The sequence below is a fragment of the Chrysemys picta genome, chromosome 1 (genome assembly GCF_011386835.1).
Source record: "Chrysemys picta bellii isolate R12L10 chromosome 1, ASM1138683v2, whole genome shotgun sequence".
Taxonomy (NCBI): Eukaryota; Metazoa; Chordata; order Testudines; family Emydidae; genus Chrysemys; species Chrysemys picta.
The window spans coordinates 96,642,490-96,713,543 of NC_088791.1; the positions used below are offsets into that span (position 1 = coordinate 96,642,490).

General features: G+C 47.9%; 2 protein-coding genes across 3 annotated transcripts; both read right to left on the reverse strand.

Moving 5' to 3' along the window:
- Positions 1-24,833: 24,833 nt before the first annotated feature.
- On the reverse strand, positions 24,834-39,879 carry MCM5 (minichromosome maintenance complex component 5). 2 transcript variants are annotated; one of them, XM_005300824.5, is made up of 17 exons: positions 39,750-39,879; positions 39,282-39,469; positions 37,975-38,101; positions 37,689-37,817; positions 36,232-36,404; positions 33,842-33,997; positions 33,128-33,294; positions 32,151-32,322; positions 31,852-31,963; positions 30,822-30,965; positions 30,324-30,389; positions 29,108-29,284; positions 28,489-28,601; positions 27,855-27,983; positions 26,573-26,715; positions 25,761-25,888; positions 24,834-25,250 (listed from the first exon to the last, which is right to left on the reverse strand). In XM_005300824.5, exons 2-17 carry the CDS (start codon positions 39,446-39,448, stop codon positions 25,149-25,151), a joined length of 2,205 nt encoding a protein of 734 aa, XP_005300881.2. In that variant the 5' UTR covers positions 39,449-39,469; positions 39,750-39,879; the 3' UTR covers positions 24,834-25,148. The 2 variants fall into 2 exon arrangements, with proteins under 2 accessions (XP_005300881.2, XP_023955845.2); XM_024100077.3 differs by having other exon boundaries at positions 39,694-39,815.
- An 8,058-nt stretch (positions 39,880-47,937) lies between these two features.
- Positions 47,938-56,079, reverse strand: HMOX1 (heme oxygenase 1). Its single transcript, XM_005300823.5, has 5 exons — positions 55,868-56,079; positions 55,404-55,524; positions 51,629-52,120; positions 50,860-50,968; positions 47,938-48,675 (listed from the first exon to the last, which is right to left on the reverse strand). Exons 1-5 carry the CDS (start codon positions 55,897-55,899, stop codon positions 48,539-48,541), a joined length of 891 nt encoding a protein of 296 aa, XP_005300880.3. The 5' UTR covers positions 55,900-56,079; the 3' UTR covers positions 47,938-48,538.
- Between the last annotated feature and the right edge of the window lie 14,975 nt (positions 56,080-71,054).

Here is a 71,054-nt window from a genome sequence, read left to right on the forward strand (position 1 = left end):
CAGGAGCCTCCTCTGCTCCCTGTGAGTGTCCCTCCATAAGAGAGTCCTGCCTTGTCCACTGTCTCTCCCTAAATCATGCTCCCTTTTTCTAGGCCCCACCACAGGGCCTAATCCTGTCCTGTGGCCTTCCTTAGCCTGCCTAGTCCAAGTCTTTCCCAGGGAGAGGGAGGGTCTTCCCTTCTCAACAGAGTGCCTTCAGTCTATTTAAAGGCCTAGATCCGCCTCTTCTTGCCAGGAGGCAATTAGTTAATCAGCCCCCTGCACTCCCCAGGTGCAGAGCATGACAAATAGGGGTTTTATCCCTTACCTTGTAGGTGTGATGAGGGTTAAACCCTGACACTGTCCCACAAGGGTCTGTACTCTGCCCACCCTCCTTCTCCTCAACACAAATACTCAGTCACTGGGCAACCTCATCCATTCTCATGGCTGTAATTATCACCCCTCACCAATGTCTCTCACATTTGTCTCTCCAACCCTGACTCCTCCCCTTCACCTCCAGTTTGCATTTCCAACTGCATCTCTCATATCTCCTTCTAGACAATCCACTGCAACCTATCAATTATTATTATTGCCACCGTGCCCAGGAGGACCCCATTGTGCCAGGTGCTGTACAAACACAGAACAAAAAGACAGTCCCTGCCCCAAGGAGCTGACAATTCAAGTATAGGAGAAGAGACAACAGATGGATACAGACAGATGGGGGAGTACAGTGAGACAGTATTGGTCAGAACTACAAGCTGTGGTCTCAGCACACCGGCAGCCTAACTGTTGTCAAGTTTTTTTTGTAGGCAAAGGAGAGTTTGGAGGAGGGGTTTGATGGAGGATAATGAGGCAGCTCTGTGAATGTTTGCAGGGAGCTACTCCTGTGTGTGTGTTTGGGGGCGAGCAGCATGGGAGAAAGCACGAAGGTGCTTGTTTGACAATATAACAAGTGGGCAGTGGAGGCTGATATCATGGACTGATTAGAGGTGGAAATCGACATTTCAGTAGCGAATGAGAGAGGATAGACTGTGAAGGATCTTGAAAGTGAAGACAAGCAGCTTAAACAAAAACTCAACTCCTCATTATTCCTTCCGAATCTTCGCCTCCACCAATGTCTGGAACTGTCAACTATGCCGCCATCCTCCCTGTCTCTTCGGCTCCAAACCCTGGTGTCATCTTCAACTCCTCTCTCTCTTTATCTCCTCCCACATAGATTCTATAATTAAACCCTTCCAGTTTCAGCTCACCAGAATCTCAGACTGGGGTGTCAAACACCCAGTCTGTGGGTTGGATCCAACCTGTTTCACATAATGATCTGGCCCCCGTGACAGATTCCGCTTTTGCAAAACCTAATTTTCATTTAAAAGGGAGGTGTGTGGAGCCCTTCTGCCAAGTGCCAATGGAATCAACTAGGGCTGGGTACAGTTGGTACAGTGGCACTTTTCTAAAATAAATTGAAGGATGTCTCAAGCCCTACCTAGAGCCGTGCCCTGTCTGCTGCTGGCTCTGGGAAATTAAAATCCAACTTCCCTGGTCGCCATTGCAGGTGGCTCTTCCCCACCTGCTGGCACTCAGGAGTGCTTGGGAACATGGAACCACAAGTACCTTTTATTTGTAGAGGAGAAAGAAAAAATCCAAACAAAGAAACCCTATTGGGTATACATGTATGTATGTACACCCAATCGGTGCATCAGGAGTTTGGTTAACCCCATAGTTCCAATGTATTAATTACCTGGCTTGTTGGGTCCAGAACTTTTAGCCACACAGCAACCCCCACCCCTCTAAAACCACAGTCACAGGTCCAATTAGATGCAGGAGTAGCAAGGGCTATCAGGGGATTGGCTCTCTTTCACCAGCTGCTCCAGACCAGAGAAGGCCAGATCATTACGCCATACCATCTGGTCCAGCTCTACGACATCAGCTCTATTGTGGTGGGTCTGGTAGGTTTTAGATGCAATAATCTCTACAATGATGCCTGTTGAAACTCTGTGGCGTCACCTGTGCATTGCCACCATCGGTCCAGTTGGGCCTCCCTGCAGGGAATCATAGAAATGTAGGGCTAGAATGGACATCAAAAGGTCATCTAGTTCAGTCCCGTATGCTGAGGCAGAACCAACACCGAGCCACCATGGTCCAGGCAGGCTCTGCAGCAAAGCCAGCTCTGCACCCCTCTCTGAACTTCAGCTTGGTCCGGTCCTGCAGAAACACTCCACACAGGAATCAAAATCTTCAAATGCAGAACCCAGAGCAGTACAGGCCCCTGGGACTGAGGACCTGCAGTAGAGCCTCTGATTTCTATAGCAAAACCTTCCGCCATCTCTGGGTGAATTGAATCCTGTTCCCAAACAAGGGCCACTGCACATTTCCTGTACGATTACCATAACAATCAATTTACATGGAGGCAGAACAGGGGCATTCCAGCTAAATCAGCAAAACACAGTATGTGGAATTATAGGTAAGTAACATTATATTTTATGGAAATGACATTGGCCAGAACAGAATTTTCCTCTTTTTCCCTATAGAGGGAGTTCTAGTTCCCTGAACTTCTGGGGTTTACATATGTACCTAGCCCTGATGATTGTGACCACATTATCCCATTGTCCTCTCTTCTCCTCCCTATCTCTGGACTACCATCTCCTACTTTTGGTCTCACCTTCATTTAGGATTGTTTATTGTTAGTATAGGGGTAGCACCTAGAGGCCCCAATCAGAACGGTAAGCTTTTTGGGTAAGGGAAGCCATCTTTATCTGTGTTGTAAGCACCGTACATAGCCATGGTGCTCTGTAAGCCATAAATAATAAGCAGAGTAGAAAGGAAGCTCAGATTCCAAGAGGCCCAACAGCCAGTGACACAACACTACTGTTGAAGACTCACATTCTTGAGTCCAGGGCACTGCTGCTTTGGAAGCTCGCAGCACCAGAGTCTGGAGCAGGGACTGGCAGGACACCACCATGAGGAAGCTCAGCTGACTGGAGAATCCAAGGCTGGTGCTGATAGATCTCTGCTATGATGAAGCTTGCAGTGCCAGTGTATGAGACAGAAGAATCTGTACCCTCTCATTGCTCCGTCACAGAATCAAAGGCAGTAAAAACAAGAGAAGGCTGGTGGGGGGGAGGGGAGACCTGAGGCAACTGGAGCAGAACACAATGTATCTTTATGAAATATTTAACATTTTCTTTTACCCCATCTGTCTCCTCAGATGTTTTGTATAAGCCAATCCCTCTGTTGACCTACTTGAGATAAAACCTCAAGAAGTCCTATTGTAAATGCCGCACGGAGGCAGAAAAGAGAGCCCAGAGGAAAAGAAATATTTCCATAATAAAACTGTCAAGGGGGGAAAAAAAGAGACTAGAAATCATTGCAAGGGAAAGTAATTAAATTAAGAATTTAAATGGTGACGTCCACTCCAAACCGCTCGACATAAACGGTCTCCTTAATTCTCTAAAGTGGAACGTTTCAGGAAGAGGTGTGCACTTAGCTCGACTGAGACAGAATGGGAGCAGCGAGGAAACCTTTGATCAGAGAAAGAGATACTCCTGTGAATTTTAAAGCTGGGCCGGAAGATTTGGGAGCCAGTAGTCATTGCGGTGTGTATGGACCTGATCCTAGCTACTGGTCTCAACCCATGCCAAGAAGCCACAGAAATCCACATCCCTCTTCCCTCTGGGGGTTCCCCCCAGAGTTCATTCCACAAGGTCTCTCCTATTTCGAATCCCTTCTGCAGACTTACCTCTATAGCGACTACAATGGAATGGCTGTAGGATAATCTAATACATTTACCCTGCAAAGAGAACTGTGTGAGCAGATCCTGTGCCCTGCAGTCTGTGAGGGTCCACCCCTATGGAATTAGTTGCAGGATCTGGGCCTAAGTGTGGTGCATGGAAAGCTGTATTAAAATCATAATCTATCACTTTAAATGCAATGCGTTTTGCCCTCGTTCTTGCAGGCTAGGGGGTCTCTGTAGGGAAGTGAGCAATCTGGATCTAGCAGAGCCACGGTGCTAAGAGCCAACCTTGAGCAACATGGGGCTAGTTGTGCCTCGGTGCCTTAGGGAGCAGCCTACTTTCTCTCTCTCTGGTTTTGGGTCTTCAGTGATAAAAGTTCTGGGTTTTAAGAAATAAAGTAGTGTTACTTTGCAACCTTCCTGAAAGAGTAGTTTTTATGCTTTTTATCTAACTTCTCTGTCTGTATGCCATGAATATAACACTAAGATCGTATAACATTAAATACCAACACCCCCCACACACATTGTTCCATTAAAACTTCATCTTATCATGATATGGCTAATCATCTCCTGGCCACTTTTTTTGTATGTTGCAGCCCTTTTTTAAAATTGGCTTTGCATTTTTAGAGTGTGAACTCTCTGAGGCAGGGATGTCTCCTTTTGTGTTTGAAAGTTCCTAACATGTTGTGGGCATTATCAGAAGCACAAAGTAAATAAATACTGATCATTCATATAAAGAGTAACAATAGGGCACAGTAATCCAGTGACAGGTCTCTCCTCCCCATTGGTTGCAAAAGGAAGCAACTCCAGGGGAATGCAGAAAGCCAGTTTAGAGCCAGGTTTTCCCAGAGTTGGCATTCAGAGTTCATTCCAGGGCACACAGCTCCAGTTCAGAATCTTCTTCCAGAATCCGTTCCAGCTGGTCACAGGAATCCAATTCAGGTTTCTCCCCTCCTTCCCAGGGGCTGCACCCACAGTCCATTCCAGGGGACAGAGGATTCCAGTGCAGGCTGATTATGCCACAGCCTCCTTCCAGATGATTTAAAAGTATGTTTATAGGTAGTGGGGAAAAAGCCTCTCTGGATCAGGACGATGAGCTGAGTGAAGCAGGGCCACATTCTTAAAATCACTCACACACCCAACGTTCAAAAATTAAAGTATAAATTACTAGTGAGCAGGTGAAAAATCCAGGTCTTTTGAACAAATTGCCAGGTGTTTTAAAAACCCCATATCCTCTGGGAGGAAAGCACAGTGGGTAACAGAAAGAAAAACCACCAATAAAACCCAAGACAAGTAAGGAACTCAAAGAACCTCAAAGACAGGGGGCAGATGTGGAACAGCCAAAACCCAGAGCAATACTACCGGAGAGCGTCTAACAAAAACTGCAATCTCATTTAGCCATATGCCAGATTAATAAGAAAGGCCTGCAACGTTTAGGAAGTGTTATGCTCAGTCACAAGCCATGTGTGACAGATAAATATAATGTGGCTGGCATTATGCAGCTACCTGGCAAATCTATAAAGTTTGTTGGACTTGCTTAAACATAATCTTTTTATATTTTCAACACACCAAGTTCCACTTAAGTATTCTGGCTGCCATAGCAACATGGCACATTCATTCCGGGTATCATTTTCCATCACAATCGGTTTGTTCGGAACTCTTCCCTGACTTCAAAACTTTTGTTGCCGAGGTAACAACATTTCATTTCAAATGGAAGTGCTTGGCTGTGTGCATATGTCTGTTCTCTGCAGGAGCTCATAATACAATGGGATGAAGCACCAGGAATGCTTATATATATATATATATATATATATATATATATATATATATATATATATATATATATATATATATAGTGACAGACCCAGACCAGTGGGGTACAGGAGTATGGTAGAGGGCAAATATACTGTTTCACTGGATGAGTAGTTTTCTGTTCCCTGAGTGACCAGAGCAGGGGCTCCACTAGAGTAATCAGGGACCTGCTAGAACCAGTTAAGGCAGGCAGGCTAATTAGGACACCTGGAGCCAATTAAGAAGAAGCTGCTAGAATCAATTAAGGCAGGCTAATCAGGGCACCTGGGCTTTAAAAAGGAACTCACTTCAGTTTGTGGTGCGAGTGTGAGGAGCTGGGAGCAAGAGGTGCAAGGAGTGGAGAGTGTGCTGCTGGAGGACTGAGGAGCACAAGTGTTATCAGACACCAGGAGGAAGGTCTTGTGGTGAGACTAAGGAAGGTGTTTGGAGGAGGCCATGGGGAAGTAGCCCAGGGAGTTGTAGCTGTCATACAGCTGTTACAGGAGGCACTATAGACAGCTGCAGTCCACAGGGCCCTGGGCTGGAACCCGGAGTAGAGGGTGGGCCCGGGTTCCCCCCAAACCTCCCAATTGACCTGGACTGTGGGTTCTTCCAGAGGGGAAGGTCTCTGGGCTGTTCCCCAACCCACATGGTGAATCTCTGAGGCAAGAAAATCCGCCAATAAGTGCAGGACCCACCAAGATAGAGGAGGAACTTTGTCACAATATATAAAATAAAGGAAAGGTGGGATGAAGGGACTATAAGAGGAAACAGTGCTGCAGTGGCAGGTGGTGCAATGTGACAGAGGACACAGCAGGATCCCAATGGGTGGCACCAAGGTTAGAACATGTGGAAAAATCTAACATATCATAAAGAATAATAAATATAATAGAAAAATAATACTTTATCCTTCTAGCAACCCTTTCCTGCAAGGATCCTAATACACAGTTGCAACATTACCACATTTTTTCTTTTCTTTCCAATGAAAATTCATCCAAATTGACCTGAATTCATGAATTGTGACAATCAACCTGAATCTGCATTTTTCAAAGTTTTGCATGAAAAGTGTTGCCTCGCTCTGCTAAGACCCATAAATAGTATAGACAGACCCTTCACAAGCTTTCCCCACCCAGCTCTGCAAAAGCTCTTCACTGTTGCCCTGCTGCTATTCCAGCCTTGTCCATGCCTCTCAGTCTCTACTAATGAACCTCTGCCTTGATCTGCAGCATCCCCCGCTATGTCAGTCTTAGCCTACCTCCCTATCTCTACGGGTGTCAGTGCACCTCAGTTTTGATGTGCAGCACCCCTTGGCTGTTCTAATTCTGAGCACCAGAATCCACCCACCCAAACTTTCATCTTCAGACAATGAAGCCCACAAAATCTGCTATCTGTTTCTGTCCTACTGAAAGGGCAGATAGATAAGGAGGTGCTGATGAAGCTCACAGTGCGATAACATGAAGTACAGTAGGATCTGGCATACATGAGACATGACTGAGTACAGAAAATCATTCTTTCAGCTAATGCATCAACCACCCTCTTCCAAAACCAGGCATGAGCAGCTGATGCTTGGCAGGGACATTCCAGACACTCCAAACCACTGCATCCTGTGTGCAGTAAGATATCCCTGTGAGTCCTAATCGCACACAGCTGGGGGGATGCTGAGCATAGCAGAAGCTATTGGAAAATAAGGTTGATTAATAGATTGCAAACCAGGACTGGCTCCTGCTTGTTTGCATGTTGCAATTGATTCATTTGGATAGCCAGACACATTTCCTTTTTACACACTACATCTTGGTGCCCCAATTCCAGGTTGCTAATGACTCTAGTGGCCAAGTGTGGGTCACTCAGGGGGTCAGGCTTTGATTTTTATTCCGTCACAGCAATTCATAGTCAACTGCACAAGCAGTGTCATGTACAAGTCCACCTCCTGGGTCATTGGCCACCACTGCTTCTGAATCTGGGTCAGTGTGGCATTTGGCTAGAAACAACAACAAACCTGAAGAACACAGTATTTTTAGGCAAAACCAGAGAGAGGAAGTGTTTGTGAGAGGTACCTTGATGTGAGAAGTGAGGCACAGTGACATCAGAGGTGGCAGAGCTGTCTCCCTCCTGTGTGAAATTACCTTTGATTCTTTGCAGCCAAACAACAGTGTCTTTCAAACCTACCTCTCTTGTTTATTTCTGGGAAATTAGGTGATCAGAAAGAGCTGAGGAGGGATAAATACATCCCTGAAGCCCAATTGATTCCCACACCAGAGTTGGACTCTTTGTAAAAGAAGAGTGAGAGGCAAAAAAGCATCCTTTAAAAAGTGGAAGTTAAATCCTAGTGAGGAAAATAGAAAGGAGCATAAACTCTGGCAAGTGAAGTGTAAAAATATAATTACAAAGGCCAAAAAAAGAATTTGAAGAACAGCTAGCCAAAGACTCTAAAAGTAACAGTAAAAATGTTTTTAAGTACATCAGAAGCAGGAAGCCTGCTAAACAACCAGTAGGGCCACTGGATGATCGAGATGCTAAAGGAGCACTCAAGGACGATAAAGCCATTGCGGAGAAACTAAATTAATTCTTTGCATCGGTCTTCATAACCGAGGATGTGAGGGAGATTCCCAAACCTGAGCCATTCTTTTTAGAAGACAAAGCTGAGGAATTGTCCCAGATTGAGGTGTCATTAGAGGATGTTTGGGAACAAATTGATAAACTAAACAGTAATAAGTCACCAGGACCAAATGGTATTCACATGAGATTTCTGAAGGAACTTAAATGTGAAATTGCTGAACTACTAACTGTGGTATGTAACCTATCATTTAAATCAGCTTCTATACCAGATAACTGGAGGATAGCCAATGTGACGCCAATTTTCCAAAAAAGGCTATAGAGGAGATCCCGGCAATTACAGGCCAGTAAACCTAACTTCAATACCAGGCAAACTAGTTGAAACAATAGTAAAGAACACGATTATCAGCCATACAGATGAACACAATTTGTTGGGGAAGAGTTAACATGGTTTTTGTAAAGGGAAATCATGCCTCACCAATCTACTAGAATTCTTTGAGGAGGTCAACAAGCATGTGGACAAGGGGGATCCAGTGGCTATAGTGTACTTACATTTTCAGAAAGCCTTTGACAAGGTCCCTCACCAAAAGCTCTTAAGCAAAGTGAACTGTCATGGGGTAAGAAGGTCTTCTCATGGATCAGTAATTGGTTAAAAGATAGGAAACAAAGGGTAAGAATAAATGGTGAGTTTTCAGAATGGAGAGAGGTAAATAGTGATGTCCTCCAGCGGTCTGTACTGGGACCAGTCCTAGTCAACATATTCATAAATGATCTGGAAAAGGGGGTAAACAGTGAGCTGGCAAAATTTGCAGATGTTACAAAACTATTCAAGATAGTTAAGTCCAAAGCAGACTGCAAAGAGTTACAAAGGGATCTCACAAAACTGGGTGACTGGGCATCAAAATGGCAGATGAAATTCAGTGTTGATAAATGCAAAGTAATGCACATTGGAAAACATAATCCCAACTATACATGTAAAATGATGGGGTCTAAATTAGCTGTTACTACTCAAGAAAGATCTTGGAGTCATTGTAGATAGTTCTCTGAAAACATCCACTCAATGTGTTGTGGCAGTCAAAAAAGCTAACAGACTATTGGCAATCATTAGGAAAGGGATAGATAATAAGACAGAAAATATCATATTGCCTCTATATAAATCCATGGTACGCCCACATCTTGAATACTGTTTGCAAATGTGGTTGCCTTGGCCCCATCTCAAAAAAGATATATTGCAGGGGTAGGCAACCTTTCAGAAGTGGTGTGCTGAGTCTTCATTTATTCACTTTAATTTAAGGTTTTGTGCGCCGGTAATACATTTTAACTTTTTTTAGAAAGTCTCTCTCTAAGTCTATATTATATAACTAAACTATTGTTGTATGTAAAGTAAACAAGGTTTTCAAAATGTTTAAGAAGCTTCATTTAAAATTAAATTAAAATGCTGATCTTACGCCGCCAACCTGCTCAGCCTGCTGCCAGCCTGGGTTCTGTTCACCTAGGCCTGCAGCAGGCTGAGCGGGGCCGGCAGCCGGGACCCCAGACCTGGGGAGGGGTTCAGGGTCAGGGCAGAGGGATGGGGGCTGTGGGGGTGCAGGGCAGAAGGCTGGGTGTGTGTGGGGGGGTTCAGGGGTCAGGGCAGAGGGCTGGGGAGTGTGGGGGTGCAGGGCAGAGGGCTGCATGTGTGTGGGGGTCAGGGCAGAGGGCTGGGGGTGTGGGGGAGTACAGGACAGAAGGCTGGGGTGCTCAGCTCGTGGGGGTGCTCCCAGCCCCCCTGCCCTGAGCGGCTCATGGCAGGGGGCTGGAAGGGATATGCCCTGTTCCACCCCCTTCCCCAAGGTCCCATCCCTACCTCTTCTCTGCCTCCTCTACAGAGCAGGGAGCACGTTGCCACTTGTCCCCCTCACCCTCACAAGGGTGATCAGCTGATCGGCGCAGGGAGAGGGAGGGGGAGGAGGAGGGGCAGGAAAGCACCACGCTGGGGGAGGGGGGAAGTTTGGCTGCCGCAGGACAAAGCTTCTGCCTCCTGCCCCCGCAGGGGAAAGCGGTGGGCGGGGGGGCTGAGTGCGGCTGGGGGCCGGGACCTCGGCAGCGTTTCACTCAAAATTGGCTTGCGTGCCGTGTTTGGCACGCATGCCGTAGGTTGCCGACCCCTGATATATTGGGATTGGAAAAGGTTCAGAAAAGGGCAACAAAAATGATTAGGGGTATGGAACAGCTTCCATAAGAGAGGAAAGATTAATAAGACTGGGATTTTTCATCTTAGAAAAGAGATGACTAAGGGGGCGGGGTATATGATAGAGGTCTATAAAATCATGACTGATGTGGAGAAAGTAAATAAGGAAGTGTTATTTATGCCTTCTCATAACACAACAACTAGGGGTCACCAAATGAAATTAATAGGCAGCAAGTTTAAAACAAAGAAAAGGATGGGGGTTCCCCCCCCCCCACAACGCTCGGTCAACCTGTGGAACTCCTTGCCAGAGGATGTTGTGAAGGCCAAGACTATAACAGGGTTAAAAAAAGAACTAGATAAGTTCATGGAGGATAGGTCTATCAATGGCTATTAGCCAGGATGGGCAGGGATTGTGTCCCTAGCCTCTGTTTACTAGAAGCTGGGAATGCGTGACAGGGGATGGATCACTTGATGATTGCCTGTTCTGTTCATTCCCTCTGGGGCACCTGTCATTGGCCACTGTCAGAAGACAGGCTACTGGGCTAGATGGACTTTTGGTCTGACCCAGTATGGTTGTTCCTACGTTCTTATGTAAAGGCTGAGAGGTGAGCCTGCAGGTGGGTGGCGGGGGCAAAGATGGTTTTGTCACCTTTGCACTCCCCTAACCTGAATCAGCTGAGAGCCATTTTGGCCTCTGGTGCAGGATACAGCACTCTGAAGGCTGCCTCCAATTGCACTCTGCTGCCACAGGACCAAGGGTGACTGCAGCCACAGGGAATATCTGGAGTGAAGCAGCACTTGCTCTCAGCCCATCCTCTCCTACCCAACATGCTAAAACATCCCATGTGGGGGTGGCATAGGGCCAGCTACGGTGGTTGTACACTAGCCCCCTATATCAGGAATTATTCAAGGGCTGGCTCCACTCTATTTCTGACCCCTTGACTCCAGTAGAGACACCATAAAAGGGATGTGGTGCAGTAATGAACTGGGCCCCTGACTCGATGCTGATGATGGGCCCCTGGGCCCCTGACTTCTCTGATGATATTCCCACCCTCCCATTCCTTGGCTCACTTTTCCCCAGGGACTCACTTTCCCTCAGTGCTCCAGGCTTTCCCTCTCCTTCACGCAATGCACCAGCATTACCGCAAAAGGCCTTTATCATGCCTGTTAGGCACTGGCCCACCTTGGTGCAGTTCATGCCCACCGCCCCAAAGGGCCTCCTGGAGCACAGGGAATGCCACTGTGAAAGGCCCTTGCACAGGGTACACAAGGGTAGGGAGGCTCCTTAGATGCAGCTGCATTCCTGCCCAAGGGTCTAGCTCTATCTGGCCCAAAGAGTCTGCCTCTCCTCTGAAGAGGTCCCTTATCTAACAGGAGATCAGGCTGAGGGGATAGTGAGTGTTCCCTGGACCCAGGCATCCAAGAGCTGGCTGGGAATTCCAGGTTCCTAAAGGGATAAATTTCAATAGCTGATGAAAACCTAAGCGAACAGACAAATAATCCCTGAAAAAAAACAACTCCAAACAGCAGCCCGGGGAAGTCACAGTACACCAGCTCTCCCCTCTGAACACACAGCTGTCCCCAGAATAAACAGGAAACAGTTTTATCCTCTGAGGAGCAAGGAGGTGAAAGGGTCAATTCTTTAAGCTGTGTGTCCAGGATTTAGGCAAGCAGCACAAGTCCCGGACAAATAGATTTTCCCTTTTTCTCATAGATGAGGGACCCAGTGGCCAAGTTCCTGTCCGTGGGTCTGTTTCTATGCTTGAAATCACCCTTTCTCCAGTGCAGGGTGACAAATATCCAGAGCCCAGAGAACAGAAGGCCCGGTTTTGCCAGCAAGGCTTCAAAACCGAGGTGAAGTCACATAGGTGCTGGAACTAGGGGATCCCCCTGGCTTGAAGTGGTTTCCATCATATCCAGGGTTTACAGTTTGGTTCAATGGCTCTCAGCACCCCCACTATGCAAATCAGTGGTGGGCAACCTGTGGGCCGCAGGCCGCATGCAGCCCATCAGGGTAATCCTCTAGTGGGCCACGAGACAGTGTTTACATTGACCGTCCACAGGCACAGCCACCCACAGCTCCCAGTGGCCACGGTTTGCCATTCCCGGCCAATGGGAGCTGCGGGAAGCGGCGCAGGCCACAGGGACGTGCGGGCCACCGCTTCCTGCAGCTCCCATTGGCCAGGAACGGTGAACCGCGGCCACTGGGAGCTGTGGGCGGCCGTACCAGCCGACGGTCAATGTAAACACTGTCTCATGGCCCACCAGCGGATTACCCTGACGGACCGCGTGCAGGCCACAGGTTGCCCACCACTGATACAAATTGTTCCAGCACCCTTGAAGTCACTGCAGGAAGAAAGCCAAGTAACATGGCAAGAGGAAGAGCTGTTGCCCTGCAATTGCCTTTCCAATGGGCTTATAGTTCAAATACACCCAGCTCCCATGGAAGCCTGGGACATGTCTGTCCTGTCTGATTCTGGGTACCATGCATGTTAATTTCATGCTAGTGGTGCTGGATAAGAATCCTGGCTAAGGATGTACTTTCATCCAAACCCCCAATTTTATGGTGTTTGTCAGGAAAAATTTACCCCCCTTGGGTGCAATTTCTTATGTTCATTCTCAGCCCAAAGATAACTTTTTCTTTTTTTTTTTTTTTGTCCTGAGAGGGGGAAAAAAACCTCGATCAATGTTTGTGTTTTGTTTTTCCCTCCACCCCTTTGAAAACCAAAACTGGACAATTAAATGAAAAAGAAAAACTAGTGCAGCATGAAGGTTGAGAATTTGCACAGGTTGCACCCTTCTTTACCTTGTGACCACATGGTGAGGGCAATGCCTCCCCTGTGACCTACGGGCTCGATTATTAGAATTCCCTGTGTGCTGATCTGCTGCTTGCAGCTCCTTCAGAATGCAGTAGCTTGGTTGCTAATGTGTTGCAGCTATCATGATCATATTCAGCCCGAGGTGCTTTCTTTATATTGGCTGCCTGTTCAATGGTGCACTCGGCATAAATGAGCCTTATTGGTCTATAAAGCTCTGTATGGGACTGGCCTGACCTTTTGTTTCCAGAGGTGCTGTTAAATGACTGCCACGGTTGCTGTTGTTTAATTGTTTTGTTCTGACTGGTTTTGTTTACCCGCCTCGTCTGTAATTTTGTTGGGGGTGTTCTTTTATTAATGAAGGAGAAATTGTTTTTATGAGTGTTGTTCAGCACCCTGGGCACTTTGGCGAGGGTGGGATTGCAATATAAATAAATTGTATTATGATGATGCTGAATTTACACACGGCAGAAGCATTCAGATTGTTGGGCTAGAGGCAAGAATCACTCAATGAGACTCGCTGGCCATGGAATCTGTGGACAAACTGCAGTGCAACCCCAGCTTGGGGCAGCGGCACTCTGCATGCGTGTAACATTTATGTTGCGGTGTATGCTCTTGTTTTTGTACCCAAATACAGTACAGTATGTTGCCGTGGGTGCAGTGTGGCTGCGGTAGCGTTGCTGTGGAACCATGTTTTAATTGCCTGACGCTAGAAATAAAATGCACAGAAGTCAGGAAAATCCAACATTATTGTTCCCATAGCAACGTTAATGCTGCCACACAGGGCACTGGCCTGGGAATCAAGAGACCTGAGCTCTATTCCCAGCTGTGCCACTGATCTGTTGGCAGGGCCAGATGAGCGCAGACACAAATTAGGCATGTGCCTAGGCCCCAAATTTGAGGATTGGCCAACCGAAGCAGTGCTGTGATCCTATGCACCAGGTCACAATGCTACTCACGGATATTTGGCTTGGCTGCCCCTCCGTCACGACGGAGGGTTGGCTGGGCCAAACCTAAGTGGTATTGCGACCCTGTGTGCCAGGTTGCAATGCCACGCACTCACATGTGGCCTGATCACCTCCCGCCCCCAATCCCCGCTCATTGTGCCTAGGACCTAGTAATAGCTGATTCCAGCTCTGCCTGCTGGGTAACCTTAGGCAATCTGTGTCCTCGCTTTGTGCCTCAGTTTCCCCACTCACCCTTTTTCTGTCTTGTCTATTTGGATTGTGAGCTCTCCAGAACTGGCACTGTCCCTTGCTGTGTCCAATGCCTACCCCAATGGGCCCCAAATTCAGTCAGGGCTTTGAGGTGCTACTGTAATACAAATAAATTATTATTAATAATAAAAATAATTGCATCTATGGTGCGTCAGGCACAAATGTAACAGCTTATACAGGTAGGTATTGCAAGTCCACGAGCTGAACCAGCCCTGGTTGATCTAAGAAGTGTAAATGTTTAATATCCTGACTTGTGGTGTTTAACTTTTCAGCCTCAATGATATGCTGAACATCATTATTATGATCCTTCGTTTATGGTAAGGACAGCACAGTGCTAAGTGCTTTCCGGGCACATTGTCAAAGCTGATAGATTCCATCCAGCAGAGACTGGGGGGCACACTCACAATACAGGGAGCTGATATATACAAGATCTGTCGGCCCACTGGTGCCGGGCACACATGAACTAACATACCTCACCAGCTCTGGATAGCCCCATTTTTTCACAGAGCAAATGTGATTCACAGGTATTAGAAGAGCTTCAAGAAACAGTAGAGCTAATGTGCCTCCTTGAATTTTGAGAGTTTAGGATTACCATAGGATGAACTGGTATCAAAGTAAATAACCATGAGGTTTATTGAGCATGTTCCCTCTAGTGAGACATCCACAAAAACCAGTTAAAACTCTCACAGCTATATGCTAGCATGCCCTGAATCTTGTGTGAAAGGGTGGCTTCTGGTCCCTGTGATAGAGTAGGGTATGTCCATATCAGATGATGAGCTCCATTTTGTATTACGTGTTGAACGCATCTGAATTTGCCCAAGGGAAGCCTATTGAATTGCATCCCAGGCAGCAGCCCTGCCCAGGAACAGTGCTTGACCCCTTCTTAAAGGACTCTCATGGAGAAGCCATCAAGATAGAAATCTGGAGCTCTTGGATTTGCTTGTCTCTCAGCTGCTGGCCCATGGAACAATGGGCTTTCTACACAGAGGACCCACAAGGGAGGAAAGCAGCTGGAGTTTTCCATCTGAGCACGTGGCAATGAGACAGAGACTCGTTTTATGAGTGGGGTGCTGCTCTGAGCCAGGGAGCCAGACCATAAAGACAGAATAGAAGGGCTTGCAGGAACAAGAGGGCAGGAGGGCCTCTTGCCAGCCTGAAACACTAACAGACCTTGGACTCATGGAAGGGGTCAGCTCAGACCAGCGGAGGGCATAGGCGCCAACTTTTCCCAGCACCGGTGGGTGCTCGAGCCCCCTCAACTCCACCCCTGCCCCGCCCCCATTCCAGCCCCAACTCCACCCCCTCCTTGCCCCTATTGGACCCCTTCCCCAAATCACCGCCCCAGCCCCGCCTCTTCCCCACCTCCTCCCCTGAGCACACCGTGTTCCTGCTCCTCCCCCCTCCCTCGCAGCACTTGCTGCACGAAACAGCTGTTTTGCAGCAGCAAGCACTGGGAGGGAGGGGGGAGAAGTGGGATACAGCGCACTGAGGGGAGGAGGTGGAGGTGAGCTGAGGCAGGGAGCTGCCGGGGGGTGCAGAGCACCCACCAATTTTTCCCTGAGGGTGCTCCAGCCCCAGAGCACCCACAGAGTCAGCGCCTATGGCGGAGGGGGCATCCCAGGACTTATGCCATTTTCAAAAGATCTGTAACTCTCAAGTGCTTTAAGAGTAAAGTCTCTGTGGTTAAGAAATTCCTTTGCTAAGCCTGTGTTCCTCGCTTTCCTGCCACTTTTTCCCTGAAGGGGTTAAACTAGAAGCCCAGAGTGACCACAGCCTTGGTGGAGCTCTGGGAGATTATTAGGGTGACCAGATAGCAAAGGTGAAAAATCGGGATGGGGGTGGGGGGTAAATAGGAGCCTATATAAGAGAGACCCCAAAATCGGGACTGTCCCTATAAAATCGGGACATCTGGTCACCCTAGAAATTACATACATGTGACTGGGGGGCTTAAGAGGTCTCAGACACCAGTTTCAGGGTTAGGGCAGATGGACAGTGGTGCACCATATCCTAAGGAAGGATATCAGACAAGGTCTGAGCCTGGGAGTGTGTCCTACAGTCCCAGAGCTAGAAACAATGACCGGATGTTGCCCAGGCCCAGTTGGCTTGGAAGCATGTGGGACCCAGTGTTAGGGTCCACTCACAACAGGCTGTGTCTGTCCTGAGGGGGACTGGGTGAGGTTGTGACAGTTCCTGCTTTGGTAGTTCCACAGTCCTGGTCAGGAAAACAGGGTGGATTTGTGTAGGTGGATGGAGTTTCCAGGACATAATAGATGGGAGGCCTACATAGAATGGGGTGGTGGGGGAGGTTCTGCATTTCTACCACTGGGGCAGGTAATGAAGGAAAGAACCCAGGCCAGGCAAAGGGAAAGAATGAGGGAAAAGAGAAAGCAGAATGTGTTAAAAATGAAGAAGCAGAGACGAAAGTCGGGAGTAGGGAGCGGCGAGGAGTGGCCATGCTGAGCTGGAGCGGGAGTGGGCCAAGGGGGAGCACAAGGCTGGACGGGGCAGTTTTGGACATGTGTCCCTTGGCCCATGAAGGACTTCCTAATAACCAGCTGTGAAAATCGATACAGAGCATTCCATTTCATTGTCCTGCCCCTGAGCAAACCCAGCAGGTCTGAACATAGAAGCTATGGGCTGTGCTGGGAACTCTGCAAGGCAGCCAGAGGCTGACAGCCCAACTCAGAAAGGTGTGTGGGAGGGGACCTGACACAAGGCAAATTAATAGGAACCTGGCACAAGGCGAGCACAGGGGTTGGAGGGGGGGGGAGAAACAGGTAAAGAGGGAATAATGGAGTTTGTTGGGAGAGATCTGGAACAAGATCACAAAGGATGGGAACACAATGAGAACTGATAGGAGCACTGTGGGGAGGAAGAGACCTGGACAAGAAGGGAGGGAGAGAGTGTGTGTGTTTGTGGAGTTGAACAAGATCTGGAATTGTGAGGGAAATAGACCCGGAATTAGGGGATCACAGGGAGGCAATTGTGGGAGTTAGTTACCCACTTTGTTTTCAACACCAGATCAGGTTTCTGTTCTTGGCTTTCAGTTAGTCAGCCCTGGCACCAAGGATATATCTGCAATTCTACAACAGCCCCATGTTTAACCAAACGGCTAATATGAAGAGCTCCTTCTATTAGAGCCACAGCATAATGGCACTGAGGGCCAGGCTGTATTTTTGGCCACACACCAGAATGACTTTTTACTCTTAAATCCCCATGGTTTGCAGTCCCCACAGATCTCTTTCTTCTAATTTCTCATTGCTGGCACTTCACAGAGGAATGAATGAAAGTTTCTTGGCTTCCCGGAGTCCCACTATGATGAGATCGCGGGATCTCCCACAGCTAGTTACAATGAGAACAGGAGCGGCCCCCTACATGTGCTGCTGTTCTTTATTGTTTATATTACCGGAGCACCTAGACTCCCCACTTAGATCTGAGCCTCCCTGTGCCAGACACAGTGAGCAAGTCCCTGCTGTGAAGAAGACAAAGACAAACAGCAGGAGGGGAAACAGAGGCAGATCAATGTGAAGTAACTAGCTCCAGGTCACCAAGCAGCAGAGCTGGGAACAGAAACCATCTCTCCCAAGTCCTTGTCCAATGACTGACCCACTGGATCACGCTGCTTCTGGAAGCATCAGAATCAGCATTTCCTCATTTCCATTGTTTGTCTCTCTGCCTGTAGCGACAGCTCTCAGGACTCCACAGTTTATTTATTTGTTTTAATTAAATGACACATAAGTCGCCTGCAGTGGTCACGTCACCCCATGACTCAGGCACTCTGAGTCTCTTCTCAGCTATGCTGGTTTTACAGCAATGTAGCTCCACTGGCATGTTTCAGTGGAGAGACTCCCGATTGAAGGGCATGCGTGAGGAGAGTCCAGGCCAGCGAGTTTCCCCTAGCCACAACAGCCTGAAGTGAGGCTCCTGGCTACTGTCACCCAGTGTGGCTCATAGAGATGACCGGTCTTTGCATTCAGTGCCCCATGGTGATCCAAACTGTCTGGTACAACTCTGCATGCTGGCACCTGTGGTATCTGGGGAGCACTCCTCTGTATGAAATATAGAATCATAGAACTGGAAGAGACCTCGAGAGGTCATCTAGTCCAGTCCCCTGCACTCATGGCAGGACTAAGTATTACCTGTCAGGGATGGTCTAGATATTTGTCTAACCTGCTCTTAAAAATCTCCAATGACAGAGATTCCACAACCTCCCTACGTAATTTATTCCAGTGCTTAACCACCCTGACAGTTAGGAAATTTTTCCTGAAGCCCAACCTATATATATGGGCACCTGCTTCGTTTTAAACAAATCAAGTCAATCCTCAGCAAGTTGGCCCCATGGCCCTCACTATGACAAAATTTGGTGCTCCTGTCTGAGCGCAAACTTGTAAAGGGGGCAATCCGAGACCGCACAATAGTTCTCAAGTGGCTGCCTGCGCTCTCTGGCTTTGGAAGTCCTACTCCTCTAGCGGAATTATCCTAAAGGAACCAAGCATTTTCATCTAGGTGTGCAGCAATATGGCCCTATAACAGCGTTCCAGGGCCATCTAAGAACTCCAGAACGGTCGCCATGCTGCAAACCACAGCAACCTGGAACTCCAGGGCTGATGAAAGAGATGTGTCCCAGCCATGAGTCACCCCCACACTCTGAAATCAAGACTCTTTACAATGTCAAGCTTTGTAGCTAAAAATGGAGGCACCCAAAATCACAAGCACTTTTGAATTGACCTTAGATTTTAAACTCTTTAGGGTAGGGATCATCTTCCTATATAGCTACTTATCTGGTCCCCATTACTCTAGTAGCAGAGCTGCTCACAAATGTTAATATCCATGCGAAGTAGGGAAGTATTATTAGCCCCATTTTACAGATGGGGAACCGAGGTACAGAGAGGCTACGTGACCTGCCCAAGGTCCCCCAGGAAATCTCTGGTGGAGCAGGGAGCCAGATCTCCCAAGTGCTAGGCTAGTGCTCTAACCACCGGACAATCCTTCTCTTAATAGCTATACAGCACTACTGTAATAAATCTCATCCCACCCAGTCTTAATTTTGCTCCCAAAAATTTACCAAAAAAGTGCAATGTTCAAAAAAACAAATGACTAACTATAGAATTTCATTTGCAAGACAGAATAACAGTAATGTACACCCCAGCACTCCTGATTACAACAAAACTCCATCCAATAGGAGCTATAGAATACTAGTCACACTTACATAACCCAGCACCCTGTAATCAACACATTTCATAACCCCCAAAGACATCAATCATTCCACCCCAGTCACAGGAATACTCTTCTGCTCCTCCAATGTATCACGCAACGAGAACGCCAATCGCAGGCTGCCCTAGCTTGCTGTACCCTGGGACTGTGTCCCTTTCACAATCTGAACTGCACATTCAGTAAACAATATATAAACTCAACAGGAGAAATCCAGTGGCACTTTGCGATTACAGCACAAACCAAGTGGCAAAGGAAGGCTGTGTGGGCGGGGTGAGTCAGGTGGGAAGGGAGGGTGTGAGTGAGGATTCTATCGCAGTGAGGAGCTGGTGGGATCCATTAGTTTCCAGACGTTCTAAGGCTTAAGGTGTTATTAAAGTAGAGTTTTTGTCACGAAAGTGCAGCAGGTGGGAGCTGGACTCCACCAACATCCTCTTTCACCCAGAACTCCTTAACAATGTTGTTTTTTGGGAGAAATATGTTTCTCTTCCCACCACCAGCCCGCTATAAATGGGAAAGGAACTGGTATCAGTAGGTTTCCTTTCCCTCTCCCTTCCGTGAGCACGGGGACAGCTCTTCCTTGGGCTTGAACCAAAGCCCACTGAAGCCACTGACTTTGGATGAGTCAGATAGGTGGACTCCTGGCTGGGACACCTCCCTTTCTCCTTCAGGTGCTATTCAGTGCTCACCTTGGAAGGAAGCGAGGAGTCCCAGGAACCTCCCAGCCAGGCACCATCTCCTCTTGCTCCCCCTTCCAGTTCCCCTGCCTGGGGAGCACTCGCTTTATCAACCAGAGAGGAGTGGGGCCCCAGGGGGAACAGCGCTCCCCCAAACCGTGGAAAGGGAGGGAAGATATAGCTCTGCTTATAGACTCATAGGCCAGAAGGGACCATCAGGATTGTCTAGTCTGACCTCCTGCACATTGCAGGACACAGAACCTCCCCAACCCACTCCTGTAATGGACCCCTAACCACTGGCTGAGTTACTGGAGTCCTCAAATCATGCTTTAAAGAATTCAAGTTAAAGAGAAACGACCATTTATGCTAGTTTAAACCTGCAAGTGACCCGTGCCACAGGCTGCAGAGAAAGGTGAAAAACCCCAGTGTCTCTGCCAATCTGACCCAGGGGAAAATTCCTTCCTGACCCCAAACATGGCAATCAGTTAGACCCTGAGCATGTGGGCAAGACCCACCAGCCAGACCCTGGGAGAGAATTCTCTGTAGTAACTCAAAGCCACCCCCCATCTAGTGTCCCATCACTAGCTGTTGAAGATATTTTCTGCTAGCAGTTGCAGATCGGCTACATGCCATTGTAGGAGGTCTCATGCTTCTAGGGAAGGGGCTCTGTACTGTCCCTGGTTTTAACCCCTGCTTGCTCCAAGCAGCCCCTAGAACTAGGGGAGCCCTTGAGAAGAGCGCTGTGGTTTCTACATGCTGTCAGCTCCGTGTCAGGGGTCAAATGGCTTGCAATGAGTACCCCTGCATCCTCTCTTACTTTCCCTTTTGGGAACATGTCACCACCAGCACTCGGCTGTCAGAGCCCTTAAACAAAAACAAATAAGAAAACTCAAGCTGGTCTTGACTCCATGGCAGGGCACCCTTGGGAAATGGGAGTAGGGCAAGAAGCATGCATGACTCAGCAGGAGGCCTGCATGTGCTTCTATGGCCAACAGACTGCCTCCCCTGGACAGCCCCCTGAGGAGCACGTGGCCTGTGGTGTCACAGTCAGCATGTGCCTGGCTGCCTCCCTCAGGGATTCGTTAGGCATGGATAGCATTGCTGTGCTGGCCAGCTAAACCTACCAGAGCCTTTGCCCCAGCTGCACTGCTCCATGTCCGCTCTACACCAGAGGTCCCTAACCGGTCTCCTTCCTGTATTCCTCTTCCCACCCTCACATCCAATCATAGCCCTGTTGGATCCAGCTGTCAAATCCAAGCTGAACCCCTTGGAAAGCAAAAGGAATCAATAAGCAAAGCAAAAAGAGCCAACACAGCTGCAAAAGCTGCTGCCGGTCATCATGGCAACGGCACAATCGGCCAGAGGAGTCCTACTGTGCCCCTGAACACCTGGGCCCTGTCACTCCCTGCGAACGGAATGGGCTGCTTACAACACTATTGGGCTCCAGGGTGCATCTCTTGCTGGCTTTAAGTGTTACTTGTTGGCCTCCAGTGGGTTAAATGGATGTGGTTAGCATATAGCACTGCCCTATGGGAAACCCAGGTGCACATCTCCGCCCCTTACTTCTAGGCTGAGGGCATGCTGAAGTGCTATCTGGGAGCTCCAGGTTCAACGTCTCAACCCTGACTGGCAGAGGCTGGGAGCACTTTAGCCTGCAAGCTAACGGAGCCCACTGTGGTGCAGATACGTCCTTACCACTGCCACAGCCCACTCGGAAGATTCATGGTGCTTGGTCTTAGCTGCAACAGTAGCTTTGCAGTTAGTTCACTCCCATTACCTAGGATGTGACCACATCTGCTGTTGCTGGCTCTCAAGAAGGGTTTGATCAATCTGAGCCTGCCTTTGACCTCTTGTAGACTCAGACAGGGAGGCAGATAGGCTCTTAATTGTATCAATTACACCCCCACCCCTTTGTAAATGTCAAGCCAATTAACCGCGCCTCTTTCCCCTCCAGAGCGCCAGGGTAGGAGGCTGCCATTTGGGAAATGTCAGTGAGGCACCACATGTGTAATTGGACACTGCGTCTCCACTCAAGCTGAGCCCTACAGCCTTTTCCTGTGGGAGAGCAGAGAATGCCATGCCCAGTATGGAATCAGCCCCTATTTGGGCCGCTTTCTCAGCTCCCTCTCCTCCACCCTTTCCTTTGTTCCAACGCTTGGGTGCTACTCCTCAGCCTCCAGCAGCCGCACTGGTGCAGGCGCCGCTCTGCCTTTTGACCTTCCTTGCTTCACTGCAAGGGAACAGCTGTTGGCTAGACACTAGGGTGACCCTGTGATGTAGCCAGACACGTGCTTGCCCTTTGTGGCCCCAGACCCTCCCTACCAGGGAGCTTGGTGAGGCACAAAGGTAGCAGTTCCACCAGCTGAGTGAATGGGGCACATTCTCCAGCCCCCTCTGGAAGAATCAGGCACAGGTGGAAGTCTGTGTTTCAGGAGCTGCACCCAGGAGCCATGCCTCACACCTTCATCAGCAGCTGTTAGTTATCATCCCTCTCCGGGACAAACATGACAGCAGAGCTGGCCAGGTGGCGAGGCAGGTTCCGCCACACCCTGCAACTGGACTTGTTCATACCACAAAATATACAAGAACGCTCCTGTAATTATGCTTTGCCTTTGGATGATTCTTACCCAGTTGGCAACTACACCAGATCAGAGGCCACAGCTTGAACCCCATCAGACTCAAATCCCTCTTGGCCCGGTCTCAGGGCTTCATAGGCCTTTGGCTGGTAAAGCAGGGAAAAAGCTTTCCAGGTTAACCAAAGAAATACGTGGGTGACAGCTCGGGCCAGTGACCATTATTAAAACCGTGGTCAGTGACGCACTTGATGTTCACCTGTGGCCAGCTTTCCTCCTGGTTTTCCGCTGAGAGACACAGAACAGATGCAAGGGGAGATGAAACAAAGACCAGAGCAGACCGGGAGATGTACGTTTCAAAACGGACCACCATCTAAGGCAGTTAAAAATCTTTTTCTACGTGGGAGAATGGCTGTCATGGCCACAGAGATATTACGATTTCACACAGGAGAGGAGGTAGGCTGGGTGACTGCATAGGGGAAGGGAAATGGGCCACGTGGCGACCACCTGTTAATATGTTATCTGTGGGGAAATTTTGGGAGCTTTTAAAGTTTCTCTCCCTTATGGCAACATAAAGCGCCCGACACTCTCGTTCAATAGGCAGTGCTTTACGTTACCATAAGGGAGAGATGGGCTCCATTCCCAGTGCTTGTTTCCAGTCTCGCCTCATTGGTGGGATGGGGAGCACTGTGGAGCTAGCACACGGTGATTGTGGTAGGAAGGAGATGAGACTGCCTGGATGGGATGGTCCTGCCGACATGGCCTATAAAGGGAGACCGGGGGGAGGAAACTGAGCTAGAGACACACCCAGAACAGCCCTGCATGCTAGGGAAGTTTGGATCTGGATCAGATTAACATTAGCTCCTAGTTGAACCAAAATCCTGGATCCAAACTCTCCCTCCCTACTGGGGGTAGAATCCAGATCCAAACACGATAGCTCAGGCCTTTCTCTACCTTCGCTGCATCCCAGGAAGTGTAATAAATACAACTATGCTGGAATTTCACTACCAAAAAAAGGAATAACTAGGGAACCTTTCCCTAGCCAAAAGGTGCCATGTGACCAATCACAAGCCAAGAGTTTAGGGCTAGCAACCCTCCAACTGAAGAGGATTTACTTTTTTCGTAAACACAGTGCCCCACCTCTCAGTTTCAGTTATGGCCCAGAGCTGTCCTAGGGTTGTAGCATTACAGTATGGTGTTCTTGGGTCTTTAGCGGCCTCTACTGGCCATGGGTATGTATTACCATGGAAATCCTTCCATATCCCACCCCTTGGGATTTCGTTTGTGTGTGTTTGAGAGAAAGTTGCTTTCTAGGATGTGGCACAACCTTCTTGCTTGCACCTAAGGTGTCTCTATTCTGAAAATGCTAGGAGTATAACTCTTCCTCAAAGACTTTAAGTCCTGCACTCAAGATTCTCACCCGTATTTATGCTGCCCCTAGGAGCCAGTGAGTGCTAGGAGACCTATCACTTCATTTGTGTTGGATGCAGTATCACCACACTGCCTTGCGACAGAACTATCCTGAACGATCCTATCTGCAGGATAAACCCATTGTGATGTGTGTGTGGAATCAGGGCTGCCCCACATGTGTAACGATAGGAGGCGATCCTCGCTGCAGCAGAAATCCAAGCCAGGTGCCTCTATACCTGAGCTAATCCTCACAGGACAGTTACATACATTTAGACACTGGAAGAAAGGCTTAGCAAGCAACCTCTTGCTCTTTGTATGAAGCAACAGATTTCCTTCTTTGCTTCATACAAAGAAACAACAGCATCCTAGGGCCAGTCAGTTACTCATGTGCTGCCAGCACGTCTCTGCCCAACGTCGCAGGTTGCATAATGTGTCTTTGCACTAATGAGGTTTATGTTTCATGGGAAAGATCAACTCTTGTGGAAAGCCACTCCTTGCACTTACATGTGTATGCGTGACCTCAATCAACAGGGCTAAAGGCCCATTTTGAGGGAGGAAATGTGTCCCATGGCTCAGCTACCAGGGGATGCAAATGAAAGTCCCAGCATAGCCACGAGCAAAGCAGAGCAGATCACAAGGCAATGGAGAATCCTGCATAGTCACGAAACTGGGCCCTCCGCTCTCTTCAGAACACCACAAGAGCCACTGGTACCAACGTTACCTTTTATTTGACGTTTTAATGCAACTAAAAGCTTTGTAATGTTTTATTAAAATATCATGATGTTCCCTGGAGCAGCTGCGATACAAGACAAGCAGCCCTTCCTGCCATCAATCTGGTTAAAACCTGAGGTGCCCTCCCATTTAGCTGTCTAGCTGGAGGCGTCTTCCATGACCAGGAGAGGCCGGCACTACAGGACCTTCTCCCTCTTCATTAAGACCTTGCTGGAACTCCGGAGCATCCTCATCCGCAACAGCTGGCCCCTGGGATGGTTTTGGCCACCGGCAAGAGGGTGAGGAAGCGAGATTACTTGATGCGGTAGAGGACTTTCCGCTGCATGCGGTGTTGGATCTCGCCGCGCCGCATCATGAGCTGCAGCACCTTGTAGATGGCGTGCTCGGGATATTTCTGGAAAAAAAGAGGTGCAGGAGAATGACAATCCCTTATGAGCCTTTCACAGTACAGCCATGAGCTCTGGGTGCTGCAGCCCACCCAGGAAAGTTCACCGTGGCCCAGTGAGAAACAACACTGAAGTCATTCCAGACTGACAGACGTTTACATAGGGAAGGGCCTTGTAATACAGGATTAACTCTTCTCTGCGTCGTCGATTGGAATTCTGACTGTTCCAATATCAGTGGAAATAGTGGAAGGAGCTGGAACTGCAGGCATTGTGGGGTTCCAGGGCCAACACAGCTGCACAGAATGGAGAACCCCTACAGCATTCCCTAGACAGTCACCCACCTCCCTGGTTTCACACCACTCCCTGGCACCCAGCTGACTGGGAAGGTACACAAGCAGCAGCAGGAGCCCAGCCACATTTCAGGAAAGTCCTCACAGCCATAGCTATCTTGTAGGTTCTTGGTTTCCCAGCTCTTCAGACTTCCCTGGTGGGGGCAGGTCTACACCCACTAGGCTCACCTGTTTCGTGAAGTCCTGGATGATGCTGTGCTCCGACACTTGGGAACCAATGGCAAAGCGGCGCTTGAGCTGTTTTTCAATGCGAGACAGCATCTCCTGGTCCTCCTGTGTCGTGAAACCCTCCACTCCTAGAGAGGAGACACTGGATTAGAGATCCCTGCTCCTCCGAAGACCTCGCTCATACCGCACGAGCTCTAGTCTGTCCCCTCCCCACAAAATCAAGAGACTGTGGACAACCCTTGGCAAGCCAAAAGGTGACCGAATAGCAAACATCCAGGCTGAATCCTCATCTCAACTTCTGAAAAACACACCGCTCTGCAAATCCCCTGGGTAAGCCTCTGCCTCCGAAAGGAACAGTAGAGTCAAGGGGCTACTTCCCATTGCTTCCCATGGAAATATGGCATAGCTGGAGATCCAACCCTCACACCCCTGTAACTCCTGGGCTTGCTGTTCTGAACCAGGAAACACCCAGACTCAGCACCTCCTCTGGGGTTTGGGAGAGTCCATGCTCCCCCCCGACTTCAGATGGGAGCATTAGGCACTACACTAACCCTCTGCCTGGACTACAGTGACATGATGACACCTGCCACAGAATGAATGAGGGGCACCTCCAGCCCTGCGCATTGCCCTGCCTGGGGGAGTCACCACCACAGCCACCCAGCAGCACCAGGTTAGGTTGCCGTGTGGCACCCCCCCAGAGGGATGGGGTTTATTCTGAACACTCGGATCAAAGGGGAGTGGGCTCAAAGGAGACGATTTACACTGCAAGAGGTTTCTGGGGGGAGGGGGTAACACATCGCTCGGGGCCTCACCTGACAAGCTGCCTGACATGGCTGCGTCGAGTGTGGACACCTGGAAAAGCCGCAGGGCCTCCTCCACATCTCCCTCGGTGGCAAAAGGCTGAAGCTTCATCTTGCTGAGGGACTCTGCAATCCGCACAATGGCCTCCAGCTGCCTGGGAACCACAGGGAAGCTCTTTCTAACAATGTCACCATGGGCCTCTACTCCCTCAGAACCCTTCCCCGCTTCGGTCAGGAAATTCCTCCGTTCCACAAACTGCCTGCTGCATACATCCCGAAGCGCTGAGTAAAACAGTCCTTTACCAGCTGGGGAAGGGTCATCACATCCCAGACACTCCCAGCTGTGCAAAGCAGAACACTCCCATCCTATCTAACGGGAGTGGGGCGCTTGGACACAGACTGGAAATAGGGCGTATATTTTTAAGTGAGAGCAATTGGCCCATGGGACAATTTACCAAGGGGCTGTGGTGGATTCTCCATACTGGCAATTTTGAAATCAAGACTGGCTGTTTGTCTAAAAGCTCTGCGCTACGAATTATTTTGGAGGAAGTTCTCTGGCCTGTGTTATACAGGAGGGGAGACTAGATCATCACAATCATCCCTTCTGGCCTTGTCTATGAGTCCCACGTCTTTCCCCAATGACTACCACTCCCACCCAAGGGAAACACCTAACCCAAGGCAGGGCCCTCCCCAAGCACTGGATAGTTGTGCACAGTTACCACTAAGCAGACACTCTGCTAGCTCAGGCCACTGTTGTCCATTAAAAATGTGGGAGAAGGAAAATGGGGGGGAACTCTGGCCAGAAGGAGCAGTCTTCTCCTTTTCCACTCCCACCATAAGCGAGATCTACGTGCAGCCTGGAGACACCCACTGGTATCTGTAGGTTATTAGTCTGCCCTAGCCACCTTCCCTTAGGTGGTTCTACCTCCAGTGAAGCTCTCAACAATGGAAGTCACAGGGCTATGTGAGAGCCTGCACTGGAGCCCTGATCCCTACACCAGCAGAAGGCAGTAACGGTAAGGACAGCTGGGTGGGCAGAGGGGGAGAAGGAGAAGAGAGGAGCAGCCATCTTTAGGAGCGAAGCACTTACAGAAGAGCCTTAGAGCATGTACTTAGCTTTGGTAGCTTTAACAGGGTCCAACTCAATGCAGGCCTGGGGTCACCCGGAGCCTATTCCATTCTCAAGGGACTTGGGCAGCACTGGCCATGTTCCCTTTGTAGTATTACCCCAAGCATCTAGGGTTCCCATCCCTGTTGTGTCCTTCCCTGCACCCGGGCAGATGCGTGCTCTCACCGGACAGTGATGGGGATACTGGACCGGCGGTCACTCTCCCGCTCATGCTGGCGGGCCCCGCTGCGCATCAGGACATAGCGGTTCTTCAGCTTCTCTGCAGCCTCTGCCGAAAGGCGCGGGCCGCACTTCCTGTCAGAAGGGAACAGGAAGCGCCATGAACCAGACAGTACTTGGGAAAAGACAGTGCCACCCCCCTACCTAGGCAGTGCAATGGTGAAGCCTCTTCCCCTGCCACCACAATCCAGGCCAGATTTTGTGAAAATCCAGGCCCTGGTGAGAACTTGCCCAGCTGGTATCTCGAACAGAGGTGACCCTGCCCTCCTTAGAACCAGGTGTGGAAATAACCCAAGACGCTGGGGGCTGACTGTAGAAGAGGAGTGCTGACGGCCCCCACTAAGGAATTACAGGTCTGACACTGGGCCCGCCTAAGTGAAGTCACTTCAAGGAGGTGACCGGCCCAGCAGCAGGTCCAGAATTGCTGAGCGTAACCATAAGTCCCAGCAGGAGTTTGAGAGCGGCAGAGAACACATCAGCATGGCACCACGCAGCACATTCCCAGCAAGCTTTGCAGCCTGCATGTGGTTCTGCTGCCTGGCCCAGTCATCACATCACCCGAGAGTCGCTGCAGACGTACGTTCGACAGTAGGAGATCAGCTTCTTCAGCTTGTTCAGCTCAATCTCGCCCTCCACCGCCTGGGTTTGCGTCAGGGCGCTCACGTGTAACGACATCACGTGTTTGGCCAGCGTCTAGGAACAGTGCAGAGAAGAGGTGGATAACAGAATTCCCTCCGCCCTTCAAATGCTACAGACAGAAGGTGCCAGGGCAAAAGAGAACAAGCCCACTTCACCCTTCTCATCTGGGGCAAGCCAGGAGAACAAACAGGCCTTGCACTTTGTTCTAAAGCTCTGACCTGACAGCACCTAAGTGCACAGAGTTTGGGACCACAGGAGACACCTTTAATTCGGTCTTCCAGTCCCTGCCAAATTTCTGTTCCCTTCCCCAGACCCAAAGTGGCTGTGCTGTATTCAGCCCTGCTAAAGAAGGGCAACAGGTAGCAGGTCCATTGCAAGGTACTTCAAAACAAATAACTCACTTGGCACCGGACACACTTGGGGAGGTGAGCTGGGCAGACACTTTCCTCCACTGCCCCTTCCACAAATCCTCTGCCCCAACATTGCTCCCAGCTAATCCTCCTGCATGTGTCCTACCCACCCAGGCAAGTCGCAACACCCAGCCCGCCACCTGCCCTCACCACATCTCGCTCCTCATTGTGCTCATCCTTGACAATGAAGATCATGTCAAATCGGGACAGGATTGTGGGCATGAAGTCTATGTTCTCCTCGCCTTTGGTTTCATCCCAGCGCCCAAAGACAGAGTTGGCAGCAGCCAGGACTGAGCAGCGGGAGTTCAGAGTGGTTGTGATACCAGCCTGCACGGGAAATAGAAGGGGGAGTGGAGGTCAAGCCCCACATCAACACAATAACCATGTTGTTGGCTCTTAATACAGCTCCTAATGCAGTGTACAATGTCAGGATCACACAGAAGCATCCCGGGATGGCAGGGGGTGGAGGTGGGGAAAGCATTTAACCATTTCCTCTACCTCTGGTTCTCAGAGCCCTGAGGAAACCTCACACATACCAGCATTTAAATAAGGCTCCATAAGTGACATCCAGTTGGCCAAGGAAGGGTCCCTACTGGTGGAGGCTGGCAGGATAAGCACAGGGGGTTGGAACTGCACAGCCACATGAACCTCATTTGAGGAAGACCTCCCTAAACTAAAGTCACCCATCGGTGGAAGCCACGTTTAATACATAACCCCAACAGCATGAGAGGTGCTCTACAGACAGGTGAAGAGGCCGTGGGATGCACCCCGGATGTGCTCAAGGGAGTCCTCCCATCACAAGTTTAATGATGGAAATGGGGAGGAACAGGTGCCTCGTGGAGATGCAATACTGGGAAGTAGTTTGATTTGGCGATAGCAGAATCCACAAGTTTAGGGCAGCAGAAGAAAGAGGAATCAAAAGTTACACTGAGGCGTGAGCCTGAGTGGCAAGGGGCATGGCAGAGTTGCCAGTAGGAAGGGTGGCTGGGAGTTTGGTTCCACTCATGCTGAACTGGAGAATGATTTCCTTTAGGCTCTCTCGGACAGAGAGATCGCCCCAGAGCAGGGCCTGCTGCTCCCAGACCAGAGCAGGCGGTAGCTCCAAACCCCAAAGAACCAGTGATTAGCAGGAAACCCAGGGCAACGCTTGAGGCTCAGCCACCTTCTGGCAAAGACCCCTGGGTCCATGAGAGCTGGTCACTCTGCTCTGCAAGAAGCCCTGAGCTGGATTCAGGGGCCTATTCCTACAGCTCCCATCCCCACCCTCCCTTCTCTCCCCACATTCCCCCAGTCTCAGCAGCAGCTCTGCAGTTTCACAGAGGGCTAGACGCAGGTTGGAGGCCAGTGCTGTTTGCTGGCAGCTCACCTTGGCGATGGAGATGGTCTGCTGTTCCATAGCCTCGTGGATGGCCACTCGGTCGTCCTCCCGCATCTTGTTAATGGGTGGAGAGGGAAAAATAAAATAGGTCATACCCGTTTGATTTCAGCTGAATATCCCTTTCTGAGGCCTGGGCTCACAGGACAGCCTCATGTAGCCAGCACTGTTTCCTCCTCCAGCACACTCAAGTTTCACATATTTTTAATGCACACAAATTGAGACTTCTCTTGCAATTGCCTCCTGATAACAGCTCCTTTTCCTGCCCTTCCCCATAGGGCACAGGTCTCCATCCACCACAAACAACCCCCGCCCTTCCACACTGCAGCACAAAACATCGCCCTCCAGGGGAACTCCCTTCGCTTCCTGTAGCGGAACATATATTTCTCTCCAGGCGAGGGAAGACGGCAGTTCCCTCCAAGGCCCCTCCCTTCACACCACCCTCAGAAAACACGGCACGGCCTTTCCCTCTGCGTGTTATGTTTGTACCTTGTCAAATTCATCAATGCAGACCACTCCCCCATCCGCCAGGACCATGGCTCCTCCCTCCATGAAGAAGCTCCGCGTAGAGGGGTCTCGGATCACCGAGGCTGTCAAGCCAGCTGCACTGCTGCCTTTCCCCGAGGTGTACACCTGAGGGAAGGCCAGGAAGAGGACAATAGGTCAGGCACCATGGCAACCCCAAATCTGCCTCACTCAGCCAGAGAATGAAATAAACCCAGCGCAGGGTTGTGACCTCAGCCTCATAATAGCTACAGGCCGGCACAGCAGCTGCAAGATGAGATTTCGAGCCCTGGAGAGTACCTCCTCAGCACGCACACGCTGAGATTCAGCCTTGGCAGCCTTCAAGGTACAGAGTAAGGGGCCTTTATTTAGCCAGGGTTTGGGCTAATGGTTACAAAGAATTAGAGGGCTCCTAGGCAGATGATGCAGCTATTAAATATAGAAAGTAGCTTATTTGGTCACTTGAGTGAAACAAACATAATTCTGCAGCCCACTGAAGTGGAAGAAAGGGGCCCGGATACACGTGTCGAAGACAGCAGAAAAACATGGATGGAAATAAAATTCCACACTCAGTCTCAGTTTGGACCTCGGTGTCTGACAGATGCAGTCAATCAAAATTATTTCACCTGATCTTCCAACCCCCGTTAGTTCAGTTTGTTATACGCAGCTCAGCCAGCTTGGACAACAGGCTGGGGAAAATATGCCCAGTTAAATATTCCAATAAACCATGGCTGCGTTCAGAAAGTGACCCTGTGAGAACTGCTCTCTAGTTCCGACCCATATTCGCTCACTCCTTATGCCCATTTCTCTGCTGGTTACTGTGATCAACAGGCCCACGAGCTCACAAGCCCTGCAGAACACACTCTGGCTTCTGTTCTGCTCCATGATCCATCAATAGAATCATCTACTGGCTCCGATTCTCAATGACATGTGAAGCAAAAAGAAACTGACTCACTTGGATACAAAGTCTCTGTCTTATGGTAAAGAAGTAACCTGGGTTACGTAGGACACTTACTCCAATGGGTGAACACTTCTCTACAAACTTCAGGAGCTGCGACTTGGCTGTGCCAGGGTCTCCCAGCATCAGCAGGTTAATGTCCCCTCTGCGGGTTAACCCATCCGGAAGTCTGCAGAGAAAGGCAGGATGGGGAGGTGAGGGGTGTTCTGGTTCAACAATGCACAAGCAAACATCACTGACATGAAACTTTCTGCTTCTAGGAAACAGAAAAGGATCCCAGAAGGGTTTTATGCCTTGTGTTACATCTCTGCCCCTGCTCCCTTCCCACTGTGCCCAGTCGAATTCATTTCCCTGACCTCTTGCGGGAGCCTCCGAAGAGCAGGCAGGCGATGGCTTTCTTGATGTCAGTGCTGCCGTAGATAGAGGGCGCGATGCTCTTGGCGATGGTCTCATAGACGTTGGGCATGGAAGTGAGACGGCGAAATTCCTCTTCTTCCTGTGGAGTCACAGAGCCGGCAAAGCTGCGGCCTAGAAAGGGTGGAGGGAAGTAAACTGTGAATGAACCTGTCATCAGCAGAGATGAACCTAGATCAAGCCTGGCTGGCCACCAGAGTTTTCTCCAGAATCCACCTGTCTGGCACAGCTGTGGGTTTGGGCACTACTTTAGTAACACCAGGAAAGTATGGCTGAGTTCACTATACACAGCAGGGACCGGAGTTTGCTATTGAAACCTGAGAGTGCAGCCCTGAGTAGAGGACCTTACAGCATTAGTTTTGTTCTGCAACAAAGAGGCAAGACTTAAAGTTGGTTCAGCTGATGGCAACCAACCTTGGAAAGATGCAACCAACATAAAGAGGAGAGTGACGTGGATCACTGCCTGATGTGGGGAGCAGGCTCAAGAGGCCTGATTGATGCTAGGGGGAGGAAAATGAGGATCTGGAGGAGGAAGCTATGCCTGATGCTTTGGGGGTGGGTGAAGAATCGGGAGTAAAACAAAAACTGAGCGTGCTTTTGAAATACGAGCTGGATTTTTAAAGCTGATGAGGTTTCCTGTTTAATTTTACCAAGCACAAGCAGCACAGAGCTGTGTAAGAAAGCAGAAGTGCATATACACAGGGAACCTGGGACTAATGCTACATCCCATCTGGACCAGTTTGTGACCTTTGCTACATGAGTGGAATTGACGGACGTGTGCTGCAGTTTTGTATGGAAAAGCAGTTCTCGTCCGTGGCATCGCTAGTGGGAGGTCACAGGTAAAGGCTGTTCAGAATGGAGGATTATCTAATTCCATGTTATATCCTGAGCCGGAGAGGAAACCAAAGTAAGGTCTTACCTGAGCCATCAGTGTCCACCTGGATCCCCACCACACGGATATAAGAGCTTCGGATTCCCACTCCCACGTTATCCCGGCCTTTGCTCTTGGTCTGGCCAGATTTCTTGATGGAATAGATGCCCATGATAGTAACTCTGTTTCCAGGGACAACTTTGTCACACAGATACCTGAGAGGAGGAAGGGGAGAGGAATGTTAGTTCTGTATAAGAAAGGGATGGAATGGGAGGCTACTGGAGACGTGAAAAACCCCTTCATCTCTTCCTCTCCTTCCCATCCGAACTTAGACAAGGTGTTTAGATTCCTGGCACTGGAGAACCAGGGAAGCTGCCACTCAAGACAAAGGAACCTCACACCAAAAGTCATCCTCTTCACCTCAAGCCGAACAAAAAAAGAAAAACCTCTTCTGCTCCAGTTTGCCTCTCCTTTCATGATGGTAACTGAGCAACTTTGCACACACGATCCAAGGATCTCAAAGCACTTTGCAAACCATTAAGCCTCATGGAATTGTTGCGAGGTGGGTATGTAAATATGGATCAACTAAGATTATATCCATTCCCCACCAATCCTTCCCCCCAGCAAAAAGCTGGGGAGACGAGAGCACCCCCAACATACATCCAAACCCAGATAATCACCTCATCCAGCAAATGGCTGGATCTGCCATTGACTCTCCTTGAAACAACCCTCAGGACAGGCAGCAAAGGAAACCGGCATTACCTGTCGCAGTACAGCTGCATGTGCCGAGGCATCTCCCCATGTGGCACAGCATCTGGAGACTCCTGGAGCTTCAGGGTCTGGAAGTCCACACACTTGCACTTGTCCGGCATGATGAAGTATGGATCCAGGGGGCACTTTGGGCGGCCGGCCTGTTCCCTGAGCAAAGGGAGAATGTTAAAGAAACAGATCATTACAAAAGCTAGTCAGTGGCATTAGGACTCAGGAGAGACCATCAGGAAGCTCTATTTGCATCCAGTGATGCGATGGAGAATAGTGCCCTGTAAACACACCGGCTGAGTTTTAGCATTGCCATCCATAAGTGAAGCAGGCAGCAAGGCATGCTGGGATCCCCTGCCTTTAAGCCTAGAAGAGTCTCCCCATGGAAGCTCCCAAAGTGGGCAGATTTGGTAAGTGAAAAGCCACCTCATCTTAGACTGTGATGCTGAATTCTGACAAGACAGTGACAAACTGGAGGAGGCTATTTGCACAAGAGAAATGCTACAGGCCCCAACTGAGATCAGGGCTCCACTGGGCTGGGTGCTGTTTAGAGACACAGTAAGAGCCAGCTCCTGCCCCAGAGAGCTAGACAGACAAAGGGAGGCAAAATGGAACACTCAGAGAAAAGAAATAAAATCGATTAAGGGAAAAGAGATGAACGGATGGGGAAAGATTTTAGAGGTTTAAATATGCTTAGCTTGGTAAGTAACAAGTAAGTGGGGACAAAAGCCTACTAGGCTATAACACAAAGGAAGAGAAGAGCTATTTACAGTTGTACCAGGAGGTTTAGTTAGGGTTAGTGGGATAAACGATAAAAGGGAAAGTGTAGGCTGAATAGCAGGGAAACATCCTGACACTGAGATTTATTGGCGAGGTCTATAGTTCCCCAAGGGACGTGGAAGTCATTTTCAACAAAAGCTGAGATTTCCAAAAGGCACCTAGAGACACAGTTGCCAATTTTCACGCAGTAAATAAGCACCTCGACTTTCACAATAAACCAGAAATCAAACTCAGCCCATTTCAAAACAAGCCAGTCCCTAAGAACCCCAGCACTCTATGTGACTAGATCCCCCCGGTGTGCAGTCTGGGACTGTGGTGGGCCTGCTGTGCACCCCTGACTCTCTCCCTCCCTTGCCCCACTTGCTGGGAGCCAATAAAAAAAAAGATCCAACAAGCTACAAGCCAAACAAGCTACAAGCCAAAAACTAACCAACAAGCAACTCACAAGCCAATTAAGCCAAAAACAAGCCCAATTTCTGCGTTTTTTTCGCGGGTTTGGCATGTCACACACGGCTCCTGTTCATTTCTAATGGAAATTGGGCATCCAAATCCCTTGGAAGAGCAGCTTTGGGAAGCCTGTCCTAAGTGCAGAGCCATTTCAAGATATCCTTATTCATGTTGAATGCTACATTACACCATAAATAGCCCTACTGAATTCAATGGGGATACTGTGGAGTAAGATATTACTCAGGGCATGTCTACACGTACAGCACTGCAGTGCAACAGGAGAGAGCTCTCCCGTCGGCATAATAAAACCACCTCCGCTAGCGGCAGAAGCTGTCAGCGGGAGCAGCTCTCCTGCCAATATAGCGCTGTCCACACTGGCGCTTATGTCGGTGTAACTTACGTCGCTCGGGGGGTGATTTAGTCACCCCCCGAGCGACATACGTTCTGCCGACAAACTGTAGTGTAGCCATAGCCTCAGTGTGAGAAAGTGTCTCACAATCTGGCTCATTGTAAAGAACAATGCACTCACTGGGGACAGGGGAGGGTAATTAATTAAATGGACCAGATGACCTAGCAGGCCATTTCATTTATCTTTACACACACACACACACTTGTCTGGTGACTGAGCAATTATAACTATTAGTAAAAAGCCAGTCTTTTTCGACTGGAAGCTTTGGGAGACAAGGACCATCTATTTTTAAAGCTCAGGCCAGGTGAGCAGCCCATTGGTACTCAGCAGGTACTTAAGGACTTTTGTGATTCTGTGAAGGCAGTGAGAGGACTTTTGGGGAAGGTGAGGTGCTGAAGGAGGGAAGCATGTGTGTAACTGCCCCCTTTAAGCTCGGGAGGGGGGCAGAGGCCACACTTCAGTATGGTTGCGCTACTCTGGTAGCTAACATTTGGCCTTAACCACCCTAACCCCCAACACATGCAGACCTGGCAAGGCCTTCAACTCACATCTCAACTAACTTAGTCACCACCGACTTATTGATGACTAGAGAGGACTCTCCATCCAGGAAAGGGCTGGATGACAGTCCCCTAGATCCCAGCACCAGGTGAGAACTACTCATGCAGCATCCACTGCCAGGGGGACTCCCAGGAAGACTGAGTAGGCATTTGGTCTCCCCACCCTACCCAGGATTCCTGAAAGGACTCCCATTGCTTACGTATTACACTTCCTGGGCAGGGCATAACCCTCCAGACCAGGGCGCACGGTGATGTTGCTGATGGTGTTACGGCAGCTGCGGCACTGGATGGCGATCTTGGTGGCTTTGGCTCTCACAGCAGTTGCAGCAATTATGATCCCAGGGATCTTCACCAGATGGGACATCTGGTCAGACTGAGGAAGGAGAGGTGGGGGTGGTAAGAAAACAGCTCACACAGGGAGAAGGGAAACCCCAACATGGCAGAGAGCCTGACAGGGGGCGGGGAAACACAGCAGCCTTCACACACAAAGCAGCCAGGATCAGGAGTATGATGCTTTGTGGGAAACATGGGGAAAGCAGCCCATACAGGGAATCAAGGAGGAGTGTTTGGAATTAACATGGCCATCCCCCGCCCAAACACACACCTCCCCACAGAATATGTTAGGTCAGTAGTTTGGATCCATATAATAGCCTACCAGGTCAGTTATTCTCCTTGGTTCCATTTGCAAATGAAAAATGAAATAGCTGGACTTTAGCATGTGCTGTGAGCATCATCTTAATAACGGTGCTCTGCTGAACCCCTCCTCCCTCCCCGCCAAGGGCCTGCTCCCTTTCCAAGCCCTTCCCCTGTAACGCATTAGGGCTCAAAGCTGTGGTGTGCATCTCAGGGAAGGAGCCATTCCCCCCCACACAGACAAAGCAGGTGGCACTACACAGCCACAGACCAGAGGGAAGGGGCTGTGCTTTTTTAACAAGAAGCTTCATTATTTCATAGCCGTGTCTCTTCCTGCTGCATTTTGCAGTGTATTGATCAGAGAGAAGTTTGTGGTGAAGAAAGCAGAGCTCCCCAGAAAGACTCTCAGAGATGCAGAAATAATTCTCACCACCTAATGAACAGACAGATCAGAATACCAATCCACTGACACTTTGCCACCAAAACAGTAACAAGACCTGGCATACACACAGTTTTGGTATCATTTTAACTACTTCAATTGGGGGAGGGGGATATTTTACTTAAGTAGTTACACTGCTACATCCTCTAGCATGGACATGGATATACCTGCATAAAGGTGCCTTGTATCAGTATAGCTTATTTTCCTAAATGTATGGGAATAAGCTTTAGCAGCGTAAGCACCTTTATACTGGCGTTAATGTAGCCACACTAAGGGAATGTACTGCTTTAACTATACTGGCTCAAACCAATGTTCAAGTGTTACAACAACTGTGTGTAAAGCAACCCTAAGACTAACGAGTCCCATCAAGTGTAGTAAGTCAATACATGTCGTCTGGTACAGGGTTATCCTGATAAACAGAGCAGAGATGGGTCAAAACCCAAACCATTTATCCAACCCAACCCCCATTCCTCCCAACTAAGCCTTGAGCAAGTCATCAGGTTTTAGCAGCTCTCGCCTCAGTCAAATCCACCAGTGGACAATTCCTGTCCCCACTGCTCCATACCATGAGTGGATTCAGCTCACCTTCAGACTGCGGATATTGGCTGCATTGGCATCCGACCTCAGCATGACCTGGATGTCTTGAAGTGTCTCTTCCCCTGCTGGGCGAGGACGGGTGACCTCATCTGCTACATCCTTTGCCGCTTCCTCCAGCTGGGGAGGGAACAACATAGCTCAAGTTGCCATTCACACCAAGAAGAATCCTTGGGGCTATTGTGGTTACCTGACTGCCCATGATTAGCTGTCAGTATGCCAGTTCTAAGACTACTCTTACAGTAGTCCTCCTTTCCATGGTATCCCCCATCCTTACCAGTTGCAGGTGCTCTGCAGGCTGCTTGTACAGGTAATCTGCCAGGTCCTCATCGAAGCTGGCCAGGTCCTCCATCTCCACCTCGATCCAGTACTGGCCCAGGTTGTAATGCCGTTTGAGTTCATCCCTGCAAGGTGACAAGAGTACGACTTGAAGGGCAGAAAGCATCATGCAAATCTTAGCAAATGCATATAGTCAGCAAGCCTAGGAGCAAGGAACCACCACATAAAGGTCCCAGTCACCACCCTATAAATTGTTCAAAGTGACCTTCTAGTTAAATTGGAAGCAGAATGGACAGATTTTGTAGGTTCCTTGGCAAGGAAGGTGATCTAGGAAAGTGACGAGAGCTCCATAAGGGATACAGAGGAAATGGAGACAGAGGAGACAGACTACTGGGCAGATTTTTCAGAGGGCATTCAAACATTTTCTAAAGTTGTGTTCAAATGGAACCTGGCTCAGTTCTGGCCCTGATGGTACATGTAACATTTAGTGCCAATGTGCTATCGGAGTTACACAGACTGTTCACATAAGACTGTTCACATACTTCAAGCACAAATGATAAGGTCCATCACACCCAAATTATGGATTTTAAAATGCATGATGTAATAAGAATTGTTGATGTTCACCTTAAAAATCAGGATGCAGGGAAATAAAAGATGGATGGTTGGTTATTTCTCAGTCTCTTTGGGTGATCTGTGCCCATTGTTTATTTCCCTGCATCCTGCAAATAATTCAGCACTTAGTCTATAAACAAAGGAATCACAGACCTTGCAGTTTAAAAATGCATGAAGTAAAAATACATTTAATCCACAGAGGGATCCTCACAGACCTCAAAACACATGGGATGAAAACCCATTACTGACTTACACTAAAGAGAAACCCAAACTAAACCCCAGATTTAAACACCCTGAAACATGAAACTGGGGACTTGAAATTCAGATCTAGAGCCAAACTTTGCAGTGCAGGCCATGGAGGGAATCCAGTGAATGGGGCACTGGACAGGGAGTCTACAGAACCAGGTTTCATTCCCTGCTCTGTCACTTGCATGTTGTGTGATCCCAGGGAAATCACTACACCTCTCAGTGCCTCAGTTTCCCCACCTGCACAAACAGCGATGATGACACTGACCATCCAGTGAAAAGCTGTTTGGGAGCTACAGGTGAAAGCGCTATGTAAGCGCTAACAATTATTTAGATTGGACCCACACTAGAAGGAAAGTTAACAGCTGCCCCTTCAAAGGGAGAAGAGAAGGCAGATAGCTACAGGCAGAGTTGGCTGGAGGGATTCCTTCTCTGTCTCAGCAGCACCTGTATTTGAAGGTGAAGCCAGACCGGTCCGTGCCCACCCGGTACTGCCTCAGGAACTCCTTGAACCGCCTCTGCAGCTGGGATTTCCGGACCTGACCCTCATCTGCCACCGGGTCGCCCCCAAAGCTGTCGCTGTAGTAAATGCCGGGATCGTCAAAGCCGGACATGGCGAAGATTGCTCCACCGCCCTGGGCAAGCCGCAGAAAAGTGGATGAGATTAGCCCGGCTCCCTCCGCAGAGAGCGCTCCCGTCTGACACACCCCTGCAATAACCCCCATCTACCCCCCACTCCCCATCCGACCCCCGGGGATCCCCCATCCGACCCCCCACGGCCTGACCCCCGAGGGCATCCCCCATCCAACCCCCCCCACTCCCCATCCAACCCCCGAGGGCATCCCCCATTCGCCCCCACCTCCTCTGCCCCCCGCCAAGATCTCCCGATAACTCGCTGCCCCCTGGCTCAGTCACCTCGTATCGCCCCAGTAGCGGACACGCGCGGACCAGCCGGTTTTCGCGGCAAAACTGGGGATTTGGGCGGGGGGGCAAGAAACGTTCTACCGAGGTAGGAGACGCGCACCCCTATTGGCCAGTCTGGAGCTTGACGCCGGTGATTGGCCCAGCGACGTTCCGCCTAGTCCAGTCTGATCCGGAAGCGAGCGGGGAGTCGCCATGGAGACGGAAGAGGATTGGAGGAGGTGCCGAAGCCCCGCCCCTTCCCCGCCCACCCGTGTGGTCAGGCGCAGTTTGGCGCGAAAACCCGTCTGGAGGGAAGTGACAAGTGAAGGGGAGGGAGTAAGATGGCGGCTGGGTCGGGCGCGGGGGAGCGCGGTGGGAGCTCCTATCCTTGCACGTGGCTCTGTCTTTGCGACCAGTGGTGGGGGGCGGAGCGATCAGCCCTCTGGGGTCAGGGGCGCAGGGCACCCGCCCATCGCTCCAGGGGGGGCTGGGCCCGAGGGAATCAAAGGGCAGCCGCAGGGCGCAGCTAGTGCGGATCAGGCTTGTGAACAGCTGCAGTAACCTGGGCCCTCCATCACAGTCCCTTGGGCCATACTGTGCCGAGATGGCCTGGCCTCCTGGGCCCCAGGGCCTTAGTAACACAGACTGACCTGGATAACTGTCTCCTGGTCCATACTGTGCTGATATGGCCTGTCCTGTTGGGCCCCAGTGCCATAATAACACAGACTGGCCCCTCGGTAAATTGTCTCTGGTTCATATGACTCCAATACAGCCCGTCCTGCTAGGATCCAGTGCCATAGTAATACAATCTGGCCCCTAGATAACTGTTCCCTAGTCCATACTGCTCCTATATGGGTCATTCTGCTGGGCCCCAGTGCTGCAGTAACATAAATTGGCTGTTCGATAACTGTTCCCTGGTCTATAGTGCACTGATATGGCCTGTTGCGTTGGGCCCCAGTGCCATAGTAACACAAGCTGGCCCCTCAATAACTATCCCCTGGTCCATACAGCACTGATACTGCTGAGTGCTGTAGTAACACTAACTGGCCTCTCAGTCCCTATTTCCTGGTTCATACTGCTTTGATGTGGCCTGTCTGCTCCTGCCAGCTGCCAGAACTATAGTGACCCAGGCTAGCAGTGGTACTAGAACTAGAGGTGCTGCTGCAACCCCTGGCTTGAAGTAGTAATAACATACACCAAATACATGGTTCCATCATCAGCATCCCTGCTATAAAAATTGTTCCAGCACCCCAGCAGGCTGGCTCCTCTATAACCATCCCCCGGTCCATACTGCACCAAGAGAACCCATCCTGCCAGGCACGAGTGCTACTGTAACAAAGTGTAACCCACACACCTCTGGGTGTGGTGTTCTGTCACATCTAGTGGCAGTGAGACCACTTAGAGAGAAAGAGATAAAATGAGTCTGCTCTACAGCCTTAGCTAACAGCCAGTTGGCTTTTAGCTCATGCAGTAGTGGCTCATGCTTTAAGCCCCAGAGGTCCCTGTTTGATCCCACCTGCCGATGACCAGGGTCTGTCAGCGTTACAATATCACTAGCTTTTAACGTCGTTTTTCTTTTTTTGCATTCAGTTTAAAAAATAAAAGTGTGTTCTGGCCCCAGAGCAGCGTAGCCTTTGTCTGTTGGGCTCTGCTAAGGCCCCTGGCAGCAAATCACTTTAAGGGTCTCCAGGGAGCAGAAGATACTTCCAAGAAGGTTGCTAGTGAAAAGCATCTGGTTATATTACAAGTTTACAAGCACTCGTGCAGAGAGCAGTACTAGGGTTGCCAACCTTCAGGATTGTTCTGCAGTCTCCAGGAATTAAAGATTAATCTTTAATTAAAGAACATATCATGTGATGAAAGTTCCTGGAATACGTCCGACCAAAATTAGCAACCCTAAATAGTACAGTGTGCACAAGTTCTTGTACCATGAATAATATATGGATGAGAGATGACCCTCTACAGTAAGTTTTCCTGTGTTTTCTGTTTTTCATACACATGCAAAATATTTGCTTGGTTGTTAGGCACTTGCTGTACTTCGTAGTCTGTGTCTATATTGACTGTTCTAGTACTCCTTCCAGATCAGTTGGCTTTGTGTGTGATTATATGGTAAATGTAGGTCTGGTGTCTGTGCTGTAATCTCTTCTGTCGATTTACAGTGGTCTCTAAGGCTATCGGTCTGGGGCCTTTTACCAGAATTTAATTCATTTTTAAAAAGTTAGAAAAGAAAGTAGAACTCATAATATCCTCCAACACATACACTCTGCGTAATTAATTAATTAATTAATAGATATTTCTATGGAACTCTTTCCCATAATATTTCAGCACCTATTTCAAATTAGAATATATTTTAAAAGTGCCTTTCCAGAGCCCTAGCTCTCTTTGCCAAAAATTAGAATACAGTCATACAAAACAGACCACCTCCAAGACAAAAAATAACCAGCTGCAATAAATCAAATCCAATCAACACCCTCCTCTCCCCAAACATCAGTCTTCATTATTGTGACTCTCTCCCCACAGAACTTTGGCTATATAGATCGACCTCATAGTGTGCCCTGAAGGTCAATACCCAAGGTATACTAATAGTTTATTTTCTCTAATATCTCTCACGACTTTAGCCAACTTGATTATATTAGACAAGTTAAGAGTTGCATAAACACTTAGAAGTAGCATGGTCTAAAATGGATTAAATACACTGGTCTACAATTTTTGAGAAGTCATCTGCTTCAGAGATAAAATGTGCTATTTATTATGTATTTTGATGTGCTGAATTCAAATATGACAATTAAAACAACTGATTGGCTACTGTTTGTAAGATATTTAAGTTTTTACGTTTTATGTCTATGTATATTGTGTAGATAGGTTTACAATTTATGATTAAAACTCTACTAAGTCTTTTCATGTGTTTATGGTTGCTTTACATGATATTTCATCTGTCCTGTTTATGTAACACTTTAAAAATCAGCAAAAGGATTATATAAATAAAATTTATTATGAAACAAAAGGCAAAAAACTATTATGTACATAGTTTAGTCCTTTTCAGTGTCTACTCGGCGCTTCTTGGCTTGTCTCTTGTATTCATTAAATGGAGCATCTCTTGTCACTGTCCAGCAATAGTCTGCAAGCATTGATGGGCTCCATTTGCCCTGATAGCGTTTCTCCATTGTTGCAATGTCCTGGTGAAATCGCTCGCCGTGCTCGTCGCTCACTTCTCCGCAGTTCGGTGGAAAAAAATCTAGATGAGAGTGCAAAAAATGTATCTTTAGTGACATGTTGCAACCAAGGCTTTTGTATGCCTTGAGGAGGTTTTCCACCAACAACCTGTAGTTGTCTGCCTTGTTGTTTCCGAGAAAATGTATTGCCACTCACTGGAAGGCTTTCCATGCTGTCTTTTCCTTGCCACGCAGTGCATGGTCAAATGCATCATCTCGAAGAAGTTCACGAATCTGAGGACCAACAAAGACACCTTCCTTTATCTTAGCTTCACTTAACCTTGGAAATTTTCCACGGAGGTACTTGAAAGCTGCTTGTGTTTTGTCAATGGCCTTGACAAAGTTATTCATCAGCCCCAGCTTGATGTGTAAGGGTGGTAACAAAATCTTCCTTGATTCAACAAGTGGTGGATGCTGAACACTTTTCATCCCAGGCTCCAATGACTGTCGGAGTGGCCAATTTTTCTTGATGTAGTGGGAGTCTCTTGCACGACTATCCCATTCGCAGAGAAAACAGCAGTACTTTGTGTATCCAGTCTGCAGACCAAGCAAGAGAGCAACAACCTTCAAATCGCCACAAAGCTGCCACTGATGTTGGTCATAGTTTATGCACCTCAAAAGTTGTTTCATGTTGTCATAGGTTTCCTTCATATGGACTGCATGACCAACTGGAATTGATGGCAAAACATTGCCATTATGCAGTAAAACAGCTTTAAGACTCGTCTTCGATGAATCAATGAACAGTCTCCACTCATCTGGATCGTGAACGATGTTGAGGGCTGCCATCACACCATCAATGTTGTTGCAGGCTACAAGATCACCTTCCATGAAGAAGAATGAGACAAGATCCTTTTGACGGTCACAGAACATGGAAACCCTAACATCACCTGCCAGGAGATTCCACTGCTGTAGTCTGGAGCCCAACAGCTCTGTCTTACTCTTGGGTAGTTCCAAATCCCTGACAAGGTCATTCAGTTCACCTTGTGTTATGAGGTGTGGTTCAGAGGAGGAGGATGGGAGAAAATGTGGGTCCTGTGACATTGATGGTTCAGGACCAGAAGTTTCATCCTCTTCCTCTTCCTCTTCTGACTCAAGTGAGAATGATTCTTGTACATCAGGAACTGGCAGTCCTTCTCCATGGGGTACTGGGCGTATAGCTGATGGAATGTTTGGATAATGCACAGTCCACTTTTTCTTCTTTGACACACCTTTCCCAACTGGAGGCACCATGCAGAAGTAACAATTGCTGGTATGATCTGTTGGCTCTCTCCAAATCATTGGCACTGCAAAAGGCATAGATTTCCTTTTCCTGTTCAACCACTGGCGAAGATTTGTTGCACAAGTGTTGCAGCATATGTGTGGGGCCCACCTCTTTTCCTGATCTCCAATTTTGCAGCCAAAATAAAGGTGATAGGCTTTCTTAACCATAGTGGTTATACTGCGCTTTTGTGATGCAAAAGTCACTTCACCACAAACATAGCAGAAGTTATCTGCACTGTTCACACAAGTACGAGGCATCTCTGCTCACTTTGGCTAAACAGAAATATGTCCCTTTGCAAAATCAAACACTGACAAATAAGAGAGCACGACACTGTATGAGTTCTAGAGCTGATATAGGGCAATTTGTTCAGCAGAGTGATGTAAGCTTCGTTATGATTGCATCATCCATGACTTCTAGGAATAACATGATGCAATTCATATCATGTATGACGCAATACCAGCTTCAGATTGCATCATTCATTGTTTTGCCTAAAAAGCAAGTACTGTCCAAACCCAGTCATAGATTTATTCATAGATCCAGTCCAAGATGTATTTTAGTCATTTCTGGTTTAAATTGAGATCCCTTCCCTTTATAACTCACTTATCCTCCGCCATTCCCAAGTCAAGGGTCGTATATACTGACCCAATAGCATATCTTGAAAACTAAAGCCAATCAACAATTTTAAGCATCATTTTCGTTCTCAGTGACCCAGAATTAGTAAAGTTTGATTACATTTATTTCAGAAGCATTTTGGCTGTAGAGCAGTGATATTAGCCTGGAAACCAGGAACTCCTGACTTCAAAGTGGCTAGGGTTGCCAGATGTCCGGTTTTTGATTGGAACACCCGGTGGAAAAGGAACTCTGGCGGTTCCGGTCAGCAGTGCTGACCGGGCAGGTAAAAGTCCGGTTGGTGTGAGGCTGCAGGCTCCCGACCTGCCTCCATGCAGCTCCCGGGAAATGGCTGGTATATCCCTCTGGCTCCTAGGCCTAGCAGCGGCCATGTGCGCTCCGCAAGCTGCTCCTGCCCCGAGCACCAGCTCCACAGCTCCCATTGGCTGGGAACTGCAGCCAGTGGAAGCTGTGGGAGCGGCGTCTGTGGGCAGGGGCAACACTCAGAGCCGCCAGGCCGTGCCTTTGACTAGGAGCTGGAAGGATATGCCAGCCGCTTCCCAGGAGCTGCCTATAGTAAGTGCTGCCTGTAGCCTGCACCCTGAACCCTCTCCTGCACCCCAACCCCTTGGTCCCAGCCCCGAGCCCCCTTCTGCACCCCAAGCCCCTCATCTCTGGCCCCACTCTAGAGTACGCACCCCCCAGCCAGAGCCCTCACCCCCTCCCTCACCCCAGCCCCCTGCCCCAGCCCAGAGCCCCCTCCCACACGCTGAACTCCTCATTTCTGGCCCCACCCCGGAGCCCGCACCCCCAGCTGGAAACCACACCCCAACCTCCTGCTCCAGTCCAGTGAAAATTAGCGACTGAGGATGGGGCAGAGCGAGCAACGGAGGGAAGGGTAATGGATTGAGCGGGGTTGAGGCAGGGAGCAGGGCAAGGGTGTTCGGTCTTGTGCGATTTGAAAGTTGGGAACCCTAAAAGTGGTTCTGATATTGACTTATTGTGGAACCTTAATCAAGTCACTTATCCCCTCTATGGACCTAATCCAAACCCCATTAAATCAGTGGCAGTCTTTCCATTTACTTCACTGGATTTTGGATCAGGCCTTATTAGGGTTACCAGTTTTGGTTGGACATATTCCTGGAGGTTTCATCACATGACATTAATCTTTAATTAAAGATTAATCTTTAATGCCTGGAGATTCCAGGGCAACCCTGGAGGGTTGGCAACCCTGCTGCCTTATGTCTATAAAAAGGGGATAATACAGACCTACTTAGCAAGGCTATTGTGAGCATTAATTAGTTACAGTTTGTACAGCACTTATTCAATGTAAGGTGTTAAGTTCCATAATTAAAACTATTTGACTACTGTACACTTTGCATTCAGCTCTGGTTTAGGACAGTCTTTTAAAAGTCTTTTATCCCATCACTTGTGTAAGTGACAATGAGTAATATACACAACTGAATTATGATTGACATTGAGATAGACATTTTTCTTTAGACGTTCACTGCAAACTGGTTTCCAAATGAATTTGCCCATCACTGAAGTGGAGATGTTGCTTGAGTGGAAGGAGGCAATTTTTTTAAACAGCACAGGACAGAATGGGTGGAATAGCCAATGGAACTGCAGAGGGATTTGGGGGGGCAGAATGTAAATTGCTCATCTAATCTTCATAGATAAAGTTTAGGCCTCTAAAAGGTCAAAAATCAACACCTTAAATTATTTGGGTTCAAGCTACCCAAAGTTTTAGCTCTCTTGGTGCAATACCACAGTGATTATGATCATTTGAGACTCAAGCCTTCTCCTGACGCTAATAGGAGGGGCTTATGGCATGGCTTTCTTCATGTCTATCTGAACTCAGTGTGAATGAATAAAAATATTGGAGTTTGGTCAGATGAGTAATGTTCCTACTTTTCAAACCTTAAAAAGGTAGCCAATTTCAAATAACTGGTGTTTTCCCAGGCTTGGTAAATGTATCTAGGAGGGTTTTGTAGATTGAAACTAAAGTTTCAAGCTGGTCCCTCTTTCTCAGGAGGCCCCTCCCCAATTTTTATTCCCCACAAGACCTGCCTTCTAATTGCTGTTATTTGACCAGGATCTGGCAATTAGCAGACAGGTCACCTAGGAGTACACTGCTACGTGATCAGAAAGGGAACCAGAGCAGGGAGCGGCAGGGCAACAGGTGGACAGTAGGGATTGTCAGGTAGGAAGAGGGAGGGGACCTGCAGTAGAAGAGGGATGACCAAAGGTTGTCATCACCTCTGTTTTATGTCACATCTGAAAGACAGCATCTTCTGCAAGTGCTTGTTTATAATAAGATCACAATGTGAAGTGATATAGCCTGCAACTATAATAGCTGCTAGTCAGATTTCAGTCAGTGGAAGGGGAAAGAGAATCCTTTGCATAATTGTTGCTGTAGCGATACTGGTTATGGTGCTGTCTTTATCACCTCACTGAATAGGTTAGATCTGGTGACTAATAATTGATCTTGTCTTGGTTGTTAGCTATGCTGGGTTGTGCGGTTATATGCTTGCTGTCTCTTTTTGCTCTGCATAATTAAAAGCCAGTCTGGTGTTATTGTTATTATTAAACTTCTTGGTTTTAAAATATACCTGTTTTTCTAATCCACGGTGAAGTTCTCAGCCAGGCACTGTGAATGGATTCATGATGGGCCAGGTCCTCATGAATGGTGTAAGTCAGCACAGGTCCACTGAACTGCACCAATTGACACCAGCTGAGTCTCAGGCCCAGGAAATATGGAGGGGCTTTGGGTCACCAACTATTTCCTTTAATGTCAGAGACATTTTATAATTAACAGTACCTTGCTCTTACATAGAGCTTTTCATCCATCAATCTCAAAGTGCTTTATGCAGATGGGTAAGTGTAGTTATCTCCATGGCATAGACAGGTTAAGAGACTTTCCTAAGGTCACACAATGAATTGGTGTCAGAGTTGGGAACAGAGCCCCGATCTGCTAACTCCCCATTCTGTGCCTCATCGTGTCAGTTTTCTGAGCATGCAGCCAGCCCTTCCCAAAGCATTAACAGAACCAGCAAAAGGCACCTCCTTCCTCCCCCAGGCCAGATGAGGCACTAACCCCAGGAAACACACAGCAGAGTCATCTTATATTGAGGTTTATTGTTAATGTATAAATTATACAGACAGGACACAAGGACAACACTGTATTTTCAACAACTGCATTCTGCCGTCTCAAAACAAAATTGATCTGAGTCATGATTGGGAAAATATGCTGTAACGGGCTAATAGCATCATATAAAACAGTCTATAATCAGAGGGGAACCTCATAACGCCACAGAAGCAATCGTCGCTGCGTCAGCCAGCTGTACGAAACACTGAGTGAACAAAGCACCAGTAAGGCTTTTTTCCCAGGCAGCAGGGAAGCTACCAGACCTGTGCTTTACATCTGGGGCTCTTTGCAGGAACTGTCTGAAGCGGTGCCAGGTCCCAGCAATGCCTTTCACGACCTTTCTGATTCTGCCTCCGCTTTTTGGCCAAGTTCAGTCTGTGGGTTAAGAAATGCTCTCAACAGAGATCAGAGAGAATTCACACGAAGCCTTCAGAGTCCTCGGACTCCATTGGAAAAGTGTGAGTGGCACAGCCAAGATCAGAGTGTCCGGGTAGAGGGCAGGATGGATGGCATTAGGTGTGTTAGTTTGAGGAGGGAGCAGCAGGAGGGCAAGGCCTAGAGTCCCTTCTGTTCACATGGCAAACAAGCCCACAGCAACCGTTGTCACTAGGAAGCTGACGACAAGAATCCACCGTACCAGTGGAGTGCTAGGCAGCATGCCTGTGTGCTTCATCAATGTCTTTTCACCTTCTTTCACAGGAGCTGGTCCTAAAAATCAACAGAAATCAAATTTGTAAGAGCAGGAATCAGGCTAGGAAGGGTTTGCTTTTATGTTAGTTTTAGATCAATCTCCAAAGATGCACTGATGTTATCCCTGGCACACTAAACTGTAGCCAAAGTGAGCAATCGCACAGGATAATGGTGGAGGGATACACCAGATGTAACCACAAGTGGGTGGGCTAGTGAGATACAAGGTCAGTAGTCAAGTGCCTTCAACCAATTCAGAGGGGTAGGGTTTGTGGTGTAAATCCTCACATCCCTCCCAGGTGTGTGGTACAGTCTAATAACCCTCACTGCCCTGCAAGTGCACTCAATCTGTTTCCTCCAGGCCAGATGTGCAGGGTGGCCTCCCACTGCTGCAACGTAATGTGTTTTGGTTCCTTTTGCTTTTTGTAAATCTCAAGTTTACCACAATGCCAGGCTCCTGCTGCTTCCTAGGAGCAGCTCAGTGCGCTGTGTAGAGAGCCTGAGTGTTGGTTAAAGCTTTCTTGGTGAAAAGACTTTCCTGGAGCACCTAAGATTATTTCATCTCCTCCCTGGCCTTGCTTCCTGGAAAGCCCAGGGCCCGAACCTTTCAGACAGTCTCCAGCCTTGTTTTCCCCAGCCAGTCTTCATTCCCTGGCCCTACTTTATGGCCCAATCTTGGCTCTGACTCACAAACCAGCCCTTGCTCCCTCCGTACCCTGCCCCAGTCCACTCTCTTCCCTCTGGGGTCTGCATGAGGGCAGACTATACATAGGACTATATAAGGTTTGCTGAAGCAGGGCTCCTCTCTGTCAGAACTTAGCAGCTGTGCCAGCTGTCAAAAGAGCCTGCGTGAGAGTAATGGCTGCCCCCCAACTCTGGTTCAATGCTCCCACATAGGGCCCTCCAACTCCTGGCAGTTGCAGAATGCAGGTAAGCACTTCAAAACATAAAAAACCACTTAGGGTGGGATTTTCAAAAGGTCAACACTGAGTGCTTTTGAGAGTGCCATAAAATTCCATAATGACAAAAGAGGCATTAAAAATGTTTCATGCCATTTCTATGAAAATTACCCCATGGTTGAATGTGTAGCAAGACCTACATACAAGGGTGAAATTGAGAGTAATGTTCCTTATGTTGAAATGAAGGTGGCCCAACTCAATACCATATGAAAGCGTTGCTTGCTTGCTAGTTTCAAAATTCTTAGGTTACAAGGAGAACTCTCAGATAAGTCACTTTCTCCAGTAGAAGTCTGGAAGCAACCTTTGCTACGGAATAGTTACTCTAACCCCGCAATAACGGCATGGTTTGGAATGGCTGGAGAGATCTTTGAACCTCACCATGTCATTCTTGCAATGGCAGCATCTTGTCAGTAGATGGAGCCATTTCAGCTCTAAAGTTAGACTAGAATTCTGATTGGGAAAGTAGCTGCCCTCGGATACTGCAGTTGCAAGATCTCAAGCGGGGCCCAGGGTGATACTATGAAATATAGCAAAGTCAGAACTACTTGTAAGGAAATGCAGCGGGGACCACACAGCAGCACTATCCCAACACTCAGGAGAAAAAGAATTTTCTCTTTCTTTCCAGAAATATTCACTGACAGCAAGCACGAAAAGTTTCAGTCCAAAAGACAGGAGTTTGGGTAGGTCTTCATGTCAAGGGGGCTTATAATGCAAGTGCCTCCTCAGTCAGGACTGTAGCATCAATCATTACCGTGCTACACTGCGCCCAATCCTGCAGCCTTTACTCATGCAAGTAGTCTCAGTTGGGCCTAATTCTCCTATTGCTTACACCAGTAGATCTCCAGTGAAGCCAATGGAGTTATACTGGTGTAAAACCAGTGAGAGGAACAGGAGAATCAGGCCCATTAATTGTAAACCTTCCTAACAGTCAGTTTCCCCATGTGTGAAAGGGGGATGATGATAGCACTTTGAGACCTACTGGTGAAAAGCACCGTATAAAAGCTGCGTATTTTTATTTCTGCAGAGCTCACAAGATCCCACATGTTTCCGGCCTCCTTTGAAGCTCTCAGCAGGAGTTTCTCACACACACTTCTGCTACACTGGCCAACACTAGTGGAGTGGAAATAGAGACACTCAAGGACAGCTGGAGCCAACTCCTCTTTCTCACCACTCAGCAAGGAAAGGTAAAGGGAATTAAAAGAAAAAAAAAGGAAACTCTAAAAATTGGCTTTAGGAAGGTTCTTACCATGCTCATGTGCTCCGCTGGTGCCTCTTGTGCGAAGCTCTGGCTTATGTTGTGCAGGGTGACCATTCTCATGGCACTGGGACACCAATTTCTGTAGTTCGTCAAACACCTTGAGAACAAGAAACACACACACAATTACCGCATTACCTGGAATGCTGTCTTCTCTCCTCCCCTTCTTACTCCATAAGAGATTTTGGGAACTAGAGAAAGATATCTGGCTCAGCCACTAATCCTGTGTGTCTTTCCTTCTCCAGAAAGGAGTCTACCTTGAACTCCTCTATACTCCTTGCTTGTTTAATAGTATGAAGTGTGTGAAATGCTTTCCCAGGGCAATTCAATAGTAAGCTGTGCCCCAATGCTCATCCTCCAGATCAGAGAGAAAGCAGGGGGTGTGTGTGTTCGTATAGAAGAGAGTTGTAGGGGAGGGAGGGGATGTTTGGAAATACTAGGATAAAGGGATATGTGGACTCTGATTCCTGCCCCCAGAATAAACGCTCATGTTCAAACAAGAGCAGCAAAGGAAGAGCCTGCATTCAAATCCTGGAGAGGATCCATTGCCCAAAGGCAAAAAAAGTTTTCTAGTATCCAGTCTCTTGGGAGGCTCATAAAAGCAACTTTCACATAGGAAAAGTTCAGTACAGCTCTCACTACTCCTGACAGCCCATAGCTTTCCTTCAGCTCCTCAGTACAAATGCCACCATGCCTATGTTGAGACAGCAGCTGTACCTTAGGTGGGAGAGGCAGTGGGGAATGCAGGCTAGTTACTCACCTGTATATTCAGCAAGAATGCCCGCTTGGCTTCCTCCAAGACTCTCTTCTTGGTGGCTGGGTCCATCTCGATGGAGTTCATCCGGGAGCGGTACAGCTGCTTGAACTTTGTGGCATTGGACACCCCTTCAAAGGTGAAGAACTCCAGTCCTTCTCCTGTATTGGGTAGGTGGAGAGCTTTCTGGGCAATCTTCTTTAACACCTGCCCACCAGATAGGTCTCCCAGGTACCGAGTGTAGGCATGGGCCACCAGGAGCTCTGGTTCATGCTGGCCCACATAGTGGAGCCTATTCACATATTTCTGAGTGGACTCGGGACATGAGATCTCTTCCCTCCACAGTGGGCCATAGAAATACTCCAAGTCTTCTTGCAGGGCAGTCTTACGGTGCAGTTCAGCTGGGAAGTAAACCGGGATATAGGCCGGGTGATCCTTGTTACGCTCAATCTCCTCCTCCAGAGCAGAGTAGATGTAGTACAGAGAAGTCAGAACCATCTGCAGTAAAAGGGAAGGAATAAGTCAGCAACAGGGTCTCTCGCCTTCCAGCTTCACGTTAATACAACATATCTGCATATATACACTGTGTATGTGTTGTACCATATCCCCAACTTCACCTTCACCAAGACACAGAGGGGTAGCTGTGTTAGTCTGAATCTGTAAAAAGCAACAGAGGGTCCTGTGGCACCTTTAAGACTAACAGAAGTATTAAGAGCATAAGCTTTCATGGGTAAGAACCTTGCATCTGAAGAAGTGAGGTTCTTACCCACGAAAGCTTATGCTCCCAATACTTCTGTTAGTCTTAAAGGTGCCACAGGACCCTCTGTTGCTTTTCACCAAGACAGCGTCCTTCACCTTGGGATCATAGAAATTAGAGTGTGAAGAATCCTATTAGGTCACATCTAGTCTATTCCCACACACATACACCGCTCCCCATACAGGAATGATTCCCAAAAGGTACATTCTCAAGTGCACTGTTCAGTTCTGGCTGTCTCAAGAGATTGGGGATCCTATCCCTTTCCTAGGTCTTGACAGAACCTTTTTACTTTATGATCTGTTCATCCAATGGGCAGACCTCTGCTCAGACACCACAGATGTTGGAACTGCAGCCCCTGTCCCTTCAAGATCAGTAAGTAGGGTGGCCACTACTTCCTTTCACTTTGGCTGCCTCAAGGAGACTAGATAGGAATATCTTTTCAGAGACATTCAGCTAGTAATCCTCAAAAAACACCCACCCACCAAAGCAGCCAAGGTCACTGCTGGCATAAAAGAGGACAGGAAACACAGTCAGGCTACATCTACACTAGAAACTTCAAAGTGCTGCTGCAGGAGCGCTCCCACGGCAGCATTTTGAAGTGTGAGTGTGGTGACGCATGAGCGCTGGGAGAGAGCTCTCCCAGTGCTCCTGGTAATCCACCTCCACGAGGGGAATAGCTCCGAGCGCTCAGAGCCTGGCCACACTAGCGCTTTAAAGCGCTCAAACTTGCTACGCTCGGGGGGTGATTTTTCACACCCCTGAGCCAGCAAATTAGAGTGCTATAAAATGTAAGTGTAGACAAGCCCTGAAAAGGGACTTTGTGAAAAGATCATTGGGAGGTTGTGTGTTTGTTGTGTCTCTATTGCCATATCACATTTTCTCCTCTTACAAGATGCTTTTTCTAACTGCCAGTCCTTCAAACTGGGGTTTGACAGTTAAACCGGGCTCTTTCCTTCTTGTGCATCATCACCAGAAGATTCTGCTGCTCAAATGCTGCCTTCGCTAACACATGTACAATCGCATTGTCTTTACGATCAGGGTGCTCAGGGGTAACTACGGGCAGAATCTGAAGGCAATGTGATACAGATGGCTCAGGCTTGGTTAAAAATTCTGCTGCGGATACAAAAACCAAAAAAGAAACCAATTCACGCTCCCTGTTCTGTGTTGTTTCTACAGGGCTGACTGCAATAAATAGTAATCATTACTACATTTGCCACTACAATCAGCAGCTATTTCTACATAGTCATCTGTATATTACAGGGAAGTTAGCAACAGAAATAAAAAGGATTTTAAACATTGATCCCATTAGCCAAATTCCTGGAAAGGTCTGGTAACAGCCTAAGGAAGCTTGGTTACAAAATCGAGGAAAATTGCATGACAAGTTAAGAAAACTTAACTAGAATAGTTGATATTTTCAAAGCTAACTAGAGGCTTTAGTGGAAGTTGTGTGGCTAAATCCTCCAGTTGATTTTGAAAATCTCAGCCCGTTGGCATTACCTTTTGGAGCCCATAGTCACTTCTGACTCTCCCTGACAACAGATCATTATCCTCTCATAAACTGTCCTGAATCCCTTGGTCTCAGAGAAATGACTTGTGGGGGAAAGGGGGTGTTACTGCTACCCCACTTTGAAGTTCATTGCCTAGCTAATGCCACATCCTCATTTGCAGGAGTTCAGCACTGCAGTTAGTTTCAGAAACTGGTGGATGATTGACTCATACTAGATCAAATTAACAGCTGTCGCATGACAATCCATGCGTCACATCTTCAAGGCCCTCAGGAATTTCTAGCTCACTTGGCTCTCCTGTTTTTCCTTGTGGCTTTGTTTATTATGTGATTCAGCTGTCGGGAACCCCATTATCTCCCCAGGGTTACACCTAGATATTGTATGATCATTAGGAGGAGGGATAGCTCAGTGGTTTGAGCATTGGCCTGCTAAACCCAGGGTTATAAGTTTAATCCTTGAGGGGGCCACTTAGGGATCTGGGGCAAAATAAGTACTTGGTCCTGCTAGTGAAGGCAGGGGGCTGGACTCAATGACCTTTCAAAAGGTCCCTTCCAGTTCTAGGAGATAGGATATCTCCATTTATTTATTTTAATTTAGAAATCAGAGTTACATGTAACTGGTCCTGCTCGAGCTGAGCAAAATGGGCTCCACAAGGTAATTAGCATTTATTCATTCATTCAACTGGAACAATGATTAGCTCCTGCATATTTGTGAGAGACACTGTTTGCTCAAATCCATGCACTGTATAGTCGTATCCTCCTTGGTCCAGTGCTAAACCAAATGATAATTCTAATATTACAGAGGAAACAACTAGGAACCTTCAGAACCAGAGACTATTCCACTGCCTGTCAGACCTCACTTTTAGGAAATGACTGCCAATATCCAGACTGAATTTTCCTTGTCTCTTTCCCGCTGTTACTTCCACGTATACCCACTTAGATCATTCTAAATAATTCTTCCCCCTCCTTGGTGATTTTAAACCCTTCATATGCTTGTACACAGTATATTTCCATCAATCATCATTTGACTATAAGCAAACACATGGGCGTTTAATTGATTTGTGAGGAAAGATTAAAGCAATTTCTTCAGCCCTTTCATGCAGCCTCAGCAAAGCTAGGCACACCCCTGCTAAGTGTAGCTTCACTCCCCACCCAGAAATGCACAGCTCTGCACCACATTCTGCAACAGGAGTTTGCAAGACATTGAGAGAACCCTGAAATTACTTGGAGCTAGATGCTGGCATGATGAGTGACACAATGATGCTGTGTTGTCATAGGGTGACCAGATAGCAAGTGTGAAAAATCGGGACAGGGCATGGGGGGTAATAGGTGCCTATATAAGAAAAAGCCCCAAAAATCGGGATTGTCCCTATAAAAATCGGGACATCTGGTCACCCTATGTTGTCATGACCCAAAGATTTTCCCATTCAGGAGCCCTGACTTGGCTGTTCTGAATTAGACACGAGATGTTCCCTAGAGCCCAGTTTTCCCCTTCCACCCCAGCAGCACTGCAGGGCTACCTTAAACTCCTGGAGTGACACCTGCCCCCTCTGGAAATTCTTCATAAACTCTGTGCTCTCTGCCTGCTCATGCACCTCTTTGGTGGCTTCCTTCAGGGCTTCTGATAGGTCTCCAGGCATGCTGGGAAAGCAGAGGGAAAAAACATCAGCGTCAGAAGCATCTCATCACCTCCTCCAAAATGAAAGCTAGCTCTTTCCCAACGAGTGGGGTGGGGAGAAAAAGCATCCCAGGGTGGTGAGGGCGGGAGTGGGAAAGAGAAGGAGCATCAGCATCCCAAATTCTGCCAGGAGAGGGGGAAGAGATTGTCAATAGAAAGGAGGAGGAAGGGAAAAGGATCCTCCCATTCCCAGTAAAGTAGAGGTGGAGAGCAGCAACCCAAATCCCAACCCAAAGAGTGAGTGGGGGGGAAGAAATGCCATGCCTTTCTATGGTAATTTCCCTTGAATTGTAGCCCCGCTCTCACCTTTCAGAGCTGTGTGTCTTGGAGCCTTCCATTTCTCTTTTCTTTCCTTGCTTCTCTTTTTCGCTTTTCTGTGGTCTTCCTCTCGCCTTCTCCGCTTTGTCCTCTTTTCTCTCAGGGCTCTGGGAAGCTTCGGAGTTAAGCAGCCCTTCTTCTGCATCCTGCTTTATACTAGGCTCAGATCACGTGAGCAGCCAAACAGCTGACCCTGGTGTAAATGTTGCAACATACACTTTCCTCACTGCCCAACCTCCCTCCCCTCTCCCCTGGGAGGGAGGAGTCTCCTGACCAGTCTTAACAATGAAGCTCAACAACAGGATGTTGAAAGATTTCTCCTTAGAGAAGGCTGGGCATCTTGCCCAGGCTCGTTAACCCTTTTTCTGCCCAGCTGGTAGCACTGAGAACTAAGACGCTCCAGTGTGGACGCTTGGGAGGATTCACTAATGCTTAAGGGGGTCACACTGGGAAATTAATTCAGATTAAAGCAGGGTGTGAATTTAAAGTGCAATGTCTAGTCCTGATTAACTCCTTGTGTTGAGACTGATTCCAGAATAAGGGTGACTTTTTCCAAATTAGTTTAATCCATTTTTGGAAGTGGATTAACTAATTCAGAATAAGGCACTCTAATTCCTTGTGTGGATGTTCATATTCTGGAATAAATAACGACTAGCTATTCAGAATAACTCCCCACGCAGACAAGCCCTCAGAGTCTATCTGTACATGTACTCTCTTTCAGATAACATGGAGCTCAGACTTCAAGGAGAAGGGAATAGAAATGATGGTTGGCAGCTTCAAGGGTACTATGTTCCCACACAGTAACTGCTTGGTACATGGCACAGAGAAGGTACATGCTAAGGACCCGAACAAAGGCATGCACAGGAATAAAAATGTGACTGCTTTTGAAGGGGCATGTTCTGTTGCCCTGATGTGACCCCAGAGCCGGAGTAGCTCGCTTGCTGTCCCCGGCATGGCCCCGGGGCCGGAGGAGCTCTGTGCCCCGCCGGTTATTGTGCACATTCCTGGACCTGAAGGATGGTGAACTATACCTGGGCTAGGGGAAACTCTGGTGGAGGTCTGCAGAGACCTTGAAGTGCAAACAGTTCATCTAACCTGGGTCTAGGGGCAAAAGAGCAACTGGATTGTCTAGAGACTGGTTTCCTGACAGTAGTTGGCCGGCACCTGCCCCTCTGCTGTCGTAACTGGTGAATAATTAGGAACTCACAGGGCCAAAATGGAGTTCTCTTCAGGCTTTAGATGGGTTAGAAGCTCAGCCTGCTAGAGTGGAGCTGGATGTGGAAAATGCATTGATTGGCTTTAATTTTGGCAAACAGAACATTCTCCTTCAACCAGAAAACAGGGCAGGGTATAGTTAAAAATGGGACCAAGGTCCTGGTGAGGGCACTGTGGGGTGAGCCTCTCACCCTAGACCTCTGGCCAGGCCTTATAACACTGACTGGGGACCGCGCCAGTCCTGTGATATAGAAGCTGGCTGGCAGGATTTGTTGTTTTCGCCTCAGTCAGACATTTGGAGTTAGGAGGCTGAGTGTTCAGGAAAGATTACACAGCACTTCTGCAGCTGACTCAACTGGGGTTCCTGCCTTCCCTTTTTCTCTTAAAGCAAAGGGAACACTCGAGAACATTTCTGCATCGTCTCTAGTTCCCTTTCTCCTCCACACGTCACGTGTCATTGCACTTGGGGTACTGCTATTCTTCTGCATTTATCCGGCAGGATAAAATAACTGTCTCACATTTGAGTTGTGAAATCATGTTGCATCCTCATGTCATGACTTGACATCATGAGGCCTAAAATATGCTTGTTACATAGGGGTCCTGAAGGGTGACCGCTAATATGCGGGTCAGCACATACGGGATCCTTCTTCAGAGATCCACCTCATGGAGGGTGGAAAGGTGGTGTCCTTAAAATGACCATTTCTCTCTCAAGTTGTCCTCAGGGTCATGTGGAACTTTCAGGTCTCTTCAAAGAGACCTGATAAGAGATGGAGGATGCAAGAAATCAGACCTCTAACTCTGGCAGAGGGGGAGGTTTGTTTGTGATGAAAGAGCCCCTTCCTTCCACACGCACCCCACCCCCAGCTTTGTTGCATGCCTGTGGATATCTAAAGAGATGATGTACAACAGGGATGGAACAATCTGAAAATTAAATAGCCCCAGTCTTTTCAGTGGCCGGACTTGGGCATTGCTGATCTCCTCCACTGCTGTTGAGAGAGAGATTCTGTCACTTCTGCCATGCTGCCAATGTGACATGTTGTGAAAGGGATGGGGGGGTTGAGTGTGCCAGTGTGTTGGCACAGATTTGAGAATGGCTCCTCTCTTCCCATTCTGAGTTAAACATCCAAAAAGGGCAGAAGCACACGAGGAAGCAATTCCAATGCCCGGACACTGAAGCTTTAAAAACACAAACAGGAAATGAGGTGCACATTTCTTTTTTAATACTAAGGATTAATTAACCATCAGAGCTATGTAGCAAGAGATGTAGTGGATTCTCCGTCATTTGAAATCTTTACATCCGGATGGAGTCTCTTTCTAAGAGATATGCTTTTGTTCAATTGCGAGTTATTGTGGTTGATTCAGGGATCAGTTGGTAAAATTCTATGGCTGGGTAGAAAGTCAGACTAGATGCTCACAATGATTGTTTTTGAGCTTAAAAAAACAACAACCTATGAATCCTAGTGGATGAGCAAATTCCACCAAGAAGTCAGATGGTTTAGCAGTTGATAAAGAATTACTGACCAGTAAATGGGATGGGGAAGGACAAATTAAGGAGCATTTGGCCTTGTATAGAATTGACAGCAAATTCTGCAAGTACCAGTTACATTGCCAGCTACAGCACGTGAAATCACACATCCTAAAAAAGTTTCACTTCTCTGTGAGATGTGCTGTCCCTGCTGCGGCAGCAGGGAATAATGCCAGAGGCTGGGCTCAGAAGAGAACACATTCCCCAGGAAAAGTTACTGCTGACATGTAAACAAGGAGTTAGTGTTTGCCAGACCGTGACACAGCAGAATGCAACCTGGTGGTAGCCTGTAGTGTAACAGAAAGAAAGCAGTTAATATTCAGTTAAAAAGATTTAATGGAGGGGACAGGAGCTTTACGGAGCCTAAAAGCTTCCCCAGCAAACCAGAAACGTGACTCATCTGGAGACCAGGGTTACAGCAATCCCACACTTTAGCTGGCAATTACCAGGGTGAGATATTTTATTCACTGTGGATTCACTGATGTTTACAAGGGGCAGGATGGCCAAACCTACAGTCAATACAGGTATGGTGCAGGGGTAGGCAGTCATTTAACAGTCTGATAAGCCTAGATCAAATGTAAAGTCTGAAATCACAGTTCAGAAGTCAGAGTGCATAGTATTGAAAATTCCTGGGACGCGCCCTCCTAGCATGAGGGCTGTGCGGTGACGGGCATGTGCACATGGTATGGCTGAATTCCTATGATGCACACTGCTAAGGTGATGGGTGCACACGCAATACCGCTGAATTCCTACAGAAGCATACCTCTAGGGTGATGGGTGCGCACACAGTATGGATGAATTCTTGGGTTATATACTTCAAGAGTAATGGATTCACACAATACAGATAAACTCCATGGACAAATACTTCAAACAAGATGACAGCACATACTATAGATGAATTCCTAGGACAACTTACTTCAAGACTTATGGAGAACATAGCACAGATGAACTTCTAAAACAAACATTCCAAAGGTGACAGAACAACAAGGTCTAGGTGAATTCCCAGGACTAATGCTCCAAGCCTGACAGAAGTGCACAGTACAATTAATTGTTCCTAATGTTCCAAGAACTCAGAGTACTGGCAGATGGGCTGGGCACACACGTGACATGTACATGTGCCAGGGGTTGTGACGAGAGTGGATAACAGAAAAACTCCCAGGACATATGCTCTTATGCCTCCTTTAATAGAGAGCAATGAGCGCTAGGATATTGGTAGAGCACACAATGGGAGTACAAAGTATCAACAGATTCTGGAGAGAGTTTGATGGGAGCACATAGTACGGTTAAAGTCCTTAGGGCATGTACAGCACTGACAGGCTCTTTGGAGCACATACTGGAGTGGGAGTGCACATTACTGATAAACTGTGCAGCATGCGCACTGCACTGATCAATTACCTGGGTTGTGCATTAGTAGCTTTTGGCTGTACATGCCCTCCAGTCTGCTATACCTTCACAAATACACCTGGCCGGGGGGACCGGGGGAGGGAGCAGAAGAGAGACCAGAAACTCACATAGTCAACCCACAAAAAAACAAGATAATGACCCAATCCCACAGCGCAAACCCTTAGCACTTAACTGTGTTGTCCCTTTGAATCAACAAGGCTACTCACGTGTCTAAAGTGAAAGATGTGCGTAAGTGTTTGCAGGACTGGGGCCTAAGCACGAACAGCAGCATTTGAAAACCTCATACACAAACTGGTAAATCTGTCTGGTGTGGTGTGTATCTTTCTCAGAGTAGCAGGAATTAGAAATCAAGTTCCACTTTACCAAAGCTCCCATTTTCTTCCAGCTCAAAGAGTATCTTTCACTCATCTGCCCTTCCCCCTGAAGCAGGAATTAGAGGCTCCCTGGATTTAAGGTTTAGACCTATTTCCAGATAATTCTGAGGTCTGATTGTTTCCAAAATTGGAGTGGAGCCAACTGAAGCAGCTGCAATCTCAGGCCAGAGAACAGGAAACTGCTTGATTAACACACAGCCTCGCCTGGGCCTCTGACCTGCCGTGACTTAGCAAAAAAAGCCCCTGGACTGAAACTTGACACAGCAATCTGGAGAGGCAAACAAACACTACAGTGACTCAGCAAAATGAGGAGCCAAGCACATGATTTTGAAAGGGTTAGTCAGCATAATCCAGACAACTCGTCTCCTGTGCTGTGTGCATTTTTGGAGTTTGCTGTTCTGTGGTCAGAGTTCACAAAACAGATGGATTTTCTGACCGATGCACAGCTCCCAAGTTACCAGCAGTTCAGGGGGAAGACCAGCTAAATAAAATACTACTTTGTTCACCTTCACAAATGGCAGGAGATTGTGAAAAAGAGGCAAATCAGAAATTTCTCCCCACGAAAAGAGCACCACATAAAATCTAAATGAGCTTTTAGAAGAAACATTTAAAAACAAATCTGTCACCACCTGCCTTCCCCACCCTCTTGACCAGGGGTTCTCAACCTTTTTCTTTCTGAGTCCCCCCAACCTCAACATGCTATAAAAACTCTATGGCCCACCTGTGTCAAACAGCTGTTAGTCTGCATATAAAAGCCAGGTCTGGTATTAAGGGGTAACAAGCAGGGCAATTGCACGAGGCCCCATGCCACAGGCGCCCTCATGAAGCTACACTGCTTAGGCTTCGGCTTCAGTCCCAAGTGGTGGGTTTCTGCCCTGAGCCCCAGTGAGTCTAATGCCAGTAGGATGACCAGATGTCCCAATTTTATGGGGAGAGCCCCGATTTTGGGGTCTTTCTTATATTACCCCCCATCCCCTGTCCCGATTTTTCACATTTGCTGTCTGGTCACCCTAAATGCTGGCCCTGCTTGGTGGACCCCCTGAAACCTGCTCACGGCCCCCCAGGGGGCCCCAGATCCCTGGTTGAGAACCATTGTTCTTTATAACTCTATTTTATACCAGAACAAGCTGTAAATTACTGTTCTGCCTCAAAGTAGCAGAATTCATGGTTTTGCATGTTCAGTGTAAAAACTACAATGGAGCTCCTCACATGAGTGAAGTTACTCATTCTTAAGTGCCTGCAGTGTCAGACCACAATACACCAAAAGATTAATTTTATTATGTTGACATACAGTAGTAGTTGAAAGCCTGTGCTGTTGCACAGGAGTAATTCATAAAATCATGTGTGTAAAAAAGCCAAAAATGGCTGAGCACTTAAAAACTGAACAGTGACAGACCATGAATCCCAGCACTGACTGAACCTAGTGACATTCTGAACAAAAAGAGCTCTCAACTATGCTTGTAGCGGTTTCCTTTACTTTACACTGACTCAGACATTCTAGACTTCAGTTTGGGGTTATTGCGTATGCTGGTTGTGTTGTGGTGAGGGGTTGTGTTGATTTGTGTTTGGTTTGTGTTGAGTTGGGAGAATTGTGTGGACTTGTGCGGGTGGTGAATGAGGCGTGCGTGCTACAGTGAGGGGGTGCGTAAGTGTTTGGAGTTATTGTGTGTGCTTGTTGTGGTGGTGTGTGGATTGATCGGTGTCAGTGGGGTGTGCTGAGAGATTTGTGCAGATGGCAGCTGGGCACACAGATGTGGCTGTTGGGCCAAATAATCCACCATCTGTGCAGCCTCCCCCATTCAAACTGTTGAATGCAAATTAGCTGTAGATTAGAACAATGGTGGTAGTTGGTTGAGTTACCTCTGATATCACAGTGGTCTAGGACTCTTCTAGATACAGGCCTTACTGTAGCTGTACACCGTATGGGTGTAATTCGTAAAGTCAAAATAGCTGAGAACTAAAAACTGGACAGCAACAGACTGAATCCCAGTGATGACTGAATCTGGTGCTATTCTGAACAAACCGAGCTCTCGGCCATGCTTACAGCTCTTTCCACTGCTTCACACTGACTCAGACATTCTGGACTTCAGAGTGTCAAACAGACAGTGACAATCCAGGAAGCAAGAGTAACAACCACAAGAAAATAGGTTTTACATGCTAGGATTATTGAACAAGTAGATGAAGTGGATTAGTTAATGCCCCTTTGCAAAATTTGCCAAGGCAGGCAAAATAGCTACTCATCTATTCTTTGCCATGCTCACCAAGGATAATGAACCATAATTATTATTTGTATTATAGTAGCTCCTAAAGGCCCCCTCCAAGAACAGAGCCCTGCTGAGGCAGTGCTGCCTAGTAGATAGAGCTGGACAAGCGCTCTGGGGGCTTTGGTTCTATTCTTGGCTCTATTACTGGCCTGCTGGGTGACTTTTGACAAATCACCTCACTGCGCCCCGTGCCTCAGTTTCCCCATCTGAGAAATGAGAATGATACCATCCTTGTTTGTAAAGCGCTTTGAGATTCATGGTAAATAAGCACGCGGAATTATTATTACTGGGTTCAGTGCTGCATAAATACATAGTAAATACAGTCTGTGCCCTTGAGGCAAAGGAAGTCTTATTTTAGAGATGGGAACTGAGGCACAACAAGTTTAAGTGTCTTGCCTAAGGCCACTGAGGAGGTGTGTGGTAGAGGCCAGAAATGTTATTTTACTTGTGTATTAAAAATACTTGCTCAAGGGCAAGCAGACAGGAGTAATTTTACCAGGTTAAGTTCATATCTGTAAAGTGCTTTGTTGATTAAAAATATTAATTAGTATTTACATGGTACTACTACAGACTAGAAAGGCAAAAAGCCATCAGGAACATACTACAGACACTCCCTGACTTACGCAAGTGTTCTGTTCCAGAACGCCTTGCATAACTTGAATTTTGCATAAGTCAGAAATGTATACCTGACAATTACACAAAAAAACCCCAACAAACCCAACTCCTATTTCTAGCTTACGGAACTTTTTCCGTAAGTGCGGATTTGCGTAAGTTGGGCTTGTGTAACCCAGGGGGGTGTCTGTATATTATTCAGTGATCAGCCAGTGGAAAATTTCAGAGCTCTTTGAATTTGCCCTAACTTCCCCCAAAAGACTTACTAGAGTGTCTCACTGTTAAACAAAGTTTAAGGCCTACAAATTCCAGGGACAGCAGCGCTTGGATACTGCACTTATTGGTGCTACAGATAAATCTAAGAGTTGCCTCCATTCTCTGGATGGCAAGACTCTCTCACCATGTTCTCCAGCATCACACAATGATCACTGTCTACTATACTCTCAACAACTCCCACATTAGCATCAACTTCCTGGACACCACAATCAGCTTCAACAATGGAACCCTACAGACAACCATATACAAGAAACCCACAGATCACTACACCTACCTTTATAGATCCCATAACCACCCCCACCACACCAAGAAATCGGTTATCTACAGCCAGGCACTTACATACCACAGAACATGCTTTGAGGAGAAAGTCCGGGATATACACCTTAACAATAAAACTACCTTCAAACAGGGACACTGTCAGAGAAGTAGCTCGCATCATAGAACGGGCCACCCAAATACCCTGAGAGAACCTGCTTAAATACAGAAATAAAACCCCCTCTGACCAAACATCCCTGGTTGTCAGATACTACTACCCTACACTGGAACCCACACAGGGTATCTTTAAACAACTACAACCCATACTCAACGGGGACCCCATTCTGAAACTACAACCCCCTAACTCCCACTTCTAGCCTTCAAACAACCCTCTGACTTCTCGAAGCTTATAATCAGAAGCAAGCTCCCCACAAACCAAGACACACCAACTCAAAGCAGTACCAGACCCTACCAGAAGAATACATGCAAAACCTGCCACTGCTACAATGATCAACACCACCACAATACACCTTTCAAGATCCATGGATTCTACACATGCCTATCACAACATGTGGTGTACCTCAGCCAGTGCATCAAATGCCCCAACAACAAATATGTGGGTGACAACAGACAATTATTAAGCTTTCAAATGAACTCATGCAGAAAAATGATAAAAGACAAAACCATCCCATCACTTGTGGGTGAACACTTTCCCCAAAGCAATCTCTTTATCTGACCAGCGGTCCTCATCCTCAAAGGAAACCTGCACAACACTTTCAAAAGATGAACCTGGGAGTGTAAATTTGTAACTCTGCTAGACACTAAAAATCATGGATTGAACAAACACAGTGGATTTATGGCTTATTATAATAATCTGTAACCCCCTTTTTGTCCTATGACTGCAGAGGTATTAACGGGCCACTCTACCTTAAATGGTCCCTTATGACATGTGCTAACTACTTATGCTAAACAAACTGTTCCACCTTGCACTTTGCTGTGATGCTGAGAGTACCTTTCCCAGCCCCGAAGAAGAGCTCTGTGTGGCTCAAAAAGATTGTCTCTCTCACCATCAGAAGTTGGCCCAATAAAAGATAGTATCTCACCCATCTTGTCTCTCTAAATTTGAAGGGAGTTCAGAGAAATGTACCAATGCTAATTGGGGCCTGGAGGGAGTGACTCAGGTGGAAAGAATAATAGACATAAATACGACTAGTTCAGCTGAGCAATGACTAAGGGGAGGACATGACAATAGCCTATAACTACTTGATGGTTGTTAATTCCAATGAATTATTTAAATTCTTATTTGAGGTGGTGGATAGACTACAAACAATAGGAGAAGATTAAGAAAAGGAAAATTGAGACCAATAGGGGGGGAAAAATCCTGGGCATGAGAGTGTCAGTGAGGCTGTGGAATAGTCTCCAAAGGGAAGCCCTCTTGCTTGGGACTTGTAAAGCTAGTCTGGATCAAGCACTAGAAAATGCTCTGTAGGGAACGGCCCTGCACTAGCAGGGGATGGACTGACTAATCTAACAAGGGGTTCCATTATGATACTACTGGAATGGCAAGAGTGCAGCCTAAGCTGTGAATAGCTGACTCCTCTCCCTTGACCCTCATCAGTGCAAGACACAGCACAGTTCTATACCAGTTGGCGCTGGAGGCAGAGATCTTGGAAAGACAGCGCTACCAGGGTATGTGTGCTCACAAACTTGAATTAAAGGTGACAGGTGGTTCTAGAAACAAAAGCGGTCCTTGGAATCGGAGCCTCTGGAATGTGTGAGAGCTGGAGCTGCTACTCTTAGAAGGCCTTGGCTTTATTTACTTGGACTGGGATTGTCACAGGGGCCTAAGGGAGTTAGATGCTCAAATCCTGTTGAATTGAGATAGCACTTTACTCCCCTTGTTCCCTTATACATAAAGGCTGGGAGTTTCAGAGTGCCTCTCTCAAAGTCTAGCTCAGGGGTTCTCAAACTGGGGGTCAGGACTCCTCAGGGGGTCAGGAGGTTATTACATGGGGGATTGCGAGCTGTCAGCCTCTACCTCAAACCCTGCTTTGCCTCCAGCATTTATAATGGTGTTAAATAAATATATATATAAAAAGTGTTTTTAATTTATAAGGGGGGGGGGTCGCACTCAGAGGCTTGTGATGTGAAAGGGGTCACCAGTACAAAAGTTTGAGAACCACTGCTCTAGCTGCCTCACAATCTTTACAAACTTGACCTGAAGAAGAGCTCTGTGTTGCTCAAAAGCTTGTTTCTGTCAGTAGCAGAAGTTGGTCCAATAACAGATATTACCTCCCCCACCTTGTCTCTCCAATATCCTGGGATTGACACGGCTACAACACCCCCCCCCCCCAAGTCTTTACAAACACAGATAGATATCCCATGTGGCTAGTACCCAAGAAAAGGAGCTTACCCCAACACACTGTTGAACAGTATCCTCCCCCTCAAGTCACCTCATACCCCAATCAAAACTTCCCTGCTGGGATAGCCTGGGAAAACACACCGGTCTTGGAGATGCAAGTCTGGGTTCTTTCAGACCAAGGCTGAGAAATGAGTTGCAGAGTCAAAGATCATTCCCTGGGACAGCCCTAGCCATCAGAAGGTTATCTACCAGTAGTGTCTCCATATCATTCCAAGCCTAAAACTGGATTGACTTTGGTCCCAGAAATCTTAAAACTCTTAATATAGCCAGAATTGCTTCCCAACAGTTCTCTCAATAAATTTCCCTCTTCCCCTTCCTGAAAAAAAAAAAAAAAGAAAGAAAGAAAGAAAAGGGTGGGGGGTGGAGAGTCAAGATGGGCAGCCTCACCAATTATCAACATATGTCAGGAGAGATTTTACCCTGCAAGAGATGCTAGCACGTTGCCCTCTCCCAGAGAGGTGCTGAAAATCTCTAATAGGCCAGCTGTGAGAAGTCATCACAATTTACCCCAATGTCTGTACCATCCAACGAAAGAACTTGTGGTCATTCAAAAAGTTTTCCTCCCAAAATCTCCATGCTGGTCAAAATTCTAGTTGGAATAAGGGCAAAAAGCATGGAGCATGACCACACAGTCTTGCAAGTGTGTCTTTCATAATCTCAAACAGGACGTCCAAAAAACAGCACCATGAATATCCGATGTCGAAAAAGCTGGCGGGTGTGGAGAGCTCAAGGGTAGAATCTCTAACTTGCATTTACAACAAAGAGAAAGCTCTGTATCTGAAATAATACCCGATTCTGGGCCTATTGGAAAGAACCAAATGCAGAGCGAGGTAATGTACCCCTTACTATTGAACAGGCCTGATGGATCCCTACACAAAAGCAGGAGTTCTACCCTCTAAGAAAGAGAATTTCTTTAGCTGTGACTAGCATTAACATGGACTTCCAGACCTCTAGATACTAACAGCCTGATTTTCAAAGGTGCTGAACACCAGCCGCTCCAGTTGATTTTCATGGGATTTGTGAGGGCTCAGCACTTCTAAAAATCAGGCCATAATGTGCCGGACTGTCAAGTGGAGACAGAAGGAATTTTAAGAGATAGAGCAAAATAGGAGAGACAGGGAAAGAGCAACCCTTCAGAAATGGAGCAGAAGAGGGATTACTTCCAAAGACACGAGTGTAGGAAGCACTTTTTGACTGAAATAAACAGATCTTCTCCTCCCTCTCTTTTCTGGCTCTGACTCTGAATAACCCAGGAGTCAGAAAAAGGAAGTGAATCCAATCAGATGCTTGCAGAGAGAAACAGAATCAGAAGTTGCCCTCTGTTTACAAGATTTTGTAAGGCAAAGGACAGATGGAAAAGAGGAAGTGCTGGGATGGGAATGCAGGGCCCCTTGCTCCCTACCCCAGATTTACTAAGTCAGAGCAGTATAATACCCAGGTGTCTAGTGGACAAGCTATGGTCCAATGATGTTTATTTTATGTTTTTGAAGTACCCTCAAAGTCCAAAGGTCCTTTGTAGTACCTTCAAAATCTTCCTCCTACCAACCTCCACTCAAAAGCAATGTCTACAGATGTCAGCCTGTGGTCTGTGGACACTCCTTCATGGGGCTGCTACTGTTCTAGGCAGATCATTCCAACCTGACATGGCACATAGATTAGCTTTTCCTCAGAATATTTCAGCCATCATTGGTGAAGCTTCAGCAGGGCAATACATGGCTAAGCAACAAGTGCTCTTCCCCAGTAGCTCAGACCAGTCACTTAACCCAGAATTCTATTTCAGCAGACAGCCTAGAGCTGTGAGTCAGGCATCTACTGAATGAACAACCTACAACCAAAAAGGGGCTGACTTGGAAAAGGTGGGAAAAAACCCCAACAAAAACCAAAGACATGCAGGTTATCAAAATTCAACTGGGATTTAGCCTGAGTCATATCCCCTTTTCATAGGTTACCCAAATAATTGCAATCATAGTCTTACCTTTTTCAATCCAGAGACCAAATACTTAACGTTCACAGTGTTTGGTCAGAAGCTAGTGCCTCCTGCGTAAGGTGGTCATGATAGAATTTTTGTCTTGTTCTTTTATCAGGAATAGCGAGGGCCTATTGGAATTTATTTTTGGTGGAGTGTGATATGTTGTTTGGGTAGATCATCCAATCCTCCATCCATTCCTGCAGTCTGTGAAGCACTTAGTGGATGGGCCTGTCTTTCCTGCCAGTTACAACAGGGGCTTCCAACCCCCATTTTTTTTGCTAGATTACCCCCTTGTGGTCGATTGGCCCGTGTGCCCCTTGAATCTTCTTGCCTCAAGCCTCAGTGCAGTTACAATCCTCTCCCATTTTCGGTATATTCTCCTCACTCTTCCTTTTGTGTGTCTTTTTTCCCTTCCTGTTATAATTTTGGCTTTCCCCCTCTGCCTCTCCCCTACGATTTTCCCATTCTGCCTTCCTCCTTTTACAGCTAGGCCACTGTCATTCATATGATCTTCTCTGCACACAGCTCTCTGATATCCCTCATTTTAATCCCAAAGTCCCCTTACACGCCACACAGATTTGGTACTTCCATCACTTATTTGAGGAAGTTATTTACATCAGAAATAAACCATCCTGGAGCTGAGGCTGAACTGAAACCATAGCAGCTTCGGTTTCCTTTACGGGTAATATTGTAAATAACCCAGTGCAGAAAGTCACTGCAAGGACTGTGACACACCTGCCCCCTAGAGGCTTGTTTGTGTGCAGGTCTGCTTGGAGCAAGTCCCGTAGGCACTCAGAGCAATAGACTCTTTGGGCTGTAGCCCTCAGTGGGTTCAGATGAAAGATAAAGGGTTGCTTTACTAGGGCTCCCAGAAACCAGGTAGGTACCCTAGGCACAACTGCTTTAAAGTTGCTTACAAAAGGGGATAAGACATCACACACAGCAGGTGCCTCCCATAGCTCCTAGACTCAGTCAAGTTCAGGGCTATGAAGATAGGGCTCCTCATATAGAGTGCCTGGGATTCTTGCCCCAGGCCACCCATCTCCCGACAGCACTCATGCACTGGCTAGCAAATCCCCTGGCCAGAGTCCAGTCCTTTTGTCCAGCACCTGTAGTCTCCTTCAGGCCCATCCACACAGCTCCTTGTTTGCAGACAGCTCCCAGTTACTGTCATGACTACTGCTAGTAAGGTTGCCAAGCGTCTGGTTTTTGACCAGAATGCCCAATCGAAAAGGGACCCTGGCGGCTCTTAACAGCCCGGTTGGCGGTGACCAAAGTCCCGTCGGCAGTGCTGCGGGTCTAAGGCAGGACAGGTAGGGACTAGCCTCCCTCCTGGGCCAGGTACCCTTTGACCTCTGGTTTGGGGTCAGCAGCAGTTGTTAGGGTTGCCAGGTGTTCAGTTTTCAACCAGAACATCCAGTCGAAAAGGGAAACTGGCAGCATACAGTCAGCACAGCTGACTGGATGCTAGAAGTCCAGTTACCTGCACTAACCAGCTTCTGCCACCAGGGGGTGGGAGGAGGAGCAGCTGCTGTTGCAGCAGCAGCAGCCTGGAGGAGCGGTTATGCTTAGCAGCTGCTTCTTTTCCTGCCCCCCAGCCTGACGGAGAGAACTCAGAGGAACTGGTGCCATCGGGGCTGGGGTGGGGAGGTAGTGTCACCTGTCTGCCCCACCTACCCTGATTTCCCCAGCCCCTCACTCCAGGGACCCCTCCCATCCTCTGTGCCCAAATTTCCCCATCCCAGCTCCTCGCTCCAGGGACCAACCCCCCTTCTGTCCCAGCCCCTTGCTCCAGGGACCCCCACACACTCTGCTGTTCCCCGATTTCCTCACGCCAGCCCCTCGCTCTGGGGACTGCCCCCTGCCATGTCCTGCTGTGCCCTGATTGGGCAAGAAGGCAGGCTCCGTGTCAGCTCCTCCCATCCCGGCTCTGCAGGTGGCATGTGAGTCCCAGGGGGAATGGGCGAGCAACAGGTGGGGAGGTGAGAGGGGGGAGAAAAACAGGTGGGGCAGAGGGCAGGGCCTCAGAGGAAGAGGCGGGGCAAGAGGTGTTCGGTTTTCAGGGATTAGAAAATTGGCAACCCTAGCAGCTAGTGACTTTTTAAGCTGGACGAGCACAAGTCCATGGGGCCGGATGCGCTGCATCCGTGGGTGCTAAAGGAGTTGGCAGATGTAATTGCAGAGCCATTGGCCGTTATCTTTGAAAACTCATGGTGATTGGGGAAGGTCCAAGATGACTGGAAAAAGGCTAATGTAGTGCCCATCTTTAAAAACGGGAAAGAGGAGGATCTGGGGAACTACAGGCCAGTCAGCCGCACCTTAGTCCCTGGAAAAATCATGGAGCAGGTCCTCAAGGAATCAATTCTGAAGCACTTAGAGGAAAGGAAAGTGATCAGGAACAGTCAGCATGGATTCACCAAGGGCAAGTCATCCCTGACTAACCTAATTGCCTTCTATGACGAGATAACTGGATCTGTGGATGAGGGGAATGCAGTGGACGTGTTATTCCTTGACTTTAACAAAGCTTTTGATATGGTCTCCCACAATATTCTTGCTGGCAAGTTAAAGAAGTATGGGCTGGATGAATGGACTATAAGGTGGATAGAAAGCTGGCTAGATTGTCGGGCTCAACAGGTAGTGATCAATGGCTCCATGTCTAGTTGGCAGCCAGTATCAAGCGGAGTGCCCCAAGGGTCGGTCCTGGGGCTGGTTTTGTTCAATATCTTCATTAATGATCTGGAGGATGGTGTGGATTGCACCCTCAGCAAGTTTGCAGATGACACTAAACTGGGAGGAGTGGTAGATATGCTGGAGGATAGGGATAGGATAAAGAGGGACCTAGAGAAATTAGAGGATTGG

Excerpts from the sequence above, each read along its gene's own strand:
- HMOX1 (XM_005300823.5), bottom strand. The coding sequence starts at position 55,899 with ATGGAAGGCTCCAAGACACACAGCTCTGAAAG. Across the intron at positions 50,969-51,628 it reads CATTCTTGCTGAATATACAG|GTGTTTGACGAACTACAGAA; the intron begins GTGAGTAACTAG and ends CTTGTTCTCAAG. Across the intron at positions 48,676-50,859 it reads CAGCGGAGCACATGAGCATG|GACCAGCTCCTGTGAAAGAA; the intron begins GTAAGAACCTTC and ends GTTGATTTTTAG.
- MCM5 (XM_005300824.5), bottom strand. The coding sequence starts at position 39,448 with ATGTCCGGCTTTGACGATCCCGGCATTTACTACAGCGACAGCTTTGGG. Across the intron at positions 33,998-36,231 it reads CTGCCCAGGAAGTGTAATAC|GGAACAGGCCGGCCGCCCAA; the intron begins GTAAGCAATGGG and ends CCCTTTGCTCAG. Across the intron at positions 33,295-33,841 it reads ATGCAGCTGTACTGCGACAG|GTATCTGTGTGACAAAGTTG; the intron begins GTAATGCCGGTT and ends TCCTCCTCTCAG.